Source organism: Psittacula echo, assembly GCF_963264785.1.
Source record: "Psittacula echo genome assembly, chromosome: 7".
In the NCBI taxonomy this organism is placed as follows: domain Eukaryota; kingdom Metazoa; phylum Chordata; class Aves; order Psittaciformes; family Psittacidae; genus Psittacula; species Psittacula echo.
In genome coordinates, this window is record NC_137740.1 from 35,823,818 (window position 1) to 35,895,906 (window position 72,089).

Below are 72,089 nucleotides of genomic sequence, written 5' to 3' on the forward strand. Positions count from 1 at the left end.
AATGAAAAGGACTAATTTATATTCTTTTTTTTTTTTTTTTTAACTTATTTGGTGTTCTGTTTCATCATATAATTTTTAAAATTTAATTTTGATTAATTTTAACCTTAATATTTTTTGCAAGCTGGAGAACTACTGTGACACTGTGCAAGCAGTATGGTGATTTACAAAAAACATAGGAGGTATTATCTCTTGCTTTTGGTGTGAATACAGACTTTGTTGTACAGAGAGAGCGCTTTTTTTCCTGTCTTTTCACTTTCTAATATATGTTCATTTCTATCAGATCCCCAAACAGCACATCTGGGGATTGGTTTCTACACTGTGCAGTCACTAAGTCTCAATGTGGCCATCCCTATGAGGTATTAAAGCAGAAGTGCTGGTTCTTTAATGATTTTCTGTGCAACAGAGAAGACCATGAGTATTATTAGAAATGTCACTTTTTTCCTTTGCAAACAGCTATCTGTGTCTGGAGGTAAATATTACAGAGGTGATTTTTGATCCTGACAGAACTGGAATGTCATGCAAAGCATTTTGATATCTCTCTTAACCAGATAGACTGGAATCACTGCACAGGGCTAAGCCAGCTTAATCAAAAACAGAATGAGTGACCCATATTATGTAGGCTGTTGACCTAAGAATGAAAACCAGTTCTTGGATTAATGATTCTTGTCATGACTATATGTGTCTGAAAATAAGAATTCATTAAATATTTGTGTATTGAGCTCACAGGCAATGGACATTTGTTTATTGCTGGCTCATTAACTAAAACCAATATATCCACTAATGCTGTCTTTTCTCCTGTGTAGTAGCATTAACCTTTCTTTGCCCTTGCTTTTATTTGTACTTTTAGCCACTCAATAACATTGTCTGGAAAAACCTATACTGATACAGAGAAAGCATTCATTCTGATCAGAAGTGGAGAGGATGTAGGAAAGGGAGACATGCTGAAAGCCTGTTTAGCTTGGCTTTTACTGCAAGGCAAAGATGAAGGAAGTCTTCTAAAGTGGCTCCACTCATGCTTGTTCTGATGTTTCTTCCTTTTTGCACTCCCGTCCGATATATGCCTGATACTTGTCTCCATTTAGGTCTTTTCTGCATCTCATTTCCATCCTTTTATGAAAGAGAGAGATTTTACGAAATACCTGTTGCTGAAAGTGCTTAAGAGCAGGTAAGATGAATATCTATCAGGAAGGATGTAAGTACAGTGGAAGGTGCAGGAATGATGGCTTTAGATAAACTCCTGATGTCATGATTTGATCATTCGAGCTCATATGATGTGTATTGACTCTCATATCACTTAGATACTATTGAATCATTTCCTAAGCAAAGGCTCTGAAGAGAGTTCTTGTTATCAGGGGTTAGGTTGAACTTTACCCCAGGGAGCTTGATGAGTATTAAGGCGCTTCCACACCCCTTCTCCTCACCCCCCAGAGGTGGGGAGGCAAAGGCAGAGGCCATTAGTTTCTTATGTAGCTTCTGTCTTAGAGAATTCTTGCGTGTTGGTCTTTTTACTTCTCTAGCTTTAATTCGGTTTGTAACCATGCATAATTATGGTATAATAAAGTACAAAATTTTAAGTGTTTATGGAAAAAAAATGCAAGTCTTTGTGAGTATAAACACTTCTAGTCTAAGTTGTTATTAATTTGAATTTTAAAAAAAATCAGTGTTTCTTTTGCAAGATTACCCATATATGCATGCAGCATAATTTTTATCAGTACTTTTCTTTACACAAGAGGAAGATTTTGGTCAGACTGCTCATGGTGTTTTTTAGATGCATTTATTTATTCCTTGCCCAAAGGCGGTACCTGTTCTGGAGTATAAGACTGGTCCCACAAAGGCTCATTCTGTTCCTGTACTGAACTCATCGACTTCAGTGGAAACTCCATGATAAGTGTTGGATTTCCTCACTTGAAACCACTTCCAAGTGTTGTACATATTTACCTTCTAGAGAAGGTAATCAGTTAAACAAGCAAGGCACATGTACTGGGAAAATTAAGTATCTTGTTCGTTCAGTGGACAGAGATTATAAGAACTTCATCCCAAACATCAGTTCTCAGTTGGAGTTGTGTGGGAAAAGGTGGACAGCCCATGTCATTCCTTTTACCTCATACAGACTTGCACATCTCCATAACTCCCTGTCCATCCTTGTCCATTATTCCTTCATTCCAGAAAACAAAAAATCATTTGTATCACAGAAATACGTAACTTCAATACTTATAGTATGCATATAGTAAAGTCAGTCACTGTATGTAAAAATGAAATTACACTCTTCAAAATACTCAGCCCTTGGGTGAAATGCTCATGCATGTGTATAGCTTGATAAATTAGGTTGAAATATATCTGTGTATCCTCTTGAGGTTCCCTGGTCTTCCTTCACTCACTCCTGGGGTCATATTGCCTTTCTGATCCTTTTCTCATAGTATCTGTGGCTTTGCAGTCTTTTGTTCCCTACTTAAAAACTGAAAACAAAAGATTGTTTCTTATGCTGTTTCTTATGCTGAAGGAGTGCAAGAGTGCCTGCATACCATCTATCTTCTTACAAAGGGTTAAGTGGCTGGTTAAGTGTTCATGCCTTTTTGTATGTGAATGACTAGAGGACCTTACACACACCACTGAAATAACTAGGAGTTGAACACAAGCAGAACAGAATTTGACCAGTGTTCCCTGTGGAAACATCTCCCTTCGAAGAAATTCAGGTACAAAAGTTCCATCTCTGAATTACAGTGTTGAGCAACACATGTTGTTTCAGTAGGGCTCTTTACATTGTCATTAAAATACTGTTACAGAAAGGATTATAGTAGTGTCCATAGTACATTCTCACTTTCTATATGAATCTGAATTTCATTCATACAGAGAGACTTGGACAACAGGAGAAGGGAAACATTTGCTTTGTAGTGAACTTGAAGAGAAACTTTTTTTTTTTTAATAGCTTTGAGGTTAGAGTGGATGACAATGTAAGAGACAAGGATGAAAGAGTAAGAGCAAATACTACCTTGAAAAAAAAACCCAAATGTGTGATTGACATGACCATGAATTGCCATCATTAGTAAATTGTTGATGCAATACTGATCCCAAAATTCCTTTAAAAATCTTTCAGCTTTTGACTGATTGTGGTGCTAATAATAGGATGATGCTCCAGTTTCATTGTCAGGGTCGTACTTGGACTTGACATTGTCTTTATCAATCTGTTAATGAAAATAATGCTTATGTAAGGTGTTGCTATGAATTCCTGGCTCAGAGCCAGAGATGGTGGCAGTGATACTCTGTAGTGTAGCATGTGAAAGAGTAGGTTTACGGTGGGCTGATGCCAACCTTATGAAGTTTAACCATGCCAAGTGCAAGGTCCTACACCTGGGTCAGAGCAATCCCAGGCACAGCTACAGGTTGGGCAGAGAAGAGATTCAGAGCAGCCCTCCTGAGAAGGACTTGGAGGTGTTGGTCGATGAGAAAATGAACATGGGCTGGCTTCAGTGTGCGCTCGCAGCCCAGAAAGCCAACCGTATCCTGGGCTGCATCAAAAGGAGCGTGACCAGCAGGTCGAAGGAGGTGATCCTGCCCCTCTACTCTGCTCTCGTGAGACCTCACTTGGAGTATTGTGTGCAGTTCTGGTGTCCTCAACATCAAAAGGACATGGAACTGTTGGAACAAGTCCAGAGGAGGGCCACGAGGATGATCAGGGGACTGGAGCAGCTCCCGTATGAAGATAGGCTGAGAAAGTTGGGGCTGTTCAGCCTGGAGAAGAGAAGGCTGCGTGGAGACCTCATAGCAGCCTTCCAGTATGTGAAGGGGGCCTATAGGGATGCTGGGGATGGACTATTCATTAGGGACTGTAGTGACAGGACAAGAGGTAATGGGTTAAAACTTAAACAGGGGAATTGATTGGATATAAGGAAGAAATTCTTTACCGTGAAGATAGTGAGGCACTGGAATGGTTTGCCCAGGGAAGTTGTGAATGCTCCATCCCTGGCAGTGTTCAAGGCCAGGCTGGACAGAGCCTTGGGTGGCATGGTTTAGTGTGAGGTGTCCCTGCCCATGGCAGGGGCATTGGAACTAAATGATCTTAAGGTCCTTTCCAACCCTAACTATTCCATTCTAAGTGAGCACTGGAGAGAGAAAGATTTGGGTAGTAAAGCTGTATTTAAAAAAAACCCCAAACAACTGCTCTGAAGGAAGCATTGAATCCATCAAAATTGTCTTTAAGATTTGAAAAGCATCAGCATTAAAAAGTTAAACCTCCCTAGGAAGTTCAATGTTTGATATAATTCCATTAACTTTTTAAAACTGGAGGTTCCTTCCTAACGTCTTTAAAATATAAACATGTATCCGCCTTTGCAGCTATGTTTGTGCTTGCAAAATCTTGGCAGGGAAGCAAATAGATTGCTGTTGTGTTCCTAACCTGTGTTAGTGCTGGGTGTGTTATGTTTCTCAAAATAAGTCAGAATTCTCTGTTATATGCTTGCATGAGCATTTTTTCCTGGACTAATATAAGTTTCCATGAATCCTGAATTTAAGTGAATTATAGCAATATTTTGTACCCTAGTTCTGTAGGAACTGGAAGTATTAGAAGAGGCGTGTGCTTATGATGCTGTACTATTTGTCCCCGCCAGATGATTCCTGAGGTCATCTTCTGGGAGTGTTCAGCTCTGTTTCAAATGCTTTGCAGGCAGATTGTAAACTGGCAATCTAGGTCATTGTTAATACAAAATAAAACAGCTGCCAATAAAACTGAAATATAATTCAGTATTCCCAATACATGCAAGCAAAGAAAGAAATCCAAGATATTTGCACTGACAGCTGACATTGCCTCCTCCGTTTATGGTGATGTATTCTTCCACTTACTGAATAACTCAGATATTGCAAGGACAAAGAAATAATATGGACACAGCACAAGACAGTTTTGGATTCTTTGACACTTACGTTGTAAAGGACCTTACTCTACAACCAAGCACCAGGCTCTGAGTTGGTCTGTTTGTGTGGTAAGGTATTGCCAAAAGTGATTAAAGTCAGCAAAATTAGAAATCAGACTTATTTTGACAGAAACACAAGGTTTGCAGTGTCATTTGACAGCAGAAAGTACTAATATCATTCTTAGCTCCATTAATGTCTGCAGGATGTAAAAGATCAGGCAGATACTTAGCTTTTTAAAAAAGAATCTCATGACCACATGCTAGAAGCTGCATTCATTTCTAGTAATTTTAACACCAGTCAAAACCATAAATACACAGGGAGTTCAGCAAAGATAATTAAGGGTTTAGAAATACTAACTTAGTTGACTAAAAACCTTTTAAAGAGCATAGCTTTGTTAAATGATGGCTGAGCAGTGCAGCATGCCAAACAGAAATATTTATGTATACTGTTGTGGCAGCTGGAAGGGTCTATGCAAGTAGATCATTATTTATTTGAAGATGAGAAAATTTAGAAGGAAGAATAGGTTCTCCCCAAAACTAACCTATGTTTGAAAGCTGTCAGGGATACCTGAAGCTGCTTGTTGCCTCTCTGGCCCCATCTGCGCACGTGTAAGAAAACACACACATGCACACAACTATAGCCAAGAACAAAGAACAGAGTTTGCAGGATGAGAAAAGATTAACTAAATCTAAGCCAAGTCAGCATGACTTGAAGTAGTTTCCAGGTGATTTGTTGGAGATGCCACGTTTTTTATTGTGAGAATAGTCTATTAGTTTAAGCAGTTTGAAAATCAGCTCAGATTTGTTATGTTCCTTTAGATGTTTTGCAGTTCTTCTCTCTGAATGCAAGTCTTTCTGATCTTAACCTTTGACTGGAATTTGGCCCTAGTTTGTTGTTTCAGCAGACATTGCCTTTTGTTTGTCAGTCCCACAAATTATATCACTAAATGGGACTCTTAAATATTTGCCAGTGTCATTAAACACTGCTCAACTGCTGTCTTTGCTCTGAAATTGCTGACTAAATCCAAATAATACCTGTAAGGAACAATGGCATTTTTGCCATACCATGGTGTGTTTTGTCCAGCAGAAAAGCAGTGTGAACACTGTGGTTTACTGTTTTCAATATTAGTGGTCTGGACTGTGCTTCCTATATCCCAACTGAATGGATTCTCAGACATTTCTAACAATGAGCATCTCCACATGCCACATGTGAGACTTTGGTTTATTATGGTGATATTCAGCTGTCATAAAAGCTGACATGATTTCCCCACTGGTTCATAATCTGATTCATAATAGGAGCAAAATTTTATTTGTGGGTACAGCTTATGGATTTTCTGATTGTATTTAAGATATGAACTTCAGCATTCACTGCCTCTAATGTTTTTATTGACCTGATTCTTGGCCTGATTCTCATGACAAATACTGCATATGAGGCGTAATTCTTTACAGTTTTAGGAATAAGAGTTGGTCTCACTAAGAAAGCCAAATATAGATCTTATTTTCACAGTAATACTGAAATGGAGAGAATTAAAGACCTGTTCTAACAGATTTCTGACAACAACAAAAAAAAATTGGTGACATGCCATGGTCTTCATTAGAGTCAGTTCTGGTTGAATTGATCTGAGAGAGGACCCAGAAATTCTGTTTGCATGTTAAAAAAAATTATTTTGGTAGAGTTCATTATCTCTTAGACAGTTGAAGTCTTTTTACTTGCCAAGTTTCTCTCAAAACTGGATTAAGATAAGTTTAACAGTTTTCATCCTACTCTCCGTCAGAGCAGTCATGAGCTTGTGGTAGATGTATGCTGGTTTGGAGCCTGAATCTGTTCAAACCCAGGCATGGGTCATGTAAATGCTTCTTGAATTAAAACTGTATTCAGGCGAAATGGCACACACATTTGTAAAACAGTGAAAAGGTAAACACTCATAGCCATATACGTTTTACACCATAGAAATCCTAGAGCTTTGACAAGGGCATCATGTAATCAACTTTGGTCAAACATATTGGTATCTTTTCAGTCTAAAATAGCGTGGTATTACTTGCAGAAAAATATGATGATTTATGGGAAAGCTCTGGAGAGATTAAAAATCCTGCAAACCACACAACCTTTTTACTATAGAAAAAGATTCTTTTAATTGTGGTTTAGTGAAGTAAACGCTTATTCACCTTTTGACTGTCTTTCTTCAGTGGAATCACTTGTTCCAGAGGCACACTGAAAAAGAAAATAAAAGTTAACTAATGAGTCCTCCTGAAGACTTAGCTAAAAAGATGTGGTTTTATGCCTTTTCCACACTCCTTAATTCAGAAGTAGATCCAGACTACATTCACTGGAATGACGGCAATTATTTTTTTGGCAGAAGTTCACTTTCAGATGAGACAATTTATAAAATTCAAAGGTTCAAATCCAATATTGTGAGGGAAATTTATTTGCAATGGAAATTTTATCACCGAGTTCAGAGAGACCAGAACATTACCATGAAGAATTCTACATGTTTCTGTTAACATTTATATTATTTCCACATATGGTTTATTGAAATCAACAAATTGTGTTGTTGGAAATGAAGCTCAGGAGATGCAGCTTATCTTAAGTCCATGCTTATCTGTGTGTCAGACAAGGCATTTTTGTAAATTTATTGTGGTGATCCATATATGTTCAAGAAAAAAAAAAGGAAAGCAATTCATGAAACAGTGAGCAGAACACTGCCAACATGACCTTGCACAGCCACTTCTCTGTGTTTCAGCATTCACAACTATAAAATGTGAGTAATGAGGTTATAAACACATCATTTTTATTGAGTAATGATGCTGCATGGTTCTATTTTGTTCTTTATTTCTTTTTGCTGTGTATTGCTATTTGCTGGTAAAAAGCATGCAAGTAGCTAATTACACTTCAGGGTTCTCAATCTTCAGTGCAGTGCAACTTGCGTATTTATTTCTATCTTTACAAAGGTGATATTAATCATTTGGAAACCACTACTGCCAAGTTAACTAAATGGAGCCAAATGTGTAGTGCTTTTTCAGTCTGCAGGTGTTAAACAGCACAAGCAAATCAGGTTTGAAGCCTTAGAAAGTTTTCTAAAACTCATTTTTCTTTCCTAAACCCCAATGTTCACCCCACAGCCTTCTTGTGCAAATCTGTGCAGTAAAATTAATGTCCTTTCTCTTTAAGCAGTTTGCAAATGATTAAAAAACTTTGTCATGGTTTAGTCTTACTATATTCAACATATTCTTGTTCACTTATTGCTCTTTCATCTACATTTTAAATCTTTTCTTTCTGCCCAATTTGCATAAATAAAACTCACTTCCTGATGGTTTCCAGTGCACAAATTCTACAGGTCACTTTTGTTTTCTTTGAAGTTATACCTTTGAAATTGAAAAAAAAAGTGACAATAAAAGGCCGCTATGTCTCTGAATTTATATTTGCCAATTTAGAATAAAGCCCCTGATGATAGTGTAGTAGTAACACTGTACAAGTTCTGCCCCTTTGGTCTAAATTTTCTGGGTCTGTCTTTGAAATTCTAACAGAAAGGAATGCTGCAAGAAACTTACAGACTTATAGGTCCATGGAAGTACAGACAATAAATTTGTTTGATGCTGTGTTATCTGTATGAAAACAAGGTCTTCTGTGGCCATTGTAGTCATTTTTCAAAAGTGTACTCCTCCACTGGAAATTTAAAGCATCAAAGTGTGTTTCAGAATGGTTTTGTGGTGCAGTAATTAAGAAAACAGAGATTGCCTTTTCTTCCCAGTTAAAACTTTGCTAGCACATTTATCATCAAGGCATTTGTGATGGTAAATTTGGCTACACTTTTGTATTCCAAATTACAAAATTATTCTAAAATATGTTAAAAATATTTAATGTAAATTTCACATTTAATTGCTTTAATGATATTTGTAAACCTTTCAGTGTATTTCTCTGAAAATTTTGTTTCATCTTTGGTTGCTTCTATTCATTATATATATTTATATTTATATTTATATTATATATATTTATATTTATATATATTATATATATTATATATCTGTTGAGTTTAATAGAAATATACCTTATGTCAACCTTAAGAGAGAGTATTAAGTCTTTTTTTCAACTCTGTTGCATTTCCTGTGAAGAAAACCTCATAATTCCCTACAGGAAATAAATACATTCATTGTGTTTATCATCCAAAAGAACTCATGGCTTCTATTTAAATTGCTGGTGCAGACTTTTTGAAGTTATGCTGGATGTTTAAATGTCTCTTTGTAGTGGACAGATACAGGATTTGGAAGAAAGCATGGTCTGACTCACTTTGCAAGCCTGTGGTGATCTCAGACATGGCTATTTGAAAGCTGCGAAACCTGCAAGAAATCTCTGTGGATCTCAGTGGTAAGCACTGGAGGAACTCTGCTAAGCTTCTCTCAGCATATTTTATAAAAATGGTATTTCTAATTCTGTAAAATCTTATCTTTAAACTATTCCATCTCTTTCCCTCTCATCTATTTTAGTCATCCTTTAACTAAAAGTCTTAGATTTTAGACATTTAATCAGTTTGCCTCAGGTAAGCCGGGTGTCTTCCCCTGAATAGCCATTTGTTTCTGTATTTCTAAAGAGCATCGTAATAAGGAAGCTGGAGAGCTTTAAAGATATTAAAAGATATCTTTATAAAATCTTATGCAGTATGAAATTCCTTTATTCATATAAATGGGGATGTTCAGTTTTTGAGAGTTTTCCATTGATGTAGGTAGACTCCTGAATGTTAAGAGGAGACAATGCCATCAGTACTACAGTGATGACCTAAGATAGAAAAGGGGTGAGCTTTCTGGGTAAAATTTAACTTTTATTAGGTCAACTGACTTGTGTCCATACATCTGAGATCCAGTATATTTTTATCAGCTTTATTAATTAATCTAATATAAACTATTGCCCTGGCCATGCCCCTTTGTGTGTTGCACATTCCTTTCAAGGACATTAGTTTATCTACACATTTTTATATGGATATTTTGCTTTTATGATGATTCTTGCAGTCATTCAGAGTAGAGATTTAAAAGGAGTGAAGGGATCAAAAAAAGTAAAACTAATAAGCAGTGATCACATGCACTCTAAAAAACAAACAAAATAACACCACAAAAAAACCCCTAAAAACCCCAATCAAAAAATAAAACCAAAGAAACCCAAACCCAAAGCAGCCACTATTATTTGTATTACAGTAGTACCTCAAAAAACTAACAGAGATTGAAGATCTGTTGTACTAAGAGCTTCACAGATAGTTAGATACTTGTTCCTTCAAAGGAATTAGATGTAGTAAGCAAAACTACAAATGTAAACTTCATTTTCTCAAAGTTGCACAGTTCAGATTGGTGGCAAGATGAGGAGTTCCCATGAAGGCCCCTGGGTATTGTCTCAGTAATCAACAAAATCAATGAAAATTATTATTTTTAGGAAACCAGTTTGTTGCATGTAAGCAAAGTTTACTGCGATGCAGTTTAACACTATAATTTTGCTTGCCTGTCTGTTCTCTGCTTTTGCAATGGCAAGGGGCTCTCTGTTTTCAGTGACTGCAGCTTTAATTAAACTAGATTTTAGCAGGTTACCTTACAGTATCTTAGGTATTTTAAGTAGAAACTCCAATAAGATCTTCATGACTAGGCAGGCATGTATTTTACAGAGAAAAGCGGGATCAAAAATTTATTGGATACAGTTTTATATAGAAAAATATTAAGAATTAGTGTGGTGCATAAAAGGAAAGATCATAGCCAAAAGTGGGCTTTCTAGCCTGGATTGTTAAAGTAAGTGACACCATCATTCAGCACCTGTTAGAGTTTGCTGAGATAGGTGCAAATGTAACATATCTTTATCAAAAAGACCAGGGCTCTGGTTGGGCAGTGAGTGACTGCCCTATGCAGGAGAAGGCTGTGACCTGCCCTGTGAGGCTCCAGCTGGCTCTGTAAAGTAAGCCTGCCACAGCTTCAGACTGTCAGAGGTGCTGATGTGGTGCCACTGCTGAGGTGGAAAGCGCATGAGGAGACACAGGAAAAGGACATGTGAGGAAACAAAGTGAAGTGGCTTGTCTGGAGAAGTGAAAGGGAAGAAGCACATGAAGGGGGTGTTGTTGAGGATGCGTCTGGAGGTGCACACATGGAGGGAGGTGCTGTGTGCTGTCCCTGGGGGGGAACTTGGACAGATTGAAGAAGAAGCCCTCTCAGAAGTATGAGTGCCAGTCCTCAGAGTGTGACCTCTTAAAGTGAAACTAAATGGGTAGCTACAGCCGTGCTGGCAAAATGGAGTAGTTGGAATACATTGAATGGCGCAAAGGAAGAGAGCAGTGCTGAAGGATAGGTGGGCCAGTGCCACTTGTAAACGCTGCCCTGTGCAAAAGAAGGCAGCTTTGGGATGAGCCGATGGAGGTCTCTGCAGAGCAATGGTCAATCCAGTTCATCCTGCCAATCAAATACCCCTGTGGAGGGACTGGGAAAAAAAGGAGGTAATCAACTGCAGTTGGTTGAACTGTGGGAGTGTGTTTAGAAGCAGAGAAGAAAGGTATCTGAAAAGCAGTAATCACTAATGCCATGTCTGGGCAGCTGGGCACTGCTGCTGATGCCACTCAGGTATCACCTGCTAAGCTGGGTGATCTAGGAATGACATATGCATACTGTAGTGGTGTGAGCACGTGGAAAACAGGTATGAGAATAGCAGCATGGCCAAAGGATGAAGTAAGGAGTCCAGTAGTATGATCAGCCTTGAAGAAAATGTCAAGAAGGGCTGAAAATTTTCCATGCTCCCATACCAGGAGTAACAGGTATTCCTGAACAAAGGAAGAGCATATGATGAAGGGAACTAGTAACTCTATTTTGAATTTCTAGCCATATTGAGAAACCATTACCAGTTATTTCCAACACGTTCTGAATTCAACACATGATCTTAATGATGAAGGATGCCACATCCCATTAGCAGTCTTCTGAGCCATACAGTTCTCCTGAGAGCCTGTTTCAGCAAGTTGGTTGATGTTCCTGTGTGATGCATACAAAATATATTTAACAATTAAAGTATTTTTCCCATTCATCATTTAAATCAAATTACAAGGCATTTGAACATTGAATAATTTATATTCCCTCAAAAGATGTTAGGCTATTAAACAGAAGGAATAATGTTAGGTTTATTAAATTGTTGCAGAGGACTCTTTTCTATTTTTGGTATGGCCTCAAACTCTTCATTTTTATCAAATAATTGTTCAATTTTTGGCTTGATTGTAGGGTTGTTTCAGAGTTTTTTCTGTTTTTTTCTTTCATTTTTGAATGTTTGCTGGGCAAATCTTTTCAGTGCAGGCATTCCCCAGCTGGCACATCCAGTCACTGAATTCTGTAAAAGAAGGTTATTCTCAAAACCGTGTGCCTGTGTATTCTCCACATTTGGAGACAAATGCACAACTCTTTCCCAAATCTGTATTTCCCTTCTGGCAAAGGGCTGCATAGTGCCTCAGTACCTGGCTTGGTGATGTATTATCATATTTATATAAATGGATGCATGTCCTCTACTGAAGAGTTTTCAAAGAGGTACACAGGCATGTGGAGGGACACTTAATTGCATGTGGGTTATTTGTTGGCAAGCTTGGATGCTGGCTATGTGAGAATAGCAGTAAAAATGTTATGGTTGATTTTGCCCCTGAATTTTGGCAGGATGATTTCAGTACCCCCCAGTTGTTGCATTTATAGATAGAATTTTGTAGACACAGTTGTTGCAATCCAAAAAGAAAATGGGGAAAGAATATTTCAGTGTGATCAGGAAAGTTAATGTTCAGTTTGAGGGAAGAGTTAAAACCCTAATGCAGGGGTCATACATAGACCTCACTTGCCTCAGAACCACTGAGATGAAGAGAAGGAAGCATTTGGAGGATGATAACAAGGATATTATGATGAGTAACATGACATTTAAGTGCCAATGGAATGGGCAATTCTATAAGCCCTCAGGAAGACAAATGTTGCTGAAACATGACAATTTATTGAATGAATTTCCTAACTCACTTCTTACCATATTTTTCCCCAGCAGTACTACAATGAATTCTGTCCTGTCTTTTGGCACAAAACTAAAGGGAAGAGAATGTCATGCAGCAGCAAGGTGCCGAGCCCAGAGTGTGTCTGTCTTCCCAAATGAGGAGAGTGAGGAAGTAGCTTGCTTGTTCCTGCAGAATATGGAGAACTTCTCCACAGATGATGGAAGGTCCAGACAGACAGATGTCAAGGAAACTGATGGTAAGGTTTAACTTCTCTCACATAAAAAGATAAAAAGTGGTGGTAGGAGGTATATTTGTGAGAGGGAAAAATAATTTTCCTCTACTGGAAGGTAGATGGGATAGGATAATTTTTACTTGGAGGGAAATGGGAGAGGGCGAATAATCAAGGAAAAGAAAAAACATGGCTTGATTTGTAATTCTGACTTCTAAGTAGACATTTTGATTCCTGATTTCTAATTGCGAAAATGCATAGAAACCAACCCCCAAAAATAGTTTAATTCCAACCCCCAAAAATAGTTTAATTCTGACTCCATCCTGACCAACACTGCCTTTTTTATGTTATAACAAAATTTTATTGGTGGGTGCTGCTTATGAAGGCTGGATGTGTTTCATTGGCTTGAATAGCTTTGGAAAGAGCTACAGTGCTATATTTGTAATGAAGCCTAACCTCACGCCATATTAAAAAGTGACCACATAAATCAGCTGTGTTTCCCATCTCAATCAATGCCTGATAGTCATACAGCTGCAGAACACAGTACTGAAGTAAATATTAATTCATCCAATTGAAGTGCAGTTTCTACTTACTGCTATATTGCATGATTTGTCTGTGTCTACCTACATCAGTTGACATCAATCCAGAGTCTAGCAGGTCACCTATGTAGACACTTTATGAACTGGAGGTAATAAAATTATGGTGCAAATTAAACACTTACAGTGAGGATAATTTGCTTGAGTTCATAAGTGAAAATAATCTGTGTATCCTTCAACTCAATACAGGAAACAGTAGCAGTTGGGAGATGAAGGTTTCTGTGTTTTCTACCAAAGCACTCCTAACTGCTGCCATGTAAAAGATCTGTGCTAAAACTTGTTTTCTAGGCTGGAAAGGGGAAAACGCACCATTTCAGCTCCAAAGAGTTCCATCTTTTCCCCCCAAATTATGTCTGAATTTGATCACTAAAGACAGAATATGGTATTTTCTATGTAAAAGCACTAAATAAGGAGTATTTGAAGTATTCTGTGGCTGCAATAAAAAGGGAGCATCTTGTCTAAACTGTAATTGAGAGTTGAAATACTTTGGAAAGTAATGTGGGATTTATGGATGCTTATCAAACCAAACAAAATCTTTGCAAGTTTATACAGCAACATTCAGGAACATTGAGTTAACTCGATGATAATGGATGTTTCCAATGATTTACCTAATGATTCTGGTTGCAAATTTTCCTGTGAAACAAAATCTTGTCAGAAAATAGCTACTTCGCAAAATGTTACAGAAAATACCTTAGTTTCAGTAAGCTTCATCAAGACCAGTTATAATGTAGCATAACAGACTTCCATGTGTCTTCATATCCCCTGATGTGATGCTGGAGTAATTACTAGTAGTATTAACTGCTTGAGGTGATGGCTTTAGCCACTGCTGGTAGATACTTCAGTGATATGACTTAAACCAAGGCACAGTATCTGTAAAGTAATCCAGCTTCATGCATCTCACTTACTGGATGAAGTTACGCTGTTGCTTTGGTGCTGGATCTAGTCTTTTATGTCCTTTTTAAATTTTTAGGCGTCTGTTACCTAGAGAGGAAGAACTCAATGAATAAAAGGAAATGACCACCAAGAGGGGCTTTGTGGCTGTCAGAGTGGGGAAATATTTACTTGAGCATGAAACAGTGAACCAAGACTGAATCCCAGTACCTTCCCTACTTCACAGTGAGTCACTTAATCTCTCCATGTTACAGGGCTTTTTAATAAAATCAAACTAATTATTTGTCTGAAAGAGGACTTCCAATACTAGTTAATATTTGCAAAGTACTACAAAACTGTAAAGTGCAGTAATAACTGCTGGTGTTGTTACTATTCTCTTTGGGGCATATGCAGTATGATCAATTGGCATGGAGGAATGTTCTCTGCTTCAGACTTTCATGCCTGATTTCACTAATTGCCTCATTCTCTGTTGTAGTAACCTAAAAAGAAACAAAACATACTAGAAAGCTAAACCATTGCCCTCTTCTGACACAGGAATGGTCTGACCCAAACTTTTGTTACTCACTGAAGTTGCCTAGAAAAAATAAAAATTTTCCATTTTTGTTCAGCAGAATTTCATGGAGTATTCTGGTTTCAGATTTTGCCTTAATCACAATAGCTATTCTGGTAGGGAGCAATGGGTGCTGGGACATTCAAACACTGGGATACACATTTAGCAGAAGCCAACTGGTTGGTCAACACCAGAGGATCTGCCAATCAAGCTGGCCCTGACAATCGAAACTGTTATGTACTGAAGAAGGGAATAAAGTGCCTGTAGCACAGATGAAGAATATGCTAGCGAAGGCAGTCTGGCTTATTCCTGCCTCAGACAAAGGCAAACCCATCAATAGGATTGCTTTTGCTCAAGGATCTGGCTGCCCTTGATGGGTTAAACCTCAATGGGCCACTCAGTATTGGTTGTAATATTCACTACTCACTTCTTGTAAATATGAATCAGAATTTCCTTCCTTAAAATCAAGAGTAAGATCAGCCCTCCTACTCTATCTGGGGAAATGCCCACTGAAGAGTGGAGCAGCAGTTTTACTTGTAGAATCCCCTTTTGTGATTGTTTTCCCTTGTAACTCACGTACCTATGCCTTTAGAGTCAAAGTAGATTTTTCCATCCCAGCCTCCTTCTGGCCTCTTCGTGATCACTACCTTTCTCTATTAATTTATTTGTGTCATTTGGTGTTGTATGCCAGCAGGTTGCTTCTTCAGAAATTACTGAAAAAATAATGTCAGATGTGCCAGATGCAAAGACTTTAAGGTACCAGTTTCTATAGCAATTGTAACCATGGTCTAAGATCTTCATTCCTGTGTTTGGAGATATGTTGTAACAGCTAAACAGATAGAAAATGCTAGATATTGGTGAATGAGTATTTGATAACGTACAGGCTGCCATCTTGTCCCACATCAGTTTGAACGAAGATAACCAAGTCCAGATTTTTGCAATTTCCACTACTTTTTATGTGATACATGCACTTCTATAATACAGCTCTAAAAGGGTATTTCATGAAAACTGGCTAAGGAAAGTATTTAAAATCATAAATAAATATTACATATATCATGATATGATTCATACATATAAGATGCACAATATTAATACATGAAATACATGTTAGATTACCTAGAAAAGTAGTAGTTCAGAACTGAGGGCTTCAGGGCTTCACCTTTAAAAAGAAAACAATATTCAAATTTTCCTGACATTTTTTCTATGTTTATTTGCATTATAAACTCTTTGTGTCATTGATTCTGAATTTGTCTCTATAGATGTATGGTTGCACGCATTCACTTTCTATCATCTGGATGTTACATAAATAAAAATTATGTTAATAGGTAAAAGTAGCAATCTCTTCACTGTAGCCAAGTTGATGGGAGTAGATGAATTGTTAATTCAAATTAAATTGCTTTTATGGACTTCTTGTTCATTTATATTAATTGCTTGTACTGACCTGACTTAACCTACTTAGGTGGAACTGCAAAAATTAAAGATGCTTCCATTTTGCATGCACAAAATGCACAGAGAATTACTTGCTTAAATGCACTCGCATACGCTTTCTACATAAAAATTAACAAACTCATTTATAATGTGGTCCAGTAAAAGTAGATGTGCCTTTGAGTTTTCTTTCTATCAGAATTTGGGTTGTAATTCACAGTGGGACAGACTGGAATGGTTTTCCCTTGAGGTTTGAATGTCTGATGGATTCAGAGGTATTCCTATTATTTGTCCCAGGTGTGCTGGAAGAAAGAGAACTCTAGAGATGTGGTTTATTCAGGTTACCACTTTTAACTTGGCTCAGTATGGAATTATGCAGCAATAACTCATGCAGTGTTAATTATCATCCTTCCTCACCTTCATATATTTATTTGAAGGCTTCCATCATTGTTCTGGAATTTGATTTGTGCTGCTGGTCTCACAATATTTCAGGAAAAGATTTAGATCCTGAGACTGGTGAGGATGAGGAGGGAGAGGAAGAACTAGCAAAAGGCACAGTCTTTTAATGCAATTTTAATGTCAGTTGATTCTACCTCTGCTTCTCCATAATGCCTCCTCTCTCTAAGGCTGGAGCCATAGTAGTGTCCTCTTCCTCTACATAAAAAGGTTGTGTGCTTTTGAGATTGTAGAAAAGTTAAATCCTTTGGGAATGGATTTTCTACAATAAACAGATCTATGAAATTCATAGTGCTACCATGGCAAAATCTGAACAGGGTATTTCTGCATCTCTTTTTCAGTCAGTGTAAATCTAAACACTGAGAATCTGGTCAGGGAGATTTTATTTCCAGTAATACTGCCCAGCATGACTAGGAGCTCTAAAAGTGGTCGCCAGAGCCATGCAGAACGTAAAGAATTGATGGAAGCTGTTATACATATTATGAAATTTTGCTCAGTTATATAAACTGAAGAATTAAGAATGTTCTAAGGTACTCGAAGTGGGCCGGAGATGGAGCATGTGTTGCAGCAAATCCCAACATCCTTAGGAGTTCTGTATTTTTGCACCTGAAGTTAGAGTGGGTCCTATTTTCTATCAAGCCTAAGTGTCTATATATTAATTCTGATACAGATCAATTCCATAATAACTTTAAAAGCATAAGATTGAATGGCTTCTTCAAATAGGCCATAACTGAATAATGGATATTCTGTATTTTATTTTTGTATTCTATCTCTTTTGGAGCAGTATCCAATACAAAAATAAAAAGTAGAGGGGAGAAATTCTTGGCATATTTCATCAGGTATCTCATAAATACTTTTTTATCTCAGAATGCCTTTATGCAGCATTTAATGAACAAAACTATTATTACTTTTTATTTAACCATATTCTGTGTGATAATTGGCTATTTTCTCAAAGTATCAGTCTGTACAGTCCCATGAATAGATGCTTAATTCTGAAGTACACTTTTAGCCATTTTGGCTTCAGAGTGACTGTGTCAGCCTTCATCCCTCGTAGGATCAAAAACTAGAAAGTAAATACAATAAGACTAATAATATTTATGATATTCAGGTTTAGAGTCACTCTCTTTAATTTTGTAAAACAGAGAAACAAAGACTTGCTTGCTTAGCCCCTTGTGTATGACTAAGGTTTCTAAAAGGGTTATAAAGCTTCCAAATAAATATTTGTAAAAGTACTAATGAGTGGAAAAAGCAGTGTTGAAAAGCTAGTGATATGACAACTTGACTGAATGCACATCAATTATAGATGTTTTTTTTCCAATAATTTTATTCACACAGATGGCTACTTCTCTGGGGGAAAGAATAAAAATGACACTTTCCCCTCCTCCTCCCCCAGTTATATCAGGTGCAGCATAATCTTTTCATTTCAGGTAAGAGACTTCTCCACTGAAATACATAACTTTGTCAGTGACTTTTTCTGTTAGTCAAAAAAAATGGCAAATAAAGAGCATGGTGAGGTGCAAAGAAAGTTGGTGGAGAACTGATATAGGCTTTAGTAATTAAGGCTCACAACTATTATGAATGTGTATCATTCTATGTGCTTATGGGTTAATAGGTGCTCTCTAGATTTTTCTGGTAGATGCTGTGATTTTGACTCTGTAATGAAAGTCCTGTAACAGCAGGAATAAATTTGTGTTCAAGTACAGTCTGCTCTGTACTTGATGAACAATTCTTTGCTGTTCTATCCAGCTGCTAATACCTATTCTGAAACTTCAAACAAAGTTGTTCTTGTAAGTCATCTCCAGAGACTGGTGAGCAGGGCGGAACAAAGACTGTAACTGTACTGTATTCTGCTTGCTTCCATACCTTCCATATTGCAAATTCATGTCCAGGATCTGGATTCTAAATAACGAACAAGCATCAGAGAGTGTCTTACTTCATAGTCCAAAAGGATTTCCAGAGTTTGGCATTTGGAGTCAGTACTAGGGAAAGGGAGAAAGAACTCTGCTGTGTTGTGTAATTGATGAACTGAACATATCAGGTGCATGCTAATTTGATGGTAACTCTTTTTTTTTTTTGTGTAACTCTGAACACAGATGATTAACCAAAGCATATACTTAAGGAGTAAGCCAAACGTGTTAGCTCTTTTTCCTTCAGCCAGCAATATAAGAAAGTAACAAGTAGATGGCATTCTATCTCTATTTTTAAATTAAGTGATAACTGCCTAGGATGTCACATAGTCTATTCCTTTCACTCTTTAAATTACATTCTTAGTCTGACTGAAGAAATGAGTATTTATTTAATTTAACAGCTATAGCCTCTGATTCTAAAAATATAATGATCAATACAAACATTGAATTAAAATTGATTCAACACAAAATAAATTCACTTTTATGTCAAAGAACTCTGCTTTTGATAAAATATCTGACAAGAAATGACCTTGGGTTAGAAATGGCCAAGAAATGAAATACCAGTTTCCTGAAAATCAAAAATATCTGAAGGTAATCAGTGGGGCTTAAAACTGAGAAGGAGAAAAAGGACTAATCTTTTTTGGCTCTAGTTTGTATCTTCAGGTTTAGCATCAAGCAAGGAATCTCTCCCTCAAAAAGTCAAAGGAAAATATGAATTAAATGAAAGCATGGTTCTATCAGAAGGATTCAGTTAACAGTAGCTGACTCTAGTTGTGGTTTCAAATAAAGGTGGATAACAGAAAAAAACCCAAAATGTATTTGAGATAATGAAAAATTCACACAAACATGATGCGGAAAAAAATCAAATACATCCAGTTTGTATTAAAAATTCAGTAAAACCAAAGTGCAAGTACTCTCTTTTAAGTTTTACCATTCAACTGTGTTTTATTTATGTTTAGGTTTTAAATAAAATAGCTGCTTTAAAAAAATCGTGAACTGTTTTAGACAATTCCATTCTGCTTCCCAATAGCTACCCAATACTTGCAATATTTGTTTCCTTTCTTCTTCTTTCCTTTTCCTTATTTTCCTTATTTTCCTTAATGAGTTTATTCAATATCTTTCAAGAAACTATTTCTTTATTCACTGTATTTATTTCTATTTCACTCGGACTAGAAATCTCATGCCAGGACAAGGGGAAATTAGACCTTGGAGACCTGTAATTGAATCACATGCCTTCAGTAAGGCATGCCATGTGATCCTATTCATTTATCTGTCAAATCACCTTAAAACTTGCTTCTCCAACTTTCCCTGCTACTGTTTGTAATTTTATGTACTGTTTGCTATCATTGTTGATGTGCAATGGTTCTGACAGAGAACTGCTAGGTGTTTAGGAAATTGAGCCCAACTTTTTTGTATCCCTGCCAGTTTAGTCATCCCTGTTTCCTGCTAGTTCAGCCTAATGCACATGAGAGAAGCAGCTGCTTGTTTTCTTACTAGAAGATAAAATGTAAGGTGTGCATACTGACCTGGATCCCAAAGTTCCTGATTTTACTGGGGCAGTCACGTTAGCAATACAAACTGACCTGAGGGGAGACTGTATGTTACGTAGCCTACTGTTGTAGACTGATTGCATGCTCAAGGAATAACAGGTCAGTCTGGCTGGGTGGCAGTCAAATATATTTGTGCAGTTTAGGTAGTTCAGGTGGATGTGGGGGTAGGCACCTGCTCTGTGAACTTCTAATTTTGCATATCTGCTCTTCTGAATCTGATTCTCAAGCTGTTGAACGTGGATGGCCCCAGTTCCATGGGGAATGTTAAATCTCTGAGCAGATCCTGATTTGGATGTTCTTAAAAATTGGCATTTGCCTTAAGCAGTTGGCTCTAATATTTGATTCTTAGCAATTTAATTTTTTTTTTTTTGTCTTTTTGAAGTGCAGAGATCATCACTATCTCCACCACTATCACCACTAGAATGGACTTCATGGTTTCTGGTTGTGTACCATACAAATCACAAAGTAGCTTCTACTTACTCACTGGGAAAGTGAAGGAGCAGTTGGTTGTACAGTGTAATTACAGTGTAGTATTTCCAGCTGAATTGGCCTACAAGGCTCGATTTACAGGTTAATGATGAGATATATCTCTACCCATATAGAGATAAGGGTGTTTTGTTTCTTTAAAACCCTTTCTTAAACACAAGCAGCATAGTGGCTAACTGTAGACAGTTTCCATGCCTCTTGAATAGTAAAAGCACTTTTTATTTTTATCTGCAAAGCTTTGCCCTCTGTTCAAGGAATTTGCAATGGTGGAGCTCTTAAAGTTCAAAGTTGCTGGGGTTTGTTTGAACTTTGATACGAAAAAGTGATTTAGATATTGAACTAAATTTCGCACCAGATAAATATCTCATGTGCCTTTATGTTTCTCACCAAGAAACAAGCCAAAGCCTTTCTTATAAAAGAGCCTTTTTTGTTGTTTATTTTCTCAATTTTTTGAGGAAGAAAGGGTTTTCTGCCGACAGCCATAAAGTAACCACACACTAGCTGTATAATATGCAGTTTAATAAACAAGTACAATAAAGCCAATAAGCACACTAAAGCAAGCACACTAATGTGAATTAGGTAAATATCTCTCTCTACATAGTGACTAAGTACAATAAAGTAAATCAGTGATATAGGTATATAAGTACAGAAGAATGTAAGCAATGCATTAAATCATTACTGTATAGAAAGCACAGAAATTAAGAAATACATCACCAATTACAGCTGAATCATAATCCAAGCCCACACTTTCAACTGGGAAGCCCATCGCAGCTGATGCCAGGAGTCTCAGGTAACTGGGAAAATTCCTATGCAGTGTGTCCACTCATAGGTGAGGCTTCTCTCATGGCCACAAGATGGTCCTGCTTTTATACCTTTATCAAAACAACTAGATTTATGCCAGATTTCCAATCGTTTACTCGTGGGACTGTGCAGTTTCTCATAATCTTATCATTGTCCACTCAGAGCATGGGCCAGGCACCCCAGTGCGGCCAAGTATGAAGGTCATAGAACAGCTGCACACCTGTTTTCCTGTCTCTTTAAGACAAACAGTCATGATGAACATAAACATATATACTCTGCTCAATGCACTGTGACAAGCAACATACTTTGTTATGTTTCTCAGTCATGAGAAGGAATCAAGTCCCAGCTAGGTTCCCATCCATCACAAAGGGGTAAAGAAAGATGATACTCTGTTATGATGCTTGATCCTTTAATACTTTGCCCACATGTGTTGCTAATACCATGCTCTCTGTGACATCTTGAAATAGAAACTTGAGATTTTTCATTGTTTTATTTTTTGTTTGGATTTTCTTTTGCTAAGCAGCCCACTTTCATTTGAAAAGAATTTTATGGAGTGTTGAAATACGTCTGCTTCAGGCAGCTCCTATTTAATTTTCATTAAGATTTGAATTCCTTAAGATTTGAATTGTTATGTATAATTTGAAGATAAAAAAAAATCAGAAGCTCTAAATATTAAGCACTATACAATGTGTAAAAATATTTGCTGTAAGTATATGACATTTGGTTATGATTTTAAACATACAAGTAAAGTTACTAACTTGAAATTTTCTTGTGAAATGTATGTTTCCTTTTCATTTTCCTTCATAGAGATGCCCAAGGTTGTTTTTATACCTTTTATTTGTATTACATTAAAGTCTAGGAGTCCTGTGCATTAGATATTGAAGTCATATACATGTGTATGGGATATGGCCATAATGGCAGCCCTCAGAGAATTTACTGTCACTTGTCTCTGACAACACAGATAGCAAGACGGTAGCAAAATTAACTTTGTAATCAGGCCCCAAACCATATTCAGTGGCAATTTTGACCTTTGCTCAGCTCCTGCATGCTGGAGAAAGAGGTACTTCAGAAATGAAGGTAAAGGTGTTTCCCTTAACTAGATTGTCTTTATTTGTTCTTTATTGAGCAAGCAGACTGTGTCAGTTTTCATGCCTGTTCTAGCCGTCCTTAGCTCTAGCTGGATTCAGTGTGCCAGGTACAAAGAAATGCACAATAAATAGACAGAAGTTGATTCCAGTTGCCTAGTTATTCCCGATAGAATGTAGGGTCAACACCAATTTTTTCTGTAGGCCATAAATGTGGCCTAAAGTATCAAACTTTTCTCTAGAGCTCTGAACTGATTACTGTAGGGATTGGTGCATGGACGGGAAGCTGCTAGGAGGGACAGGAACCACCTGACTCTGGGGAGGTGCTTGAGCGGCAGATATAAGGAATTGTAACTGCGCAATAAATCGTTGATGACCCGCATTCCGTGAATGCTCTATGTCTCAGCCCTAGTTCGGAGGGAACTAGTGCTTCCGTCCCTCACCACATGAGTAGCGAGAAACTACAATTAATCCATCTACAACATATTGAAATTTATGAACCTCTAGAATAACTGTATGTGGGACTGTGCTTTTCATAACATGGCTAACTACAATGGCAAAACAAACAAACAAACAAATCTGTTAGGAAAAACAATCTTACTCTTAAAAAAGTAAAGTTAAATGTTGCTTTTTCATGGCCAAGATTTCTTTGATATTCTTTCCTTTTTGAGAAGATTTGCTTGCCAAAAAGATGACCACAATTTAAGAGATGTGTAGATCTTGCCTGACAGCTTTCAGGAAACTACCTCACCTTACCTTAAAGTTAGTTTTTGAATAGAGGTTAAAAATGCAGTTTAAACTTAATGAATAGTGATGAGGTGTTAAAAGGCAAGGTATCTAAATGAGAAACAAAAATGTATTAGAACTATAGTCCCATAGTCTCATTAAAATCATATTAAAGTTATCTCTTTAGGAAAGATTTTTCCGAACTGCATTAAGATATGCAGCATTGACGTACATGATTGCCTCTCTGAATCTGGTAGATATTTGCCCGGGTAATGAAGTGCTACCATGCTGTGTTAGGAAGAACAGATTCCACTGTTCAAGAAGGGAAGTCAAGAGCATGATGATCATCTGTACCTGGATGTTGTGTGATGTTTCAAGGCACAGGAGGAAACAGACTCTTCTAAGAATTTCATGAAACATCCCTTCTCCTCCTCCTCTCTAAAGGGTGAGATTTATAGAGCAGCAATAGGACTGTATTATCAGTAGTAGGGGGAGAAAGTTGCAGTGCAGTGTTTGGACTGTGAGAAGGCACTAATTGAATAGGTTAACAGCTCCTCAGCCTTTCTGGTAGATCTGTGAATGCAGATATGTTAGTTTTACTAAGCCAGTTGTTAATATTATTAAGTGCAAGGCTTTTATGAGCTTCATCAGCTGCACTGGCTCTGAAGAACCACATTCTGTTCTGGATGAGAGGTTTATCTGGACTGGAACTGCAGCTGGAGCACTGTACCACTGGCTCCCATCGTCCAGACCTTCAGCAGGTATAAAATGGGGCAACTCTTCTCTAGGGAATGATATGTAGAAATCTGTGTCAGTCTGGAAGATCTGCAGCTTTCATTGCAAGCAAACAAAGAAATCATCAAAAACAACCTAATTAAATAAGTTAAAAATGCAAAGGGATTATAAAATGGTATACAATTAGTAAGCAAAACAATATATTCAAGATCAGTGCTAGAGCCTGTGTTTATAAGCAAATTAATAAAAATAAAAAAAATCTAAATCACTTTAATAGTTTTTCTAGGATAAGTATGAGAAATATTCCATGACTATCACAAACATGAAAAATTTTGGATGAAGAAATGAATGTGGTTGGTGAATGTCAGCATTCTGGCGTTGTTACAAATAGTGGCCAATTTATTTTAAACTTGCAAATCCTTAGTATATTATTTAATACTATCAGGAAGGAACTCTAGGCATAGAAATGGTGACTGCAATTTTATTAAAATAACACTCCTGTATATTGCTCCAGTAAATCTGCAAGATAATCATGATAAATTAAATTAATTAAAAAAACACAAAGGCTATATCCCCAGTGATTCTAATTATTGTACATAGAAGTAGTGGTGCTTAAATAAAATGTCCACGAGTTGAAGAATTCAGTACAGTTAATTGTGAAATATACCCTTTATTCAGATTCTTATCCCAGGAGTAGTCATTTCAGGGGTTTTGTTTGATGTGGTTCCATTCTTCTTACGCAAGTATCAGCAATTATTTTAAAATTAACATTTATCAATAGTTGCAGTAATTGATATTTGAGACCGAAAAAGAAGCAGTGTATTTAATGAAAAAAAAGATTGGAGTAGCTAGGATTACCTTTCATAATCAGGATTAAAAAGAAACAACTCTTTGCAATAATAGCTGCACCCATACTAGTGGAGGTTGATATTTCCTATGTTTGGATACTTGCTCACTGAATCAGAAATGGAATCAAAGAATGTGAGTCACATGACCACATGGATCTCCTCATTACTGTTTGCTTTCTAAGAATTTAAACATATGAAGCATTTTTCACTGAATGGTCTACAGAGAACAGCCTATTTAGATTTATAAAGTTCTCAGTCAGCTGGGTCTAAAGGCTTGCTAGACTGAGTTTACCTCATCTGACTGAAATTGCTTGGTCTTATAAGGTAGGGCTCTGTGGTCCTACTTGGTGACAAATCACATAGGTACCATTGAAAAAATTGAAAGTTATGTTTGATAATTTGGAAACATTAGAACACAAAAATTGTATGAGCTGGAAGTATCAGCTGTTCTTCATCTTACAATACACTTCAGGAAGAGAAGAAAGAAGGACCTTCCAATGAGATAGTAAAAACTAGTGATAAGCTAATAAAAGAGAAAAATTAAACTCTTAATAGAGAACCCAAGTTTGTGTTTCTTGCAACTCATAAAATTAGTGCTGTTATCCACAAGCAGAAGGCACCTTAGATAATCTGCCCATTATTTCTGCTGTCCAGTTTTCCCCTCCTGACTAAAGGCTGGGCGAATACGCTAGTATGCTGCAGGGCCCGTGATGATAAACTATGCCAAACAGAAAAATTTATTACCTCATTTGTATGGTTTCCACACTGAAATTGACTTGGGTCTGGTTTATCTGGTTTCCACACATTGGAAAATGAAATATTAAATTTCCATATTGTAGCTGTTTAATGAAAATAAAAAGTAGCTTCTGCATTTTTGCAGATTTTTTTTTTAAATTTCATGGTCAGTTTTACTAATCACTAGAGACAGGTAAACCTGGGAGGGGGAAACTGGAGGGGCAACAGATATTCTGTTGTGTGACTGAAGGAAAAAAAAGCTTTTTAATAAACCCAGAAATATTGTATAATTAGAATCAACAGAGATAATTCTAATGAAAAACTAATTAAAAAAATTGAAACTAATAGATTTAAAAAATAATTTTGTTCATGATCTGGAAACTCTGCAAATTTTTAAAAGAATTCTAAATACAGTGCAGAGTCCTGAAAACCTACACCTAATTTAAAAAACCTAATTTATTTTTGAGACTTTTGTTGATTGTATTTTTCTCCACAAATGCACATGGGATGATAACCTATAACCTGTGTTAGAGATGCTGCAGGCATTTGTTTTCCAATTCTGAATGTATAATATAAACTTTGGAATCATTGTTATATTGCTGCAGTTTCATGTTCGGAATGTAGATGACTATTCGTATTGGAAGTGCTTCAATTTAAGCTAAGTGGCTTTTTTTAAACTAAGCTTTGTAATTTACTCCAGATCTGAGAGCAGTCATCCCCCCACTTGCGTATATGAATCTAGTTCATATGTGGAACACAGTCATATTTTAATATTTCAGATGGAGAAACTGTGAGATAGTGATTTGAAATGATCTGGGAAGTTTCTTGGCAATAGTGTGGAGAATAGAATGCATTAGGATATTGGCAGAAATATTACTTTGTTGTTAAAAATGCATCTTGTAACTCAGAAATTTTATTTTGACTTCATGATTTGGTGGGGTAGTACTTATGTCCATACCACATTGGTGCTGTTAGGTAGCCATTTATCCATAGCATGTGCCAAAAATTTGGGAAGATTAAGCTAGGGTTAGAACAAAGGCATAATTTAATGAAGTTTTCATATCCCACTAGATTACTTTCTGCTTTTTTTTTTGTTTTGCTGATTGTATTATCTACTTTTAGATTATATGTGTGTCCTGTCTCCTCACGCCCCCAATTTTTCTTTCTTTTAAGCATATACATTAAGCCTTAATAATATTTTTCCTTTGTAAGGCAGGAGTATTATTTTCTGGCAGTTAACTATTCATAGGTTTTAGTATATATCCAGGCTATGTGAATAAAAACAAAGATAATACCCAAATGTTTCACTTGGTCTGTGTTGGTCACATATAATAGTTTTTATTAAATGTTTAATTATGAACTAGAAAAAAATAATAGTTTTCTTAAAAGACAAGATCAAGCTAAGTTCAAAGCTGTATTGGATTGTCAAATACTTAATGTACTTGCCCTGTAGTAAACCTAGCAGTTTTTCTACAAATTGGAAATGCAGCTCAGTCCTTGATCTACCTAATGTAATTTTGTCTATAAGGACTTTTTTTGTCCAGGTTGTTTTCTTGCTTGTATTTTAAGCATATTTACTGCACTTTCTCTTTTACTACTTTAGCTATTGTCACTTTGTAAAATCCTCTCTAATAGCACTTGTTCTTTTTCGGCTTGACAGGTGGCCTTACTTTCCTTGTGCCGTTTGTGTGCTCTGGATACTGGTAGATAGTATAGGATTTACGTGGTATATACAGGTATATACAGGAGAGGAAAATCTAACTTCTTGTTGAAACTGTTACTGATATTAAAGGCTACAAAGGTCTCCAGTCCTTAAAGAGGATGCTTCAAAAAACTACAACAAGGTAAATGTCTCAAGACTTGACCCTTTATTTAGAATCTCTCAGCAGGGATATGTGCACACACTGTTATTCAGTGCAGACATTCTATCTCTATAGTTTATATTTCAGTAACAGAAACGTATAGCTTTCTGTATTGAAAATGCTTAGAATTTTATCTGTAGCTCTTTTGGATTTGTTATTCAAAAGCATCTCAGTGACTTAAGTATCTATGTCCACTGAAAGTCAGTGGAACATAGATAAATGGGTTTTAGGGACAAGATTATAAGCGTTTGGTATGAATTTCAGCATGCCACTCTCCACAGAATCTTAATTCCTAACTGAGGTTACCAAATGCCTCTAACTTCTTTTTGAGCTACAGTAATTATCATTAAAAGATTAAAGTCTTGATAACAGTCTGCTGGGTTCCTGGGCTGCAAGGTGAAAACCTTACTATTTTTGTTTTATTCACTCTTCTTACTGCATCTGTGGAAATCTCTGTCACTCACTTTGACTGGCATTTTTCTAATTTAATAGACTATGTCTGTCAAGATTGTATATCAAACACTGCAGACATTCAACTAAGTCCTTAGTCATCTCTCAAATAATGGGGTCTTAGTTGCACTGAGAATAAGCTGGCGATTTAATGTATGTTGCATTCTGAAGTTTAAACTGGAGCCTTCTTTACTTGTGATACAAAAAGAACATTAAGAGATTCATGGTCTATTTGAAATTCTTTTGAAAATATATCCCAGACTGGATCTTTATTCTTTACTGCTTGTCTTTTGTGAGCAGCCTGTTTAAAAAAAAAAAGCCATTCTTTTAGATCCACACTGTTATAAAACCATAAAACTGTCAGAGCCCTGTTGATCCAATTACAGCTTTAAAACTTTTAAGCTTTTGATTTACAGTAAGTCCATTCCAGTTAAATACAAAGGAATCTTTTTCTTAAAATCTACATTGTTTACCAGTGTTTTCCACAGTATATTTCACCTGTGTTTTTCTTTCACCTATGGAAAACAGAATAATCATAGAATCACAGAATGGTTTGTATTAGAAGGGGTCTTAAAGATCATCTAATTCCAACCCACCTGCCATGGGCAGGACACCTTCCATCAGACCAGGTTGCTCAAAGCCCCGTTCAACCTGGTCTTCAAAATTTCCAGTGATGGGGCAGCCACAATTTCTTTGGGCAACCTCTGCAAGTGCCTTACCGTTCTCACAGTGAAGAATTTATTCCTAATATCTAATCTAAATCTACCCCCTTTTAGCTTAAAGCCATTTGGTTTTGTCCTATCCCTGCATGTCCTTGTAAAAAGTCCATTTTTTTTCTAATAGTCCTTAGCCCACCAGAAACTACAGAGCCATGAAGTGTGGAGATTTTGTGAAATGATTTCTGGTGCCGTCTGCTGGAGATACTTGTGTATGGAAGGTTAGATCAGTTGTAACATAGCTGCATTTCAAAAACAATGAAATTTCATTCAAAAAAGTAGATACGTGACTGTTTCAGTCTTTCAATAACAAAAAGGCTGAGAGAAAGAGATGGTCTCTAATATGCAAAATGCCTTGTGATTCTTCGGTTACCAGAGGCTAGGCTGAAGAGATGACAAAAATAATTATTTCCTAACAGTCTTGTATTTAGTTTAAAGAGGCAGTATTGCAGAAAGCAAAAGCAATATTTTAATGGTATCCTTTCCATACTTTCAACAACTCTGTCATGTAGCCTGATCAGTTCTATCAGAACTACTATAATTGGATATATTTACTCATTGAAACTTTGAGCTGGGAATTAGCTATGTGCTCAGATGTCATGTATATAAAATGGTATTTAAAATTTCTTAAGTAGTTGTTGTTCTTTTTGTAGCGGTTGTGTGCAAGACAGTAGGCCTTTTTCTGCTAGGTCCCTCAATAGAAAAGATGGGGCTCATTATGGAGGTAAACTGAAACTGCTGTTCATTACAGTGATTGGTGTGGGTTGGAAAGAACCTTGTCAAGTGAGTAAAATGGTGACTGAGTCTTCTGTTAGTGAGTTTTAGATTAGAAATTAGAATGGACTGAAGAAGGGATAATTTTTATTTCTTAGAAGGAGCCCCCTGGAGCCATTATGGAGGACAGAAGAGTTTCAATAAGTGTTTTGATAAGCAAAAGGCCTGATGACCTACTGTTACCTGAGGAAAAGAGCTTTAGAAAAGCCTGGAGTTCAAAATTCACTGGTTTTGCTGGTTTGTATTTCTTTCAAACTCTCAGCTACCTTGGCAGAGTAGCATAAGTGTCTAGAAAATTAATCCTTCTCTGTGACTTGTGAAGATTAAAGGAGTGATGTTTAACAAACTTACACAGATATTTTATAATGACAAAATATATTGGATGAGGTATCACCCCGATACACTCACTCTTAATTTGCAAGTAATAAGAAATGTGCGTGTCCAAATAAGGATAGAATTTGCTTTCTCATTTATGTAGAGTTATTACAATAATAAAATCAACAAGAAAGATGGGATCGTATTGCATGATTTAAAATGACCAACTTTATAAAACCAAAGGCTAAAGATACATTGTAGTAGGTTTAACATTTGCTTTGTAATAAATGCATTTGCCAGTTACCTGTTAAAAGTAATTATTACTTAATTTAGTAAAGTTCCAAATAAACTCCTGAATTTTTAAATCTATTTGCTTATCATTTAAGAATAATTACATTTTAAAATGGAAGACTGAAGTAAAATGTTACCGGAAGGTCTTTGGTGAAGATCTCAGTCCCTAATGTGTGCAAAGGTATGTATTCATAACTAATGAACTTAATAATATAGGACATTATATCATATTTGCCTTCTTTGTTTATAATTAATTTCTGAGAGGATGTTATTTTTAGAGGCTGAAATATTTTTCTGCTTGACAGATATAATGATTATTTCCAATTTTTGAAAAGATGTTCTGTAAGGGCTATGCTGAAGAGTTATTCATATGAATAAATTGCCTTGAAATTGATTTAGTACAATATAAAAAAAAATCAATAGGTCTACTCATGTGAATTTCTTTACTTATATTTGTAACTTTAGTTTTTTACTAAATCAAGGCTATACCTCACTTGGTGGCATAAGAGTTGCCTTTTTCCCTAAGCTTTTTCTGTGGCAGTTTGTTGATCTGTGAAAGTTACTACTGAGGAAATATAAGGCATTAGTTAAGAATGAAAAGCTTTGGATTCCCAAATTTAGGAGACTGAAATCATATAAAAAGTTATGGGGCTAAAATAAGAAGGTACATTTCTTAATTCTCAGTTTTTACTGAGGTTCAGCTTGTATCTCAGTAACTGTTTCTCATTACCTCTCAAATATACTTCTAATTTTTGTATGCTAAGTTAGAACCAGGCAGGCACTTGCTCTATTCCTTCCCTGTTATTTAAAAGTTCTAGCTGATTCAATCACAGTCCAGCCCTTTCTTTCTGGAATGTGGTTTTTAGTATTCAGATTGTTTATTTCTTAAAAAGAATTTAGAATTTACAAAGGAGAAATGATTGTTTTTCTCAAGTAATGGAGGAGCATTCTCAAAGATTATATACCTGCTTAAATGACAGCATGGATTTTTTTTTTTTTAATGTAATCTTCTTTAAAAACATCTCCTTAATTTCTCTTCAATAATTATGTTGTTCTCAAATGAATCATTCAGGAAAATTTCCATTTACTGTGTCTCATTTATGACCCTTTACTGAGTTAATCCCATTGGATGACAATGGCTACCTTACATATAGAGAATTCCAGAGCTTTACATGAATGATGATGTTCAGTAAAAGGTGTCTGAAGTGACAATTCCCCTGAGCACTAATCAGACCTTCAGTGAAAGTTGTGTTTGTGGTAGTCGGTTTTGTGATTGCAGAGAAGCTTGCTGAATAACCACCTCTGAATCTCAAGAGCATTTCTAAAGCGTAGTAAAAATGTTTACATGACTGAAGCTTTGTTTGTATTGATACCCATCAATGGTTATTTTCAAAAGTTAGACACATCACAGAGGGAACGTGTCCAAGCCTGCTCTTTTGTGGGAGTAGTCATGTTGTCACATTTCAGGCAAAACTCCCACAGAACCCAGAGGATTATGTGTAATGACATGTTTGGAACTAAAGGCAGAAATGACAGAATTTCTTCATGTTGTAAGATTTTTCTCTATTTTGATATCAGTATTCTTTCTAGTGTGTGTAGGTCTAGGAATGTACATTGCACAATTGTGTGATAAGTGCAGATCAGTTTGACAGCTTTCTAATCTTAATCTTCAAGAGATGTGACTGTTGAGTAACACTGCAAGTCCATTTCTCTAGAGAGTATCTTCAGTTTCATTAACAGATCTCTTCTGCCCATATCTTTCTTTGGTTTACACAGTTAAAAAAAAATAAAATGAAAAATTCTCAGTTTCCTTTCTTCACTGCTGTCTCCTGGTGCTGCTTCTCTTGGCTGTAGAATTTTCCAAATGATGTTGCCTGTGCATATCAAAAACGTTGGGGTCTCCTTGACTTTACTTTTCCAATCTAATTCTTTGTTCTTCTATTAAGTTTTAGTTTGGAAATGCTTTTGAACTTGTAATCTATTCCAGTAGATCTTTTTATGGCCATTATTGCTGTTGTTACTTGTATCTCATTTATGGTTCTGAACAACTCAGCTGATGTGCATGTCACTTGTGTTTTGCATTGCGTCTAAATACAGTAAAAGTAAGGCATTGTAAGACAACTCAAGTGAAGAGTAGGAGTACAAATGGAGAGAGCTAAACTGATCGTCCTCATGATCCTACCACTGAACCCAGTCCTGAGACAGCTGTGCACTGCATCTGATTTTGTCATCTTCTATTGACTCTTCTTCTCTTTTTACTAGTCTGACAACCATTTTTTTTACTGTGCTATCTCACAAATGTGCCTTTGGTGTAAAACCCTATTCCTCTGAAGACCCTGCCATCTGGAACAGCCTTTCTGAATCTCTCTGCCTCATTGACTTGCTGTATCTTTTAAAATCTCATTGGAAAGCAGTTTTTCTCAGTTTTCTGAGCCTTCCATTATAAGGTATTTAATTTAGTGATTACATTATCCTAATCTGTAAGGCACTTCAGAATACTATTTGGAAGAAAAATGCCCTGTGTTATGATACTATGTTATATTGTACACTCACTTTACAGGAAAAAACACATTTGAAGTTATTGCTTTTTTTTTTTTTTTTTTTTTTTTTTGCTAGTGTCCTGGTTTAGCAGTAGCAGTCATTTTTTCTACTGGTGCAGTGCTGTGTTTTGACTTTTGGCCTGGGAATAATACTGATAAAGCCGATGTTTTCAGTTGTGGGTCAGAATGTTTTCCCTGACCAAGGACTTTGTGAGTCTCATGCTCTGCCAGGGAGGAGGAGAAGCCAGGAGGAAGCAGGGACAGGACACCTGACCCAAACTAGCCAAAGAGGTATTCCATACCATAGCACGTCATGCCCAGGATGTAGAACGGAGAGTTCCCGGAAGGGCTGGATCATGGCAGGGTGGGGGTGAGGTACCGGTTGGTGAGCGGTTGTATTCTCTTGCTTGTTATTTCCTTTATCATTATTATTATTGGTGGTAGCAGTAGTGATTTGTGTTATACCTTAGTTATTAAACTGTTCTTATCTCAACCCGTGGGAGCTGCATTCTTTTGATTCTCCTCCCCGTCCCTCCAGGAGCGGAGGGAAGAAAGGTGGGGGGGGAAGTGGACTTCGTGGTTCTGATTTACGGCCTGGGCTTAAACCACGACAGTTCTTTTTGGCGCCCAACGTGGGGCATGAAGGGTTGAGATAACAACAGATCTGACCAAGGCACAATGCTGATTTATTGGCTCTCAAAGTTGTTTCTCTTGATGCCACAGTTTCAGTATGCTGTAGCTTACTTAGAGCCGGTATTTGCTGTGTTAGTGTTTATCAAGTGTGGGCCTTGGGCTAAGGTTCTTGTCTCATTGTACTTTATGGTAATGGCTTGTAACGCGGGCGGGCTCCTGCAGCAGGGCGGGATGGACGTGGCCGTGGACTTGTACCTGGCCGTCCCGCTGCTCTTCACCGTCCTGGCCCTCGTCCTCGCGTCCGTCTTTGTGAGGCTGCGGGGAGCTGAGGGGGAGCGGCCCCGGGAGCCGGCGGCGGCCGAAGTGGCCCGGGAGAGCGGCTCCGGGGACCAAGCGGCGGCGGGAGCGGGGCCGGAGGCCGGGAAGGAGGCGGCTGCCGAGGAGGGGAAGGAGGCGGCTGCCGAGCAGCGGGAGGAGGCGGCGGAGGAGCCGAGCCCCACGGCCGAGCCCAGCCCCGCGGCGGCTGAGAGCATCCCCCAGCAGCCGTCTGCCGAGCCCCGTGAGCCTGAGCCCCAGGAGGATGCAGGAGACCACGCAGCGCTTTCCAGCAAGGCAGAGGAGGAAGATCTGGACTCAGAAAAAGAGAAGCTGGTGGTGAGAGAGCCTTCAAGCACAGCAGCATCATTTGAGAGTTCTGAAGGTTTTGAATGGCTTTTGGGTACCCTTGGGACCTGCCTGCTGATTGTGATGGGGATCACCATGTTGGCACACACACAGAGTGTGTTTTACCCACGGCCATTTTGTCTGATCCCAAGAGTTAAGCAGAGTCAGGTTTGGGTCTTGTCTGGGTTTAGACAATACAGGGGGACCAAGAGGTTTTTCCCAAGGCTGGACAGTCATGAGTGTCACGGTGTGTGGGACAGTATGGGCGAGTATCTAATCCCCTGGGCCCCTCCAGTGCTTTGGAAGCATCGGAGATGGAAGGCAGCCGTATGGAGTCCCCGACGATAAGTTGCAGAGACTGCTGCAGGGGAGGGTGAATTATTTTGAGCCTGATGGGCCCATGACACTTCAGGCCATCAGGGCGGAGATGCAACATAGAGATGGACTCATGATCGAGGGGTGGACTTTGCAATGGGCCTCTCCTGCTCTGAAAGACTGTTACAAGAGATGGAGCCCACCATCATGGACCGAATGGACTCAGCAGCTTTATAGGGATTGGTCCATGCACTAAGATAAGAGTGCACTGAGATGAGAGTGAGGGTATATGGAAAATGTGGGATCTGAGCATGACATGAATGGTATGGAATAAGGGGTGGATACTGTCCTGGTTTAGCAGTAGCAGTCATTTTTTCTACTGGTGCAGTGCTGTGTTTTGACTTTTGGCCTGGGAATAATACTGATAAAGCCGATGTTTTCAGTTGTGGGTCAGAATGTTTTCCCTGACCAAGGACTTTGTGAGTCTCATGCTCTGCCAGGGAGGAGGAGAAGCCAGGAGGAAGCAGGGACAGGACACCTGACCCAAACTAGCCAAAGAGGTATTCCATACCATAGCACGTCATGCCCAGGATGTAGAACGGAGAGTTCCCGGAAGGGCTGGATCATGGCAGGGTGGGGGTGAGGTACCGGTTGGTGAGCGGTTGTATTCTCTTGCTTGTTATTTCCTTTATCATTATTATTATTGGTGGTAGCAGTAGTGATTTGTGTTATACCTTAGTTATTAAACTGTTCTTATCTCAACCCGTGGGAGCTGCATTCTTTTGATTCTCCTCCCCGTCCCTCCAGGAGCGGAGGGAAGAAAGGTGGGGGGGGAAGTGGACTTCGTGGTTCTGATTTACGGCCTGGGCTTAAACCACGACAGCTAGTATGTCCTACTTGTAAAAATGCAAATAAAATTGATTTTTTAAGGTCTTTTGAAGGTGACTAGGACAGGAAAGTTGTATGACTGAGCCACAGTCATTTGTACTTACACCAAGTTTATGTGAAAGCCACCTAGTAATAGTAAATAATTTGTCTTCTAGTATATAGTTTTCTTATCAGGCATAACTGTCCCACATGTGAGGGTAGCAAAACATGGGGAATTCAGACTTAAGACCAAAGGAAGCCATGACTTGTTGATGAGGAAGGGTACTTCTGCAATTCTTGACTCCATGCCATCTGATTCATTATTGTTTATATGGACTTATTTGCTCCCGGATCTGAGACTGTAGCTTGTAAGAGTTGATATTACTACCAGTGCCTTATTAACTTTTAATCAAGTGAAAAATTCTGTTCTATTTGCAAATACATAAGTCTGGTAGAAGGAAGGTTGGTCATCAAAAACACAGGTACATGGCAGGAGCACAGCAATAGATCTGATGGAAGTCCCATATACAAAGATGTAGCTGAAGGGAAACAAGCGATTGGAGATTGGATGTGGGGTAATCAAATATGTGAACTGTCTCTTCCATGAATTGTTTTTCAGAAAGTTGAAGGGCAGCACAAAATTATCTTTCTTCAGAGACTCAGCCATTAATAATGTTAATGACTGTTGGTTGTGTTCAATTTGATAGTTATCATCATAAATGATTGATTGTAGCTATACTGCACATGGATATAGTTAGCATAATATCCCTGAACTTCAGTTATCCCTAAAAGATTTTAACTCACTAGCATTATGTTTTGATGGCTAATATCCTTTTTGTTGATACTGTACAGATCACTGTTATACGTCATGCAGGTTCTTAACTGCCATGCATGGTGGGGATATTGGACTGTGTTGTAAAGGGAAAGCAATCTACAAATCTACACTAGTTGCTGCCTTTCTCAGGAGCTGGCTTTGTTTACCAGCTTGAGCTCCATATGAGATGCCTCATCAGTTGTGGAAAATGGGCTAATGGCATCTTTAAACCTTTCAATAGACCTATTGCCACAATGGCTTGCAGCTCAGCAGAACCTGTGCCTATAGAGATACTTGAGCATAAGTGTCAGTTTAGATGCTACAGTTTGTCTGGCACATCTGTATGGTTCTGGCAGGTATGATTGAAGACCCACAAGAGTCTGACACTTCTCTGGGATGGCAGGAAGAAGCTTAAGTGGGAAGCTCCAGAACATTTACAGTACTGATAATTTATGTCTAGGTGACTGAGTGACTCCTTGGATTTCTGTCTTGGGAATCTCTACTCATTCTATTATTACTGTTTAAATCTTGGAAGCAGTGCTTTATCACACTGAACTTAGTTAAGTAATATAATTGCTTATTTATGCAAAATCTCAATTTCTCTCACATTCAGAGGGAGATAAATATATGGATTCTGGTTTGGCCTGTTGCACTTGAAGCAGAAATCTTGTGTTCAGATTCATTTCCATATCCAAACTTCTTGAAGCTTCAGATCTGGGATTGGGACCCATTATTGTAATGCAATATGTTAATGGTATAGATGAAATTCCAATTCAATCTTCTTCACAAGAAAGCCTTTGACATGATATATGAACCATCAGATTAGAAGTAGACTGTCTAATTATCATTTAATGCAATTGAATGCCAGGGTTTGTCATTTGATAAGGCTGGCTGGGTGGGGAATATGAATCTGTTAGTACTGATATCATTATGAACTTTAGATGGAAGGGAGATTAAAATTCCATGAATGCAATATTCATTCACAATCATTATTCACAGAGTGACATACCACAATGTCATAAGAATGCTAGCACCTACCTTTTCATTCATATATAGCTTTAGGAAAAAGATTGATATGATACCAGCTGTAGCTTAAGTGGACCTACATGCTGTTATTCTTTAAAAGTACTTCATGGGCAAACATATGCGCACATCTCTATATTAACCTGAAAGAATCCTGCAGACAGGTAGTAGTTTCCTATCATAAGGGCATAAGAATGATCAAGGAATAAACCCTCTAAACCATTAAGCCTAAATCCTTGCTGCCACAAGGAAATTTAGCCTAAACTCATTAATCCACTCTTCTGTCTCTTTCAGAGTTCTCTGGCCATCCTCATTTTTTGTGCTGATCCTCATCTAGACTACTTTGACAAGTAATTTTCAATGTGACGACTAATCAGGTATTTTACTGAAGTCCAGATAGATTAGATTTATCTTATTTTCTCTTCCAAGGAACTAGCTCTCTCGGGGAGAGGAATTAGTGGGGTAGGTGGGTGTCGTGGTTTAAGCCCAGGCCATAAATCAGAACCACGAAGTCCACTTCCCCCCCCACCTTTCTTCCCTCCGCTTCTGGAGGGACGGGGAGGAGAATCAAAAGAATGCAGCTCCCACGGGTTGAGATAAGAACAGTTTAATAACTAAGGTATAACACAAATCACTACTGCTACCACTAATAGTAATAATGATAAAGGAAATAACAAGCAAGAGAATACAACCGCTCACCAACCAGTACCTCACCCCCACCCTGCCATGATCCAGCCCTTCCGGGAACTCTCAGTTCTACCTCCTGGGCATGACGTGCTGTGGTATGGAATACCTCTTTGGCTAGTTTGGGTCAGGTGTCCTGTCTCTGCTTCCTCCCGGCTTCTCCTCCTCCCTGACAGAGCAGGAGACTCACAAAGTCCTTGGTCAGGGTAAACATTCTGACCCACAACTGAAAACATCAGCTTTATCATATTATTCTCAGGTCGAAAGTCAAAACACAGCACTGCACCAGTAGAAAAAATGACTGCTACTGCTAAACCAGGACAGTGGGGAGGGGAGAAGTGGGGGGGAGGAGGAAAACCAGTAGGCCAGTACCACTAATCTTTCTTTGAAAACCTAGGCTCCATTAGATCCTAGGGTTTTTTTTTTTTAATTTCCTTTCTAGGTCTTTATTTCCATCTGTCCGTTAAGGTGTTTAAAATTTTACATGCACTAAAGCTGCAGGAATAGGTCCATAATTGCACTCATCACTTCTTTCTCAATTTAAAAATAAAATAAAGAAATAAAATAAAGAATTGAGAGTTGATATGCCAGTTACTTTAATACCGTGGGACGATGATTCTCTATTCATGCTGAGTGATAGGTAAGTATTGTGCTTCATCTCAACTTTGGTCATTTCTGTGACTGTGCTGTCATCTTCACTAGCCATTTTACTTTTGCCCCAGGTTCAGTACTGCTGTTATTAAAAATCTAATGTATCCATTTACATTTTTGACTACATCTAGATTATGTTTTATCTTACCATCCAAAAGCCCCACTTTATCTTTTGCTGCTGTTTTTATTCAGGATGAAACATTCTTGTGCTACTTGTTTTCATTTATGTTGTAAAACCATCTTGAATTTGACAGGTTTCACTTTCTAGATTTTAAAATTCCACTGAACTCTCTTTTTCATCCCCTGTGGGCTTTTTCTCAGTGCCTTTGCTGAGTTTGTGGGTTTTTCTTTTCTCTGAATGAGGTGACCAGTCTGTATCTAAACATTTTAGATTTTTCCATAGTGATATTATTCTCCAGTGTATTTATGTCCAAGCAAATTCAAATAAGGTCTAATGATATGCAAATATGACCATAGGATCTCATAGGAAACTTCTTAAACTATCCCAGTGGAAATTATTTCACAAAATCTTTTCAATCCATGTTTTACCTGCACTATCATTACATATCTCCTGAGAATTTCTTGCATTATATATGTACAACTCTAACCACTGCTTCTTGCATATATTTTTTTTGAACAGTTTTTAAATACTTTTAGTTTGTGATGGTTTACTTATGTACTCTTATTGAAGTTTTTATTTTGTTCTCAACTTTAAGACACACAGTACTTCTGACCTTGCCTTCCCTTTACATCATCTCACTGATTCCAGATAACATCAGCACGAGGTGAAAAGTGAAATGTGTTTGTTTTTTTGCTGGTAGCAATGTGTAACCTCTGAAATGTGTCACTCTTAAACTGCACAAAGGAATATTATGTGTCTAGACATGTGTCATGTCTTCATATCAAACATGTTCTTTAAGTTACGTGCACTGCCAAATGGCGTGTCACAGATTTTTCCACAACTGGTTTAACTGTCCATTTCTAGTAACAAAATAACCTGTAACAAAAATAGATACCTCAATTAAAAAAAACAAACCAAAACAAAAAACCAAACCAAACCCAAACCATTGGTTTAATATCTGAGGGTGCCTATCTTGGAACATTGAAAACATCCCAGTTTTTCAGAAATGGGAAATTAAACAATGAGTTTAGAGGGAGGCATCTAAAACAGTTGATGAGACAGCTAGAAGCCCTTGTTCTTTATTAATAGAATGTGCAGTCTGCAGTCATGCAAATTAGAAACAGTTGGAGTTTTAGCAGTGTAGGAGTTTTAGACACAAATGCTTCATAGGTGAATAAGTGTTAGATCAGTGTGCGTGAACCTCTCTGACCAGGATCTATGTGAAATTCATATTTAATTATGCAACATTTAATGTAGAGGAAATATTTTTAGGATAATAATATTATGTAATATTACACAATAGTTATATTATGCTTCTGGAAGACTGTATATCATCCTTTTACTTTGGACTATATGTATAGATCTTCATAGGCACATATCTTTTTTGGAAAGAGCTTCTTCTAAAACCAGCTCCAAGCATTTTAATAAAACAGTCAGTATTTGAGCAAATGTCTCGTAATTTTGAGATGGATTTAATGAATGATAAAGGAATAACCTTTAAAAATTTTGAAGAAGTTTAGATTTATAACTATGTAAAATTTTAACCTACATAATATTTACTGCAGAGAAGGAAGGTTTCAGAATGTAAGGGCTAATCTTCCACTCCTAATTAGGTATTAGATGTGTTTTCTCCTCTTTCTTTCTGACCCCTGATAGCTGCACCTCTGAAAAAACTCAGGAGTGTCAGCAGGTTTGGCGTCTTGCTAGTTTGGCAGCTGTCTTCAAATCTTGTGTGCTTTAGGACATGTATGAGGATCAGAGAAACAGATTAGACTGTTTTCCAAATTATATAATCCAAAAAAGACTTAACTAAATGTGTCTGCCATAGCTCAAGAGACAATTCCAGACCTGAGTAACCTTGTCTGTCACCAGAGGACTTACTGAAGTATAACAGCAAGAATATGAAATATGGTGATTTGGGTTAACAACATTAAAGGATGTTCTATTTGTCTGGTTAAGGGGGAAAAGTCTCTGAAATGAGACTTTCAGGGCATAAGAACAAAGCCTTGAATTTCAACATCTCTCTAGTGTGATTCTGTGATCCATTCCTTCAGTAAACAAAACTACTGGGGAAAATAAAACTTTGATCCCACAGAGAAAAATGCATATGAGATTAAATAATCAACTTAAATGTTATTTATTTGGGTGTGATAGTTTACTTCTTGTAAACTGGCATTATTTATCCAGTATCTATACACTTTATCAAGCCTAACAAAATTGCGTCTGTCATTGGCAACAAGACTGCCTTTTTCAGTGGGGATAATTATATGGGTTTTTTCCATATTCTGTAGTGACATCTTCTATATGGGCTGGTTTGTGTATTTAAGTTATTACCACAAAATTTTTAATTCAACTCTCCTCTAATGTTGTTTAATTAATTCTTTTTGTGTGTGAATGCTAGTACCAAAATGTACCCTACAAAAACATTCTATGAAACAACACTTTCTAAGTAATAAATGTGCCACAGGCATTTGAAAAAGGACATACAAATTTTACAGGAAAAAATCCATAGTTTTCATTTATGGCAAAATCTTGCAAATGTTGTTCACTGAGGTCTGTTTTTAGTAACTAGCTATATTTCTGGTCATGTGTCTAGTCTCACGTACTACAATACCAACCAGTGGCTTAGGTGCTGTCAAAGGAAAAAGAAAGGCAAAATATTGTTATTCTCTGATCACACAGTGACTTATATTTTTACAAGCCTTCTTTGAACAATTATATTTCTGGTAATTAGAGCGATCTTTCAGTTTAGAAGGGTTTAGTGTTTATTAAGAGGTTGCCTTCTGTGTTTCAAGATGGTTATCAGCATGGCTCCAGTCTGATATTACCAAAACCACAATATTCAGGGAGATGGCTTTTTTTCTACCTTGTCTTTTTTAACCTGAAGGAAGAAATTAGATGTGTAAGAGCTTCTGATCTTATTCATGCTCTGTTGATCCCAGATTTCCCTTTACAACTTGAATAAGTAGGTTGTGACATATTTTATGACAATGCAGACCAGATCACCCCAAATCAGTATTCTCCCTCCTTAATGAAACCCAGTGCAAGTTCTGGGAAGCATGCCAGATGCGTGAGGGGATTTCACAAGCTGGGGTGGGCAAGGATTTAACAAAAAGGAAGTAGCTGGCAGGTTACATGATGTAATCTCTTCTCATATAATTTTTGACATAGTGGAAAAATTGGGTATATGAGCTCAAGGTGCCTTCAGGCATCTTGACTTGCAGTGGTACTTACTCAGCACATCACTGACCTTGGCATTGTTACAGAATTGCGTTTGTTCTCAGATGAACTACTTTTGAACAGTTTATCCAAATACCAAGATGCAAAGGCACCTGGGTGCCTTACTTTTACTGACTTCAAAAGTTGATCAGAATTAACAGTGCTCCACAGAACATTTTGTTTTCAACAGTCTGGCATTTTACTTTGAAAACCCAGTAGGTACTGAGCTCTCACATTGGTTCTAAAACTTGCATTCTAATGTTATCTGACTTGTCTAAGGTGGGCTTTGGCAAGCAAAGAACTGATTTTAAGGCTCCCAGGTTTAAGGCTGGCTCCCTGTCCATGAGCCATTTATACTGATGTCTTCTTGCAAAGTTTGGTAGGTTATTCAAATCCAACAGTTTTGAGAAGGACATTGCTACATCTCTTAGGATTTTTTCCAAAGAAAAAGAAAACATAAAAAAATAAAAAGATAAGTCTTTCACTCTGATAGCATAGTTATCCCTGTAAGGAAGGAAATTTCACATTGTTTGGTAAGAGGATGAGGAAAGTAAAACAAAAGTAATATAGCTTCTGCTATGTGTTAAGTGGTTTAGAAATGATAACACTCCATCCATAGATACATTACTGCTATTCAACTTAATAGTTGTAAATCTAATTACTTTTAGAATGTCTGAATTTGTGGTTGTATAATCAGATGGCATTATAAAATACAATCAAAACTTTATTTTTAAAATTAGGATTAATATTTTTTGAAGCCAGTTTTATTTTTATATCTGAAGTTTTGAAAAATGGTATGTTATCTGATCACAGTGTTACAGCTTCATTGTTATGTGATTGTTACAATGCTGTCTCTTTAGATGAGATTTAAAAAATAGATGATGGTAGCATTTTCCATTTTATGTCATTAAAAGCAGAGCTTTTTCATTTCAGGTTTTGAAAGACCCAAAGTAGGTCAACATCCTAAAAATGTTTTAAAATCATTCTTCCAGATTTAGTTCCCAAGATTTTCCTTATGGTAAATTATGTTTCTTATATTCTTGTTCCTAAAGTATTTTTAAAGTTTGATGGCTGGTTATGATCTGAAAATACTAGATAAGTAGGACATTGATCTAAAAATACTAGATACTAAAATAAACTACAATATTACTGGCAAAATATTTCCTGGTGTTGATGTAAAACTGTATGTAAACACTAAATACTCCTTACTTCAATTCAAACCTTCTCAGTTAAGATAAATATGTCCTGAATACAGAGCAAAACAAGGAAGAGAACAGTGTGATACACATCGGTCACCCCCTGAGGAGTTCTTTAAGACTCACTGTGTGCATGGATTGCAGTTTTATCTCTGTTGGTGCCCTGCAGGGTGCCATGTGAAACTCAATGGTTGTAAAATGCTACCAAACCTCTGCTCTTTGCTATGAATTTGTTTTTCTTCAAGTCTTTTTTTTTTGGGGGAGAGGGATTTATGCAGGATTTTTCCCCCACCTCCCAATGGTCTGGGTGCTATATATCTCAGATCTGCAAACACTCTTTCGTATTTCTTTTTCTTGCTCTCTATTGTCTCTAGTCACAAAGTCAGCTGAAGCACTAGATAACGATGAGCATCTCATTAGTATTCAAGAGACTGTCTCAGCACTCACCTAGGGTTTCAATTCCAGGACAGGAGTTACTGACAATACATTTTCCACAGTCTCCTTTTCTGCTGCTCCCTTTGTTTCAATTGGAAGCTTCAAAGTTCTCACATTTCTGCACTTTAAATAATATTCCCAGCATCTCAAGCTTTTGCCATGCATAATGTCATTTTCCACATCTTTGTCTTTTAGTATGAAAAAGTATTTCTTGGACCATAGGAGGCTTTTTAGCTAAGGAGTGAATAAACTGCTTTTGGGTGTGAAAGGCAGGGGAAAGGGTGTCAGGTTGAAACAGCTGAAATCACAGGCAAATATGAGCCACTTCAAGGGTAGGGTAGGGAAAATATTTTTAGCCTTTGTGATAAAGGAATGAAACAGTGCAGAGAAGGCTAAGATGCTTTTGATCAATCATCCACACTACTGGAGGAGAGATTTCCAGGGAATGGTATTTGTTTGGCTGAATGCACTGCAGTGTTTGCCTTTTTCCGATGGACTTTTGTCAGATAAATGTCTTTCTGCCTCTCCCTTCACCTAGGCTGGCATTCTAAGATGCTCAGATGTAGGTATAGGCCTCTAAAAAGTGCCTCTCTTTTTACCAACTGTCCATTGATTTTCTCTTGAATATCTGTCATTGCTTTTTGAAGTACTCTCAGGCCTACTTCTTCTTGCTGTCCATTTAGATGGCAGACCTGCAAGTGTGGCATAGTGAACAATGAGGCGTCAGGCTACCAGGCATGCTAACATGCTTTCTGGATCCTATCTGGAGGTTTGATCTAACATTAGAAAATCCTAGTTAGGGAGTAGGTAAATCTGAGAGTCTGTCAAATTCCTCTCAGCTGCTGAACTGCACGGATAAGTGTTCTCCTGCTTTGGCAACAATTGTCAAACTGTGGAGATTTGAGCTGCCTTTACATAGCCAGTTGACTTTTATGATTTTTTTGTTTTTAATATTGGCAATAACAAAGTGCTGTTTTTTTAGGTTTCTTCTGTGGAATTAATCTAAGTGTGGATTTTTTCTTGCTGGACTGTAGTTCTTATGCATGATATTTGCCCAGATAAATATGTTCTTAAAAAAATCTTTATTCAATAACAAGTAAATAACTTTTATTGAGACAAGTGTCAGTAGAGGTATTCCTTCATGGAAGTCATTTAAAAATTGTCAATTCCCTTCTCAGTGATGTCTGTGTATACAGGCACTGTGCATATGCAGCATCTGTATGCACCTGGCTCACCTTAAGCCCTGCGTTTGCTAACGAATTGAGAGGCATTTTCATTTGAATAACATAATATAGTGCAGAAAGTCTGACTGTGATGGGATCTGATCTTCACCATTCATTTCTATAAAGTACAGAAGTTGAGGACTTAAGATTCTGTGCTTGCAGAATTTGAAAGCTCTGAGTAAGAAACATATGAACAGAAACAATCAGGTTTTCTTCTGTGTATCTGGCCATTGAATGCTTAAGAAGCTGGCAGAAGTATTTACTATTTTATTTTAAATAGTATATTTTCAGCCTTAACCTTTACTGTTCATTTTTCTTCAAAAGTATCTAAAGATTTATTACTTTTATATCTCTTCCTAAGCAGATCTGGAGACTCAGTGCAGTAGAAAAAAGCAGAAATTATTTTAAGGAACTTTATCACTGTGAGTCTTCTGTCTTTCCTGTAGGCCTGATGTTTTCAAAGCTTAGGAATGTAGGGACTTTACTGATGTGGTCAGCTCAGATATTAATAAGTTAGAGGATCTTTTCAGTGTGAAAAAAATCCACATTTTATTTTTTCCAAGTCTAATTGGGAGTACCTCCAGATTCTGTGATAAGTTAGGTGAAGTATGTACGTTGTAATATTGTTGAATCAAATTTATTCTGGCTTTATGCTGGGGTATAGGGAATGATGATGAATCTCACAAAACTCATTAATCCATTACCCTTTTTAGGAGACTGCTCTTGAGCTATAGAGCTACCAGATGCATCATACAGTGCAATCCCTTTTCATCCTCAAGAAATTTGGCTTCTGAAGATCATTTTTGCAGGGCACTCTAGAAAGATATCAGCCTAGAAGATGCCAGATGGTACATCAAAAAGAACCACAAAAAACCACCAACAAACAGAAAAGGATGAAGGAAATGAGGATATGTTCAGTTTGTCTTTGAAAATAGGAATAAAATGCAGTACCTTACCAAGAGTAGCACAGTAATTACTCCACATAAGTAATTCACCTTTCCTGTGTGAATTTGCTTGCCTACCTTGGCGGTCCTTCTAATGACTTCTGTGTCTTATCCACTGTTCTTTCACAAAATGTCTATTGATTAATGATGCAGTTTAAGACTCAATAAGCAAGTGACAATATTTTTTGGGCTTTTTGGCACATGGACTAGATCAGGAAATGTAGATACATTCCTGTCTTCTGGAATGTATTTCTACATAGATGTCTGATGCATCAGTTGTTATTGATGCATCAGACAACTGGTGCGGGAACTGCTGAACTGCCAAACTACCAATAGCTAAATCACAAGAAATGTTGTGAGAAAGCTAAGATAGAGGAGCAGCTTGGAACAACAAAGGACCAAGTGACCTGAGGATCTGAAATAGAAGTGAACTTTTGGACCTGCTAGAAATAATGGTAAGTAGCTAGAAAAACATCTTGTCCTAGCTATTCTGCCAGCTATTATCAGCTATTATTAGTCTGACTTCTAACTTTACATAGTGTCAGTAGAGAAAACTGGCCAATCTGTCCTCTTTTTTTACACCTGTGCTGCTGTTTCACCTACGAAACTCTTGTGAACTTTTTTCCCCCCCCCCACTCACCTATCTTTCGGTTTGTTCCTTTTTTTTTTTTTTTTTAGCACCTTCATTGTCTTCAGTTCTTCTCCTGGCCAGGACTATCTCCTTCCCAGAGCTCTTGGTCCCTTTGCCGTTGGACACCTTGGCCCTTTCTTGGTTTCTGATCTTAGTGGTGTGAGTTTCACGCTCTTGGGAATAAAAGCTTTGACAGTGGAGATGGATAATGGGCACTTCCGTGCATTTCTTTCAATGTAAAAAACAGCTGAGCTAACTGTTCCCATAAAAGTCCAGTTCATTGCTGTAGGCATTATATTCATTGTGACAATGATAAAATGATTGCTTTAGTATCTGGCTGCGTAACCCACTTACAGCATGTGCACCAGTATTATGGGAATGTTTCAATTGAGAAAATCATTGAGATGTAAATGTCATGATCATAATTTATCTTCATTAAAAGTTCTATTGGAAGAAGGAAAATTAATACATGTGCAGTATAGAATACTAGCTACTGAAAAGTAGTATGTTATACTGAAAACAGGAACTTAAGACTATAACTACATTGGAAAATAACTCAGAAGCACCTTCCAGTGATGTGACAGGTGGTTATCTCAAGGGCATTGCCAGAAATATTTTACTGGCTCTTGATTGTAATGTGGTGTAACATTTCATTTTTCTCTAATAGCAATCTCAGCATCTCTTTCCCCCTCCTCACTCTGCCAACACAGACAACGAGCCAAACAGAAGGGGCTGTCATTATTATGTTTTAATGCTTGAAAATGATTCTATCACCTAAACCTGCCTTCATTTTTGAGCACAAAAGCCAGCTCTGAATTTTGTTAATATTACTGGAAAGACTTCCATTATATTCATTGATCATTGACTCACATTATTTCTTCTCTAATCATTCATAGTTCTTTTGTATTTCACATTTTCAGTATTTTATTTACTTGCTGATTTATATGAGACAGTGAAAGTTTTGCTTTTAAGTTCAATGTATATCAGCTCAAGCTAGTGTTACACTTCTATCACAGATTCAGAATTGTCTGTCTAAATATTTGTTGGATTTTTTTCCTCTCAGCATAGATGACTTACTTAGTCTATTACCTTCTTATGCATACAGTTTTGGGGTAGTTTTTTACTTATTTCTGTGGTTGTGTGGAGTGGAGTTTTTTTGTTGTTTGTTTATGTTTTGATTTTTTAAAAATATATTCCAAATAAAAATTGTGCTTTATATTCTTTTTTGTTTGACTCCTCTTTTTAACAAAATAAATCATGTTTGGTTAATTTAAAATCAGATATTTTAATGGGAAAAAAAAATGGGTAGCCACTGAATATTCACAGATTTGTGCTGATTAAGTATAGTATGTTGTATTATTCTGAGATTTTTTTCTAAATTTTGACTTTTGGTAGCATGTAACCTCCTTCCCTGTGGTTCTCCTATAGACAAAATGTTTCATCTCAGTGAATGCCAGATTAAAAAAAAAAATAATTCAAAAAATCATCATTCGTGTTGCATGTTCCATAATTGCCAAATCTCAGTAAATACAGAATAAATACTGAATTTATGTTGCTATCTGCTTTTAAGTTGTAAGGAGTTCTAATGATTGTCCTGGGATGAGTTTTCATTGGTTTTCTGTCTTTCTACTTACAGTTGTATTACGTTGCCAGTGCATAGCATGGTCATATTACCATAGTTGATACCAAGTCTTTGTGATGTGGTAAAAGACATTTAGAATTCGAGAAGTTAGTATTAATTGCAATTTCTATATCTGAGAGATTTGAAAGGCATACTTTCCTCTGAGCTGAATTGTACTGTAGTTCATTAGATATCCCTTTATTTATCTGCCAGGTATGTTTTGCTAGTTTCTTGTATTGGTTCTTTGAAGCAAAGTACAGCGGTGAAAAATGTGTTACAACAGGAGAGGGAGCTCTCAGCCTGGCTATGCTTTCCCATAAAGCATACGGTGGGAAGTCTGGGTGGGAAGGGGAGCTCCCCTGTCTTCAACAGCAGAAGCAAGAGGGATTGGTTTTACCTGCCATTCCGTGCTTTAGCAGTATTATCTATTCCACTGAAAGGATGGAAAGTGGCTGACTTTCAAAATGGAATAAAAACAAATAAAGAAGTTTAAGTAAATGGTGAAATTCAGGTAAAATGACTGAACATGTAATGGAGCAGCTTGGAGACCAGTCTACTCTCCGTCCAACATAAAAATAGAAATGTTCCCAAAAGTGAATGATGGGGACGAAACATATTTTGAATGAGTTCTATGAAAAGCCTCAATCTTTTGAGTTTTAATTACCGGAACTTTTTCACATTTCTGCTGTCAGTGATGCAGGACTTCAAATTTACTTTAAATAGTCTTGTTATAGCTGTTTATACCTTCTTCTTTTTTTTTTTTTTTTTTTTTTTTTTCCTACATATGCTTACATATATAGATATATGAATCTTTCATACAGGCAGGCAAATGAAATCTTGTGGCTGCTGGCATAAATTGACAGTACTTTTTTCTATTGAAAGCACAGTGAAATTAAAAGCTATACAGACAGGCTTAATGTTCTCCATCAGGGCTTCTAATCAAATACTTTCTATGAGGTAGCTTACCTTCAGCTGTCATTGGCTTTAATTCAGAGGGTGGGGAAAGACTTGTCTGGGTTGTTTGACTGGAACTGAGTTATTTCACAGTCTAATATTATACTTTTAATAAAGACTATGGAGGTTTTGAAAGTTCCCATACAAATAGGAAAATACACCAAATAAGAACTATAAACTGCTTCCACCATAATTCATGTAGAAATATTTGTTCATGGTTATTGTTTCTGGGTTTTGGTTTGTTTTTTTCTTTCATATCCTGGAAGTTGTTTTTTACCCTGAAGGAGATTTGTCTTTTAGAACCAGGACTGGCACTTTGGAACCTCATAGGATCTGTCATCTTGAGTGCAAAATAAACCCCCAAAATATAAGCTACTACTGTGGGCTTCATGAATTGGTTTATATGTTTCCCTAACAGAATATGCAGTGCAAACCCACAGGACTCCTGGCATATATCCTAGATTTGTGCTAACTGGGTCACGGGCACATCTGAACAGCTGGTATGGGCACCTTCACTTCCCACCATCGGGAATAAGGCTCAGGCTGAAAGGCTCCGTGTGAATCAGGAATAGTTAGAGCTGAGGAGCTTTCCGCTTTGGTGGTGCTCATGCTTATGCAGCAGGTTGCTGAAGCTGTTTGGAGCTGTGTCTGCAGCCTATTACTTGTACACTTTGTGTACCCCAGACTTGACCAACTCTTAGACAGCTATCTCAGATTTCAACTATGGAATAAGTTGAAAAAGTTAGGTTTTGGCTTTTATGTCATACAAAAAAGTTGTACATGAACAATATGATAATGAGAACAAGGGCCTAAAGACTGTTGTAATTATAATGCAATTATTTTTCTTCGTTAGTACCCATGTAGACAAGAAGGAAATCCATCAAAGTCAATTGACTTACACAGTCAGAAACATAGGGTAAACACGCACAACATAAGCTTAGCAAAATAAATGTGAACATTTTTTAACTGAATACTAAGACAATAACATTCAGCATAAAATATATTGAATAGAACATGAACCAGATATTTTATCCAAGGGGCAGGTGAGGTAATGATCACGTATCAATCTGTATGGTGGCAAAGGTTTCAGAAACGTTAACATGCTTCAGACGTGCATGAGGTTTTGTTCTTTGTTTTCATGTCAGCCTGTGGTTCACATTTATATCTAAAGATTGTGTGAAAAGTAGTGGTCACGTAAAGCAAGATGAGAACATAAATGAAAGCTGCTGCTTCAGAAAATGAGAAAGTCAATGCAAAAAGGTTTAGAAGGACTGCTGATGATCTGCTTCATCTTCACAAAAAAGTCCTTAAGTATCCACTTGTACAGCATCAAAAATATCACATTACTTTTAAGAAGGTTACTGCATTTGTTGGCATGTTTTGCCAAGGAAAGAACAGTACTTTTTCTGACATTCATACAGGAGAGAAGAGTGCCTGAGTACCATTTTAAACTTAGTATAAATGCACATTATTAAAGCTTTAATGGCATGTGGCAGCAAGTAGTAACATCTGTGCCTCTCTTTCACAACATACTTTAGGCACATTTTCTTTTCATAAACTGTGTCAAATTCACAGAATTCTGTTTCAAGGGAAAAACATTCAATAATATGAACTGTCGTTAGTAGTGACACCCAAATCTAGGGACTGACTGACAGGTTACTGCCTGTCCTTGAAAAGACTTACACACAAAGTATAAGACCAAAGGTGTGACTGACTGAGGTTCAACATCCAAACCAAGCTCCTGGATCAAAACAGTATGAATGAAAGAGTTTAGAACCTTACTGGAACTTTAGCGTGAAAACCCAGCCCCACATGGTGTTCCACTTTTTGAGAAAAGTTGCTTTATATTGAATGTTTCTTTGGATTCATCATCTGGACTCTTGAGTTTTATAGAAAGTTTTAAATATCTGAGACCACACCAACAGCTTGCAAAATGTGGTGTTTGCCAACACCTGATATGATGAACCTGCCCTGTGCTAGTCAAAATTGAAGTATATTAAGTGCAGGTGAGGTATTAGGTGTTCTTCTCAAGTAAAAGAGCATAAATAAGAACACATTAAAATATGCTCAAGCAGCTTTTGATTATTATTATGAACAGGTTAATTTTCCATTAATGTATAATATAAAATAAGAAGAAAGCACAAATCTATTTTTTGAAGCAAAAGTGAATGTTACATAATCTTTTATACTTTTTTTTTTTCTCTGCTAAATGGACTACCTTCTTGTGCCACTTATTATTGCACCTTGATATGGGATCACACTAATCTGCAACTCTGCATGTGCCTGCCTTGGATTAAGGTTTAATCACTCTTTAAAGAGAATGGTCCAAATTGAACTCTTGTATAAATGCGCTTAGTTCCTCTGGACAGTAGTAAAAACTGACCCTATTTTCCTGGCTGCATTTTGTCTACTTTCTGTAAAACACCTGTCATTTGTACTCAGTTATGTGTTATGTGTTCTACTGGAAGAAAAAATAATTGCTAGCAAAGTTCAACCTTGCTCTGTGAAAGTTTAACCACTTACAATGCAACCCATAATTGCCTTTTTTATCATCATTTTTTGGTCATATAACTAGTGGTTGTCCTTGAATTAAAAAAAAAAAAAGTATATTTTGCAAATGGAGGGCAGCTGAGCAAAGTGAGTTCTTTTGGAGCTCATTTCTTAAAAAATATGTTGCGGAATAGATCATGTACTGTCCTTCGAATATGAAGCTTTTGGTAATGGTCAGAGTATAGCTGTTGTTACCATTAAAAGAGAATCTTTTATGAACGAAAAATTTTGAGTCATTGTGTACTGCAATTCTGACACTATACTTGAAAAAGAATATTTTAATCAATTTTGAGATCTTCAGCTCACTTTCAAACAATTTGTGGGATTAAAAAGAATTCAATTATTAAGAATTAATTTAGTAGTTTTTTTTACTGTGGCTTATTCTGGATATAAAATAACTTAATTTATGTGAGTATCCTGTAATAAGCTAAATATTTGACTGATGCTCTAATATATTAAAAACCCCCAAACAAAGCAAAAACAGGTTAAATGAATAAAGGACCCATGAGCTTATCTCTGTGTACTGTGACAGGGCATCAATTTAATGCATATAGAAATTATTTTTAATATCTAAATGAACTAAGTTAATTTACATGTAGATTTATTTGAACAAGCATGTTTTAAGTTAGCATATAGCTGGCCAACATAATAATTACTATAACACTGATTTTCAGAACTTTCTGCTGAGTTAGAACTACTTGGAATTTTGTATTAATATAAAGTCTCAATTAATATTGAGAAGTGTTTCAGTAGTAAATACGAGAACTGTATGTGGGTTAGAGGCAGATGAATTACTGAGAGAAAGGAAAATTAATGTCTTACTCAAAAAATAAATGTATAGGAGCTATGATTTGCAGACCAGTCAGATTAATTTCTCATAGGTATCTACAAGGTACCAGCTTGATAAGAGCCAACACATCCTTTTTAAATAATTATGCATGCTAGAGCAATCTGATTGCTTTATATAAGACAGAAGACTTTGTGAGTAGAGCACAATCTTTGTTATATATCTTTTGATAGAGTTGAAATTAGATATTAAAAAATGCTAAAGCAACATTGATTAAGAAACCATTCTAGAGTAACGTAAATGGATGAGAATCCAGACTGATGTTAGCCAGCCATAAAAACCACCACTCAGCAGGGCAGGATTAATTAATTAACTACCTGTGCTAGTACAGTATGGAAAACACTACCTAAGCATCAGCTCTGCAGAAGAGATGCTATGGTATACAAAATATCCATGCTGAACCATGTAATCTAAATCTTGGACAACTGTGTCAAAATTTGCAAGAAGGGAAAACATAGTGTTCTCAGAATGTAATAATCAATCTTATTTTGAAGGTGTAGATAATCATAAATAGATGTGTGATTAAACTATTTATGTTCAACACACATTTCAGACTGTGTCCAATTTTGAGCACTTCAAGAAAGATGAGTCGAATAGAAAGTGTAGCATAGGGAAGCAAGAGTATCAGATACTAGACAAGATTTTACATTTCACATTTAATTTGTTTCTTTAAATTTTTTCCAAAATAAAAGGCTGAAGAGAGACATAGTAATGCTTTTCAGCTGTGTAAAATAATGATACAGTAAAGAAAATAATAAAATAATCTGTATTAAATAGACAGGATGTAATGGTATTAAATTGCAGCCAGGGAGATTTGGATTAAACTTGAGAAAAAGGGCAATAAGGCAATGCAACAGGTTGCTTAGGGTGCTTATAGAGTCACTGCCACTGAGGGTCAGACAGTGGCGGATGGCCAGAATAACATCTGAGATAACAGATAAAGTAATAGCTGGTCCTTCCTTTCGGCATGAGGAATGGACCAGATGATCTCCAAGTGCCTTCCCTCCTTGAGTTCTATGATTATATGTAAAATGTCTCTAGGACCTTTAAATAAATGAAAATGAATGATTATTAACATGACAGGGGTTGTTAGCATTAACTAGACTTAATCAGGCCTACTGTCCCTTTCTGTTTAATAACAATGAAATGATACAATCCGTGCCTGCAGCAGTTATTTCTGTTTACAGAGAAAGATGATCATGTCATCTGCAGAGATTGATTCCATAAGAAAATAAAGTGTTTAGTGAAGACTAGACATCAAACTGATATTTAATTTTAAATTAAATACCCTCCAAAACATAATATAATATGATTTCAGGTCATAAATAGGAACAGTTAAAGTTTGAGCATTGTGTTTTTCAAATCAAATGGTGGTTGAATGGCGCAGAAACAGATAGTAACAGAGAGTGGTAGAATCATGTCTTATGTCTGTCTTGCAGGGGAACACAACAACAGCAGCATGTTGAAACTTGTACCAGCATGAAGTTTTACCCTATGCTTCTGCAAGTAGAATATGTTTAATATTTTCCAGGGTGGAAATTCCAGCAGTCAGTTAACAACACTAGGAACTATTTATACCCCTTTATTTATTTATTTATTTATTTATTTAGTTAGTTAGTTAGTTATAGTGTTTGAATTTGCTTATTTCCTGTTTCAAAAGAAAAAAAAAATACCATAATTCTGAAAAAAGAACACAGTTTGCTGGTAACTGTATCTTTAATGCTAAGCAATGCAAATGAGCTAAAGCACATTTGAAAGTCTGTCTGTTGTCTAGATTAGCATCTTGATTTTTCATAGATTTTTAAAGCAGGAAGGATTTGCCAGACACAATCCATACTGGAGAGAACAGAAAACTTCTTTTAGTGAGCTTGTTGTCTGGGTATCATTCTGCAGACTTGACATATTAATATATAAGAACTTAGGACTTTTAAAATACCAGAGCACTTCTGGCCCTTATTCAAACGCCAAATCCATTCAAAGTAAAACATCTGTCTATAGACAATCTTGGTAGAATAGTCTTTCAACATCTTTGACCTATACTTTTTTTTAAAAAAACTTTGTTTTCATCTGTGAATGCTCAGGAAAGGAATTCTCAAGGAAACTCTGCTTGCTTTCCATTTTCATAGGCAAAATGAGGCATTTTTTAATGTTATGACTTCTTTTATTATTACAGAAATTATCCTGTATTGAATTCATCAAGTGACATTTTGAAAGTATGAAACCTATGTTTAAGAAAACATTTGGATTAAATGAAAAATAAACTTCCTGTTAAATATTTGAATCAACCTGTTGAATTACGTAATGGAAATACAATCATCATTCCATTTTGAAATAATTTTTAATCAGAATATGGTATGTTCTGTTATCTTTGCTATAATAATACAACAACCCCTTTATCTCACATTGGAAACTATTTTTCTTATCCATGTTAGAATCTTAGAAATCTAGGATGTTTTCACTGCGCTTTTTAGTTTGCTTGTAGTGCTACATAAATACACAAATCGTATCTAGAGATTGGATGGACTTAGTCTTCTCTCTCCTCTACATTTGCCTGTACCTACAATATAGTGAAGCCCAAATTAATCCAAAGGTGGAATGAAACTAAGACTCAGTTTTCCACTCTGTATCACAGTTTAGTTACCTCAGTAATGATACCTGAGTTCTTTGTAAAGCACTTTGAGATTGATACAGAAAAGTGTTATAGAAAAAGCTCAAATTTATCTCTTTCAGCTTTTAGTTAGATTACAATTGTAATATTTTATTATAATATAAATGCCATATTTATAATGATTTTTTCCTCTGTAAGTACAATCTTATTCTGTCCATACATGCTAAATAATGAAAACGTTTTGTCAGAATTTTCCTTATTTTAGAAATTTCTTATGCTTATCCTAGAAACCAGCAACAATGATCTATAAGTTCTTCAAGCTCTATTTCTCTTAGATGTGCCAGACAGTGGGTATTACTTTGCTCGTCAGATAGATGCAGCTACTAAGCATAATTGTGATGCAGCACATTCTTTCTGCTTTGAGAAAGTGAAAATATGTAATGATTTAGTATGCAAAATGTGGAACAATACTCTCCTCAAGCAAATTTAGAATTTTTCCTTTTATATCTCTATAGCAAGGTTAGATGGCTTGCCTTTTATTTAAAAATAATAATAATAATAATAAAATAATAATCTGAAGAGTTAGGCCAGTAGTCACACAATATCAGAATCTTATGCCAAAATGTAAAAAATGTGTCCCTGAATGTGCTTAGTATGAGACATTGCGACTTGCTTTAAAGTACCTTTACACAGGCAGACTGGTATAAAAGGACCTTAACATAGCTGAAAGTAGTTCAGTAAGTTCAGTAAGTCTCAGTAAGTTCATACTTCCCTATAATAAGTTGTTCCTTATATAATTCAGAAGAATTAACATTGCAGCAGAAAAGAGAAACCCACATATATTTTATGGAAGTCAGAAAGAAGAGATATTTAACTGCAAAAAGATGAAGTGAAAGTGCTTCATATTGTGCAAAAGCATAAAAAAGTAAATGTTTCAATGAGGTGTCACAGGAGAAGCTTCCCTGAGCCTATATAAGCCAAAATGTGATCAAGGATGGATAAGAGAGAATGCTATATTAGAAATGATAGAAGGAGAACAACGATGTCCTGATATTTCAGACTGAAAAGGCAAGGAGAATCTTTTGAGAGGGATTCTTATGATTCACAATTTAAAAGCCCAATGCTGCACAAAGCACAAGAAAAAGAAAACAAAACAACCAACCAATCAACAACAAAAACCAATCAACCAAAGAAACCCAACCAAACCAAAAAAATCTCCTGTTGCGTTGTAAAGAAGGATTACCAAAATGGCAGGTAATTACTCCCCACCCTGTCATCAGCTCATAAGAGAATAGAGTGAAACTGCAATATCTAATAATCAGAAATAAACAGCATTAATGGTATTTGCACAGTAAAAATTGCCAAGTTCCCAGAAGAACAACAAAAGAATCCAGGCAAGTTATCATGTTGAGAAAGTTATTATTGCTGCCAAAGTGACAATAAGTAAATAAAATTAAATTAAAACTGTGAACTAATGTTGCTGCCCCTGAGACTGAGATAATTCTGTGGCATATTATAGCAAGAAAGACATGCAATATACTTCAATTGCCATTAATAGAAATGCACCAAGACCCCCAAATTCCTTTTCAGTACTCACTGGTATCACTTGTAGGCAAATGCTGCACAAAAACTTTCTGGCTTTAGTAGCTGTGTCCTTATGGAAGGAAGGAAAGTTCTTTTTCTTGTTTCTGCCAGTAATGGGATGTATGATTTTTGTGGAGTCATGCCACCTTCCTCCCACCTATTTCAAACCACCGTTAAGAGTAGCAATCAATCACGGGCTGTTTCTTCTTATGCATCTGCAAAATACGAAGGAAAATAATAGGTTTGTTTTATATCATAACTATTCTCATAAACTTTAATCCTAAATAAGTACTTTAGGATTCAGCCTAATTACCCAATTTTGTCTCTACTGTGGTCAGCAAAATAATTTTCTCCAACTTTAATTGGAATGAAGTTCAAGTTGTACATCTTTGTGGAGTACATGGATTTCCCTATGCAGATGCAGTGTACTGATTTTGGTTTTATATTCAGTTTGCAACTAAAGAGATTTTTTTTCTACTAAAAATATACTTTGTTTTATAGATCAAGATTTCAGAACAAATACTTAATTCCACCCTATACAATCTCTAAAGGAAAATCTAGTTTAGTAATTTTGAATAAATGAAATGCTGAAGAGAAATCACACTGATTTCCCACTTAACTGACACAATGGCTCATTTTTTATTATATTGATGTTGCATAACCTGCATGTGGAAGTGCAATAGATTGATGACATCATCCAATTGTTGAATTTTTATCTTCCAGTTTTTATCCATTGTTAAATCCAAATTTAGTCAGTGCTTGATGCATTCATTTTTGGATGATACCTGAATGACTATATTTAATAAATGTATGTTATGTCTTTTCTTCATTGTAAGTCAAAGGAATGGTTGCCAGTAGTATACCACTATATGTCCAAAAGTAATTCTGATTGCGTTTGAAAGTAGTTAATGAATTTTATTTCTTTCAACAACATCGGATTTAGTTTCTAAGTCTTTGAACATAGATCAAATAAGGTGGTTTAAAGTCAATAAAAATGAAAGCAGGGTGTGAAATGTTAGTATACTACCCATGTCACTCTTAGCAATTCTGTCAGAAATTCTCTTAGATATCGAAAAAACCCAATCTGTTCTTGAGTATGTTTCTGTGTGAAACACATACACTTGATGCAAAGTAGAAGTTCCTCTATATAGCAGTATCATGCAGGTAATTATCAAGATGATATAAAGAAAATGCTTGTTGGAGTTGCAAGTGAAATATGTTTATTTGCAATGGCACTTAGTATTGTGGCCACTTTGGGGGAAAAAAAAAAAGGGCGAAGGAAAAAGCCATATTAAAATGGTGATAATGCAGAGGGCTTTTCCAAGCCATATTCCAAGATTCAGTAACTGGCTTTCCAAAGAGCATTCAGGAGAAAATATTTCCATGGAATGTTTCATACTAACTGCTGCACAGTAATGTAGTACACTGTTATTGTAGTTATGTTTGAGCTGGTTTTTATTATTTTTGTCAGATTTTTCTTTTTCTTCTTTTCTTTTTTTTTTTTTTCTTTTGCTTTTTTCATGCAAACTGTGTTCATTCTCAGGGTGGTGGAAGTTTCAAAACTATTTTTCTTTTCTTCTTTGTTGCTGGTTCAATTTATCAGCAGCTGTTTCTGGTTTTGAACATCTTTTTGGTGATGAGATCTGTATTTCTTCAGTTATTTCTCTCTTATCAAGAATGAATTTTGATTCTCATACTTTTTCTCCTTGAAATCTTTTGGCCTCTCTTGGATTACAGTCTCAAGTTTGTCCACCCAGAAAATTTCTCAGAATCATAGAATGGTTTGGATTGGAGTTGACCTTAATGATCATCTAATTCCAATCCCCCTACCATGGGCAGGGACACCTTCCACTAGACCAGGTTGCTCAAGACCCCATTCAAGCTGGCCTTGAACACGGACACCTACAGGATTAGCAGGAAAAAAGAAAACAGTCAATTCTTTAAGTCTCTTTAAGAAAAGGAGTGTCTCTTCTACAAATTACTTTAAATTCTCTGCCTTCTGAAATTGATGCTGACTTTGTAGATAGCACTCATGTTTAAACTTAGGTGTAGAACATACAGTGCATTTGACCAGTTAAAAGTAATATCATGCAGATACCAATTCTGCAGTACAATAGGAAAAGTGCCCCACCACTTTCAACATCTGTAGGAATAGTTTCAGCTATGGAAATCTTGCACCAAAACATACACTGTGTTTTTTCTGGGCACGTAGCTTTTTAGAAATGTTTGATTTTGGAGAGCTGTGGTAAGAGAAAAGTCCTTGGAAATCCCATTATTCTGCAGTCATAGGCTACATATGGCTGGATAGATAACTTCTTTTTGATGTACATCATAGTCTATTTACAAGTGTCCAGGATTATTTATTCATGGTTTTCTAACAGAATTGGTACTGGACTTGTGCATACAGCTTAGCTTTATTGCAATTGTTTCTCCAGCTATACAATGTAAAAATAAATACCTGCCATATGGGGATGCAGAGGAGGTTAATTAATTAATATTTATGTAGCATTTTTAGACAGTTTTATGGAAGTAACTAGAAAAATGCTTACACAGATGAGGCTATAAAAATTTGAAATTGTATTCTGCTACTTAATAATTTTTTTGACAGTAATGGCATGTACCTTGTTCTCAGTACTGGCTCCATTCTTTTATGTAAAATATTCATTTAGAATGGGATAAACTTAGTTTAGTTTTAGTCATCTAAAATTTAGGAATGTAGTCCAGGCTAGTAATTGGTATGCCTGCTAGAGTTACAGGAGACAATTCAGCAAATCTAAGAAGGTAGCTTGATACTTAATTGATAGTGAACATTTCTTGAGATGAATCTCATCTTTCTAGTATGACTGTGTGATTGCAACTGTGGGGGAAATCTAGCTTTAGAGTCTGCCTTCACATACATGTTTGGATCTAGTCCAGATATAGCCTGACTGTTTATCATTTATAATTTTAAAAACCATTGTGGTTATTGCACATGAAAATACAGACCAGAGCTTATCTGTGCAGAAATTAAATGATGCATTTTCTTCCATGAAACCTGAGGAAATTTCACTAGAAGTCTGACTGTACTAACAATGGTAAACCTCTTAACTGTCAAATTCATCACTGAATTACTTTATAGTGAAGCCTTTTGCATGAGCACTAACTGAAAGCCTGATTCTAAATCTGAGTCAGAGGAGACAGAACTGAATTCTTTCCCATGGCCTGACAAGTGTTTTACAATAGTTTGCACTTATCTGAATAGCAATATTGAAGAATTTGACAAATTGCATTTTCCGATAGTTCCAAGAGAATTTTGTTCTGTTTTTTCACAAAAGAACTCATCTCTGTCACAGAAAAAGTGTGTAGATGTGGCTTAGTGGTGGAGTTGACAGTGTTAGTTTGATGGTTGCACTCAATGATCTTAAAGGACTTTTCCAACCTAAACAATTCTATGACTTCTATGACAATTCTATGACTTCCTATTACATTTTTAGATGAAGATTCATCACAGAGTAGCATATAAAAGGTGAATATGAATTATAATCATACCAAAAATAACTCCAACCTTTTTTTTTGTATGTGACATTTTAAAGTTGACTGGGTACCTATCTGGTAAAGGAAGATCGTAATCTTATATTTTAGTTTAGTAGGTTCATAAGATGAATCCCCTCAAATGTGAGGTAGAACCAGTTTAAAATGAAGAACTGTTCTGTAAGCAATTCTAAGACATAATAAACAACATTTTATTTCTGGGAATATTCAGTTTTCTAGTATGATAATGATCTAACTGTAATGAACTGTGTCTTCTTGTTATAAAAAAGAATCAACCACAGTTGATGCACAGAACTGCTGTATATCTTGTCCGACAGGACACTTTCTTTTTTTCCCAGATGCATGAATTTGCTTGCAGGGAAATGACAAAGCTTATCTCCAGCCTTACTGGAGAAAAGAAACATGTTTTCCTTTATGCACAATAGACATAAATGCACTTCAGTTTGTTCCAAAAGAAATTCTAGCCTTATAGTAGTCCTGTATGCTTTGGAAACCAATAAGCATTTTCCATTGAAAAGTGAACTATGCATGTTTTGCTGCATTCCATACCCCTGCTAGGTGAGCACAATCTGTGTGGTCTGAAAGTCACATTCCCAGATGCTTTCATGATTAATCATGATAAGGATTTCCATGCATTAAATTGTTTTGGAGAAATACTGTGTGTATGATGAATGCTATTTATTTGTAATGACTGTAAAATTAAAGAAAGAAAAAAGAAAAAACATCCCCAAACCCCAGACACTACCTCCCTGAAAAGAACCCAAACAAACCAAACCAAAATCAAACAATCCCTCCCTCTAAAAAAAAAAAAAAAAAAAAACCAGAAAATAAAGGGGTATTTCTTTTGATATACGTGAAACTCTGACACAAAATTGGATATTAACACCGACTTTTAACTCTTTTATGAATGCTTTGTAACTGAAGCAATAAAATGAAATTTCTAAGTTCTGTTTCTTTCTTCTCTAAAACACTTTTTCTTCATGAGTTTATGAATGTCTGTATTTTAGTATACTGAATTGATGAAAAAGCAATTTATAACTGATTTTCAATCATAGAGCCTCTGTCAGTCAAACAACTAATTAATCACTTTTCAGTATTAAGAAAAAAGCTGTTGTCATTAGCAGTCTACTCACAGAAATAAGTGCAGTACAAAAGCAGCTTACCATGGGCCTAAATGTAGGTAGAGTAGAACTCAGTGAAAGAATGGCATCTATGCTATACCAGTCTTGGTCAAATTCGTAAATGAGGAAGGTACAGAAATGTAAACAAAAGTGTGAAAAGTTTGTATGCAAGTATTTTCTGAAAATAGAATGAATGATATGTCTCAGACATATCTAAATTCATGATAGGCTCAAGATGATGCATTTAGCTGAAGGTGGGATTTGCAAAATCCTGAAAGATATTAGCTGTATGAGAAGTTTGCAAATATAATCAAAGATAAACTTGAGATATCCACATTGTCAAGAACCGAAAATACCTTTAGGTTATCCGAATAAGGCCTTCAGTTTGCCATGATAATTTAATATAAGACAAATTTTTCATCCAGAAACTCTTGATTTCTAGGAAAGGAAAATGTAGGTTTTCTTTCTGTCAGAAAGTTTTGAACTTTAATTATCTTCCTTTCTGTAAAGGTCTGATGCCTTAGATCCCAAACAGAAAGCCTGCATAAGCATATAATAGTTAATTGCATACCTGCCATTTCATGTAATCTTTACATATATGCCAACAAAAGATTTATGTTCTTATGGATATTTAGTAAATGAACAATGATTTCTAAGGGGAGCAAAGCTGAAAACTGTAACTCATTATACTGATGTTATTCACCTAATGAAGGTACTGTAGGAAATAAATTTCTGTATTATTTGAAAGTTCATTAGGGTGTCCAAAATCAAATGCTATTTTCTATGAGAAAACACAATATCCTGCTCAAATAATTTAGACCTCTATATGAAGGGTTTAATTTAGTTTATTCTGATACAGAAGTTATACAGAAAAGTGCCCACCTTCAGAACGAAAACAATAAACAGCGGTAAGTCCAACACTTGAAATTGCACATAGAAGCTATAAATTGAACAATTCTAAAAGGAGGATCAGTATATTGTCTGAATCAACAAAAACTGGTGATACAGTATATGGAGGAAATTACTTTTCGTAAACTCAATTCAAGATAACAGACTACTCAAGACAACAGAAGAATCAAACCCTTTATAGATATTGGGCAAAAGCATACTTTAAATATTGAGCTTCTCTAAAATTCTCAAAATATTTTCTTCAGTCTTCTGGGAAGGTCAGTTTTCTAGAGCATGAAATGGGACACAAAATTTGATCCGAATCCAATCTTTCACAAAATTAAAATATTTTTTCTATTGGGTAAATAATATCTGATCAGGATGTAAATGGTAAATAGCCACTAAGCAATGTTTACATTGTATAGATAAGATTATTGAGATTCCCACACTTCTATATTTTTCTCTGTTGCTTTACTGGAGTAGCACAATGGGCATTAGGCTGGGCCTCTCTACGTCCAGTCTAGGCTTGTGGCAATTTTGATGTGAATTTGCATTGATTGAATTAATGAATTTTCGGGATCAGTTTTGTAAATATACTATCTGTTGGAAAAGGTATGGGCCAAAACAACTACTTTTAAATACTTGTCACAATGTAATTACAGAGAATATATTTCAGATGTATAATGAAGATTTTGTTCAGGAAATTTAATTCTATGTTTATCTGCCAAGAGAATAACCCATCTTGTGTGCTTATGTGTCCAATAGCTTCGATTTAATGCTCTGATTAACATTTAATACCAGAGTATTATTAAATACTTTCAACAGATTGATTCATGCAGCTGATGGGCTAAGCATTATTTAGTGTTCAGTGAAAAAATATTGAAAACGCATATATTTAGATGATCAAGTTTGATCATAATTAGATGATTGATCATGATTGACTGTGGTCAATTCATTAGCTGAAAACACAGTGAATTTTTCATCAAATATCTTTCCCCTGTAGATTATTTGCCATATGCCACAAATAATGCTTCTTCACTTTCTCTAAAATTAAAACATGTATTGCTGAAAAATAATGATCACATTAGTTTTATACTGACAAAAGACCAGTACTCTGTAGTGATAGGAATCTCTCTCTCCCTCTCATTACTGATTGCAACTATTCACGTCTTAGTGCAAGCACCAACAGAAGTTGTCAAGAGTGCTTGAATTAGTCTTTTATATTGATAAATGCAGCAAAAGAGACTCTTGCATATGAAAATGTTCACCAGATGGCACAGCATCTTTGCTTATATTAACAGAAAACTTCGGTAATAATTCGTGGCTAACTTAATTTCTGTGGTTGTCAGATCACCATGGAACTAATAAGTGGTTACATTCTTAAATTTTGGTAGTGCTAGAAAATCCTAAATGCTAACATTTAGGATTCCAGTGGGAGTTGTTTTTGGTTTAGTTTGTTATTTTCCCTTTCCTCTCTGTTGCATTATTCTGAATGGTGATGCATTTTTTTCACATTTTTTAGCATACAAGTTCTGAAGAGAGTCTGCACTCAAACTCTATTATGAACAATGAGCTATGATTCAGCGTTTGAAATTTAGGTCCTTGGTATTCTTGAAATATTGAAATATTGAGTAACCTTTTCCTTTGTTTATTTTACATTCAGTAATCATGCTTGTTGCTCACACAGATATATAAATATAAATCCACCGCTCTGTACATGAAAAGATAGACAAACTGGTAGAACTGCATTTAAAGTAACTAAATTAGGCTTGTGACTTTAGTTTTTCAGGAAAAGGCCATCACTGTAGTCACATTAGGGCACCATTGCCAGTGATATTTAGCAGGTTTTAGCAACCGTTTAAACCACCTGTCCCATCTTGGTGGCATGCTGTTAGATGAAAAGGATATTACTGTGGCAATTCAAAGAAAAGCTGACAGGCTGCAACTGGGACCTGGCTTTGTTCCTTAGAGTAAATCCAAACAGAACTTATAACTCTTATGACATAATTAACTTCTTACTATTGCAGTGCTAATATAGGCAGGTGTTTATGTTATGCAAAACATACAGAAGCCTGTGTCTTGTTGCAGAGAATCCAGTAGTGAAACTAAATAGGATGTTGTGAGATTTAATAATGAAGTATTGTTTTGTAAACCGTTATGTGTCAGAAGGCTTCATGTAGCTTTGGAAGATTTTAAAAGTTATGGAGTCATAGAATCATGGAATCATAGAACAGTTAGGGCTGGAAAGGACCTTAAGATCATCTAGTTCCAACCCCACTGCCATGGGCAGGGACACCTCACACTAAACCATGTCACCCAAGGCCTCATCCAACCTGGTCTTGAGTAATTGTACATCTCTGAAGAATTCCATCATGTTATATAGTGCCAAATTATATTTATTAGCCAAGTGAGGGATCATCTATTAGTAATCTATCTTCTCTGTAGCATTAAGTAATAATGCTTCTCCCATCCTGCCATGTAGCAATAATACGTAGCACATTAGCCTTTGTAATATATGCTTATACTTATGTGTGTATATATATGTAAACATGTTAAAAAAAAAAAAAAAAGAAAAAGCTGGTATTCACGCAGTTGGACTGATTTGTCCCAAATACGTTGTATAACATGCATCTATGGACTAGTAAATATCAAAAAGTATGTGCCACACAGTATGTTTTGATGCAACTCATTTTTAAAGAACGCATGGAATTTCAGCACAATTTCTTTGTGTCCTGAGTCCATAGACTCAATTGAAGTGGTGACTAATGTCCATATTCTTGAGGCCAGCCTTGGAAAAATGGATGATTATAAATGTCCAGATTTAAGATTACTGTAATCAGTCACTACCCAGATGAGTGGAATCATACAGTTAGGTTTCATATCAGCCATCAGTGCTTTCTTTGTAAGGTTCAACACTATAGACTTTGTAAATATAGTTTCTGAAAAGTTAAATTTCAAGTTTTTACCCAGAAATGAGCATCTGCAACTTTTTCGAGTTCTATCAACTTCTCTGTTAGGGTTTTTTTTTTCTATTTATTGCTTCTGTGACTTCAGTGTTAATTTTGACCTGAAGAAAGCCTCATATTTTATGATTGTTTGTTTAAAATGAATTTTATCAATTTGCTGAGCCAGTTACTCCTTATCCAACTATGGTGGAAAATCCGTAACAGGTAATACTGCAGCATGACCTACTTTTAATTTTTAGCTACAGGATTACAAATGTCAGCAGCAAGGGTAACATTTGGGTGGATTTAAAAAGGAAATTTTAACTAGAACCAGAACACTGCATTTAACAGCTCTCAGGACATCATGTGTATCACCTGGTGCAGCTTACAGATGCACAAGCTGCCTTCTACATCATAGTGTTTTTTTTTCTTTAAGGTCTCCTCTTTTATTCCTACTGTCTAATAAGTATTTAAGAACTAATCTGGACTTGTATGTAAATGAACATAACAAAAATTAATATATGTTGAGAAAATTAAGCTGAAAACAAGAGTCCTAAACTTTCAGCTAACAATAAATAGTACCTTTTTTCTGTATCCATTTTACACCAACCACTTCTCCCTCAAAGAGTTAACACTGTTAAAATAGTAATTCTTTAACCTACCTTGAGCTAAGAAGTACACATATATAGGACTTAGGAATTATGTAAAAATCTGTTTTCTCCTAATGAGTCAAATAATCAATAAATAATAGAACATAATAGAAACACATTAGTGATGTAAATTTCCCTGGAAGCAGCAATATTGGAAATGAGAGTTGCAGTTTTCTCTTCCCAGCCAGTTCTCACAAACTGGGAGTGTGTGGTAGAAAAAGTTCAGATGCCTTAAGTATGCTGAGCAGACTTTTTGAAGTGATAAATAACAAATAGTTATGAACAACTGAGCACAGGCATAGAGCCTATAAATGTTTGAATGGACAGTTCTGGATAGCATACAGTGTATTTCATATGAGGGTAAGGAGTGACTCTTTCCAAAGCAAAAATTGTTCAGCACCTGTATGCTGCAGTTTGTTTTGTATGTCTGCCTGAAATGCCAAGGATTTGCCATTTTGATAAGATGTTGAACAAATGAACCATTCATCTGATCAATTTTTTAATTTAGACATTTCTGTGTTCCTTTTTAGTCAGTAAAAAATGGTGGTTAAGAAATTGTACAATTAAGTAAAATGGTTTTGCATACAATCTAGAAGAAAAATATGATTGGCTTCCCACCTGTTCCTTCAGAACAACTTTATATGTCTTGTTAAAACCTTACTCATTTCATGGCAAATATGATATAGTATGAGGCACTGAGATTTTTTTCTTTTGAACAATAAATATCCTTTTTATAGTCTCTATAATGGGTGCAGGAACACATGAGTTCTAAGGCTGCAGTAAGCCTCCAAGGGCAACATACACAAACCACTTCTTTTACTCAATGCTATTCTACATTAGTGTTTTATGAGCTTTATTTTGTCTTGGATTATACATAGAGGATATTTTTACTTTCTCCAAAAGGAAGAAGATAGATAGTTAATTTACTGAGTTAATAATCTATTTTCTGATATTAAAGTCTGAAGACTTAATAGCTCTAAGGTAAGACTGATATTGATTTCTTGATCAGACTTATTACACTGAGATTGTGTCAGTGGCTTCAGAGCAGTGGTAGAAGTAAAACAAGTGACTGGCTTCTAATGATCTCAGACAACTTGTAATGATTGTTTATACTTATGATTTTATGATATAAAATTGATCTATAAATACATGTTACAGCAGTATAATATTATCATGATTTAGGATGCCTTCCTATATTTAGCATTCAGATTTCATTATTATATTTCTGGTTTCTATAATGCCTTTACATTAATATTAAAATTTTTGTGTTTAAGTAAGTTAATCCTTCCTTTCTTTGAAAAGAAATAAAAAAGGGGAGGAGGGTGCAAAACAAAAAGGAGACAGTGGCATAAATAATATTTTCTTGTGATATAAAACTGATACTTCTTGCTCTCAAAAGCAAAACACATGTTGCAATAATAAGAGTGTAATGGGAAAGAGACTCAATTATGACTGGCATAGCCATCAGCCACAGATTTGCTGTCAAAATTGACTGGAATGAATATATACAAAATCTGAAACCCCATATAAACAGGGATATTTATGGTATTACTGCTTATTAATTGCCTCTTTAATTAAATCTTGTATTTATCAAAATATTTGAAAGAATAATTTTGCAATTATAGAGGTGCAAGCACTGATGGTGCTGTAAGAATAAAAGTATCTGGAAGAATGTTTCGTGTTTAAGTGCATTTAATATTTACCAATGTGAAGATAAGGTATTATGTTGTTAGGAATTATGTTTATCAGCTTATATTTGTATTATATTGTTTTATTCAGTTGTATATATATATATTTATCCCACGCAGCGTTTCCCCCACTTATCTCAAAAAACTAACCATCAGGTCTGGTGCCCTACACACAGTGTGGCACACAAATAGATTGATATCCAGCCAAATGTGATACCAAATATTGTTAGGTGCATTAAGTATATATAAAAAAAGTTCACAGGTAAAAAGAAAATTGTCATTAATTTAATGCTGAGTTATTTTCCATGTAATCACATTAATTGCAATGTATTGTTCCTATATTTTACTGTATTTTATATAAATACACACATGCATAAAAGACAGAAATCAATATGTGCATACTCATCTTATGTAAAGAACTATATTACATTTTGATTGGACAAAGGGCCATTTTGATAAATCTTGATGTCCCAGGCTGCTTAGGTTTTCGTTAATGGAAACCCATACTGAACAGGTGACATTTAATAAAAAATCACTATTCATATGAATGAGCCTAAACAAACCTAGTATATACTATAGTGTATAAGCACTCAACTGTTTTTTCATTTGTTTTTCTTTCAAAACAGACCCTCAAGAACCCAAAAATCCTGAACATCTCATTGGGAAGAGGACAAACAACATTTGAAAAAATGAACACCCTTTCCCTCCATGTCATTCACTTTAAGAAGTGGCCTCTTGAAGTAGGTTATAATGTAAGCCACAGTATAGTGGCCACCCATTTCCTTTTTTTTTTTTTTTCTAGATATCTATTTCCTTGTATCTCTCTTCAGTTATGCACAGTATCAACAAAATTCTTACAGTCAGACCCTCATCCAGTTTATACTGGGTAAGGGTATATCTCTCTTGTTAAGGCTGCACCACTAAAATTAGAAATGCAGATATTGCATGTGCTTAAAATGTATGAAGAAATCACACAGAATTTGTAATGAAGCAATTGTAAATTTGTCCTGTGAACCTTAAACTGCAGCAGGAATATATAATTAGGATGTCTACCTGTGTAACTTTTTTTGATGAAGACTTGAGAATGTTTTGCATTTATTAACTTCCTTTTGGCTAAAGTGGACAAGAAGAAAATTGTTTTCCCTAGGAAAACCCGTTTTGCTATGTTACACTTAAAAGTGAAGTGCTTTGATGTATATGGTATATTTTCATTTTGAAAATAAAATGCAGATAAATGATCACAAACTGTGGTGCAGTTAGAAGACTGTGATGAAAGACGTGATTTAGGTAATACAAGTTTTAACGGAAAAAGAGCAGTTCCCCACTCAAATGCATATTAATCATCACAGTATGTATGCTTTGTTGACTGCTGATAAACTTATTCTTTCTTTCTTCTGTTCACTCTGAATAAACACCTATTCCCAAATGCTACCCATAGCACTGAGTGGAAAGAAAAAGGCCTTCTATAGTCTGGCAGAATGGCATCCTTTATTCAGAATAGGTATCAGTAGTATCTTGTCTTAAAAAAGTTTCTGATGGCAAAGGGTTGAATAATGCTTGTTGGCAGACAAAGATGAGAAAATTATGATCATGGTTATTGCATTTGAGTGCAGACTTTAAATATTCTTTGTTTCCCCCAGCATCCAGTATTTATTAGTTTGTCTGTGAAAATGTTGTAAGCAAAAGGGGTTTTGTTATTACTGGTATTTCAGGACTAGCTAGTCTCAGAGGAGGGTGACTTGGTTGGGGTTGTTAAGCCTGGAATAGAGAATACTCCAGGGAGACATTATTGTGGCCTTTCAGTTCTTAAAAGGGGCCTGTAAGAAAGATGAGGAGAGACTTTTTAGCAGGGCCTGTTGCAGTAAGATGAGGGGTGATAATTTTAAACTAAAAGAGTGGAGATTCAGACTAGAGGTGAGCAAAAAAATTCTTTACAATGAGGGTGGTAAATACCAGAACAAATTTCCCAGAGAAGTGGTGCCATCCTGGAAGACGTTCAAGGCTGGGCTGGATGTGGTTCTGGAAAACCTGATCTAGTTGAAGATGTCCCTGCTCATTGCAGGGAGTTGGACTAGGTGACCTTTGAAAGGTCCCTTCCAACCCAAATTATTCTACGATTCTATGATGTTTTTGTAAGAAGAAACTTCTCTAAGAGGCAGGACTCATGGACAGAGGTATGTTCACACTTAAGGCTTAAGTGGTCTTAGCAGAAAAGCTGTTTTGAAACAACCAAGCTGAAACAGATACAACCAAAACCTGATCTATAGATTTTTCTCCTAAATCTTGACGGTTTAGCTGCTGTACTTTCGTGCTTAGACAAAACAGTGAGGTTCAATTCTGTCCAGTATTGTCATGTGTCTATAAGGAGAATATCAGTCACCTGCAGACAATTCTCTAAGAAATTATTTTTCCTCTGCAGTTTTGCATATTTTCTGAAATTAGATTTTACTTCTTACTTTCTTACTAGCTGTTCAAAGGTCTATTTTGAATTAAAATCTCAGTCAACAGTATGTGTTTGAAAGTAAGTATTCAAGAGAAATGTGAAAAAAAATTAGTAACCTTGCATAACAAGTGAATTGTCTTAGATCTGAGGGTTTATACAGTAGCCATTACACTGTATTAAAGAACAATATTAGTTATGGGGAAAAGGTAGAAGCATCTGCAGTCTAATACAAGTAACAGAATTAAACACAATGGGAACATGAAGTAACTGGTAAAAATTATGTTGCTGTATGGCTCAGTCACATAACATGTTGTGGGGTTTTTTTTGATTTTGTTTTGTTTTTTTTTCCCCTTTTTTATTGTTGCAGGGCTTCACTCTTCAAATTAATTAAAGAATCATCCAGAATGAGGTGCAATATTGCTTTGGAAAAATATTGCTTTAGCAAGCTGTAATGGGCAGCCCAGCATACTTCTCTAAAATAAGTCTGTAAACTTTTGCCAATTATATTTTCAGGCACATCTATATTTCCAAGGTGAGGAAAGTAGGAACTGGTTTCTCAGCACTTCTCACAAAGTCAGATTTTTTGTATGGCATCCTTCCTTATCTCCACTTGCTGAATTGACTAATAAAGGTAAATGCTCTTCAGAAGCCCAGGCAAGGGCTGGTATAATTTGTTTTAATACTATACATTGATACTAATGCTTGTAATGATGTGTCAAGTCAAGTTGACTAAAGTTAATTAACTAAAGTCAAGTCAACTAACTAAAGCAAAGGTCCTGTCTTCACTCTTATGAGAAATAACAGCACAAAATATAACCCTCTCAATATTCTTGATTGAAGGAATTATTTGAATTCTTTCCTCTCAGTGTCTCTCAATAGTAGTGTACTGCTGAGCAGTGAAGGTAAGGCAGGAAAGTGCCCCACTTCTGGACCTTTCTTAGCCCAGCAGCTGGATGTTATTTCTCTTGCTTTATCTCCTTTCAGTGAATCTTTATTTCAGTGCTTTCTTGGTAAAATTGTTTGTGACTTGTTTCAAGGGTGCTAGAGCTCTGTGTCATACCATTGTAGGCTGGCATCTATATAGTTGTCGTGGTTTAAGCCCCGGCTGTAAATTAGAACCACGCAGTCTACTTCCTCCCCCACCCCCCAGAGGGATGGGGAGGAGAATCAAAAGAATGTAACTCCCATGGGTTGAGATAAAAACAGTCCAGTAACTAAGGTATAACACAAATCACTACTGCTGCCACCAATAATAATAATGATAAGAGAAATAACAAAGGAAGAGAATACGATACCGCCCGCTGGAAAAGAGCCCGACAGAAAAGAGGACGTGCCCTTCCACGTAGCTCCCAGTTACATCCCCCGGCATGACGTGCTGTGGTATGGAATGCCTCTTTGGCTAGTTTGGGTCAGGTGTCCTGTCCCTGCTTCCTCCCGGCTTCTCCTCCTCCCTGGCAGAGCATGAGACTCACACAGTCCTTGGTCAGTCTAAACATCGGTGTTATCAGCTCTGTTCCCAGGGTGAAAGTCAAAAACACAGCGCTGCAACAGCTACTAAGAAGGAGAAAAACTGACTGCTACTGCTGAACCCAGGACAATAGTGAAATTAGCCTCTTTTTCTGTATTATTGATATTGCTAACCCTGTTGTCTTGGTGGACTAAACATGGAACTTTGAAGTATCTAGGTCTTGGTATACTTGTATACAGTGTTCCACTCAGGATTCAGTGCAAGGGAGCTATCCAGCTAGCACAAGCCTTGCTAATTCTGAATTGTAGTTTCCATTTGATCACCAGTTACTGAGTTTGCAATTGTGAGATTTGGTGACTTTCTTAAAAGAATCTCAGACCCATAACATTGACCTGTAATGCTCCACATAACTAGGCACTTTATGAATCATTCTCTCGTAGTCTGTGTCATATATGAAATAGTCCAGCTACAAGACTTACGAGGATTTCCTTTTTGTCATAAAAATTTTGACTCGCCATGCATTTCTTGGGTGTCATTTCAAAGAACATCGCCAGCAAATAATCAGTTACATAAACATTAGGGAAGATCTACTGTTGTTTGTTCATATTCCACAGCCATTACTCTCATAACCACAGTTCTTGTTTTTACAGATGCTGTTTCTAAGAACTGTTCATTGAAATTATGGACTAACTCCCCTAGTGTAACTTTTTTGGAGAGAAAACTCAATCCACAGAATCCATAAGAGCATCACAGAATTTTTGTTTTAGTTAATGGACTGGAATTACAAATCTTCAGGGGTAGGGAATGAGAACAAAGCAGAGGCCATTTGGGTGAATTTGAAAATCATTTTTTTATGTGAGAATGTATACATCTTGGGTTGTACAATCCCAGAATTACAGAACAAATATAGGAAGAAAAGCTATGCTGTAGTGT

General features: G+C 36.3%; 1 protein-coding gene across 1 annotated transcript; it reads left to right on the forward strand.

The window, feature by feature from the left end:
- Positions 1-33,703: 33,703 nt before the first annotated feature.
- LOC308224260 (uncharacterized protein) lies at positions 33,704-36,044 on the forward strand (the record flags this gene model as incomplete). Its single annotated transcript, XM_080624012.1, has 2 exons — positions 33,704-34,190; positions 36,025-36,044. 2 exons carry the CDS (start codon positions 33,704-33,706, stop codon positions 36,042-36,044), a joined length of 507 nt encoding a protein of 168 aa, XP_080480138.1.
- Positions 36,045-72,089: the final 36,045 nt, after the last annotated feature.